Source organism: Antechinus flavipes, chromosome 5 (genome assembly GCF_016432865.1).
Source record: "Antechinus flavipes isolate AdamAnt ecotype Samford, QLD, Australia chromosome 5, AdamAnt_v2, whole genome shotgun sequence".
Taxonomy (NCBI): Eukaryota; Metazoa; Chordata; class Mammalia; order Dasyuromorphia; family Dasyuridae; genus Antechinus; species Antechinus flavipes.
Window position 1 is genome coordinate 174332746 of NC_067402.1, and position 60948 is coordinate 174393693.

A 60948-nucleotide genomic window follows, 5' to 3' on the forward strand; every position below is an offset into this window, starting at 1 on the left:
AGAAATTAAATCTCAGCTATCTTTGAGCTATCTTTGATAGCTTCCTCAGCACACTCCATCTAATAATTCACATAAGGTCCTGTCTATTCTGCCTCCACAATTCAGAACTTTCTGTAGCATCTACTACATTCTATGCACAAGAAATAAAAAAACCAGTCAGACTTTGTATTTTTTTTTTTTTTTTGAAGGGGGAAGATAGAGCAGGGATATACAGAGAAGTAAATACAAATTTTAAGAGAATTTGAGGAGAAAGACTACCCTAATAACATAGGATTTGATGTTTTAGTGGAAAGACATGACACCAGTGCTATTAAGAATTTAGGAGGCAGAGATAAAGCAAGAGTACATTCCAGGCATGAAAAGAGCCATTCCCAGTTTGGGGAACAGCTTAATATGCCAGTTTGACTGGAGTATAAAAATATATTGAGAGTAATACGAAATATTTGCAAAAGTAGCTTTAAACTCAGAATTTGAAAAGCTTTAAATGTCAAGCAGAAGAGACAAAGGCAATAATAAAACTGATGATTTTGAGTAAGGTCAGACCTGTACTTAAGAATAGAGTGATTTAGGTAGCCTTTTGCTAATAATGCCATACACCTTAGGTCAAAGAGTTAAGCAATTCTGAAAGGATTTGAGCAAATATTTCTGCAGTATTGAATGGAGATAAAAATGTACAGTTATCCCTTCCATATCAGGACTTTCCCCTTTGAGGTTTCAATATATCGCAGATCATCATAAAAATATTAAATGAGAATTTGAGGAGGATTTTTGAAGAAGCCACAAATGATACATGATGGTCAGCAGACAACAGAAACAATGACCAAATACTTAAGCCAATTACAATAAAATATTGTAAACACCTCATAAAAGAAAAAGAAAAAAATCAGTCTCCTTTTCTAGTACAAGAGGAGAGCCAAAAAATTTTATGGGGATTTTCTAGCTCACAGGAGCACTGTGACTCTAACCCCTGTAATGTGGAAGGAATAACTTTACTAGGGCATGCATAGAGCATACATATTACAACGAGTAGCCATGGGGAAACAGCCAAGCTATTTCATGAACAGATTTCAGTCCAGTTTAAGTCCTACAAGTAGTTTTCTCTACTTCACCCTTGCAACAGACATTGACTTACAAGCTATAGTTATCTTCCTGGTTGTCTGTTTGCCTATGCTAATTTGTGGGTTTGCAAGGTAAGATAGCCAAGTGTCCCATGGAATGATGTTTCTTGTTACCCTTGGGCATATGATGAAACCAATTCCCCTGTTTCTTGTATTCATTTCTCTAGGGAGAACCTATCATCTCTACTACTTAATTGTAATTCTTAAAGTCTTCAAGTTTCACTTAGTGGAAGACTATCCATGTTAATGTGGCTCAGTTCCTTTTGTAGTTTGATAACTCCTTGGTTATTGGACAAATATCCCACATTAAATGTACCATCAGTTAAATGAATGTTTGAAGGTTGTCTATGAGGGGGTGTGATTTCTTGGCATTTTCCTGCATTCCAGCATTGGACTTTCTCCTTCCAAAACAGAGATCTAGAGATAAACTTAGCTGTCCTTAATTCAGATTGTATTGGACAAAATCTCATCTTTTATCCTTCTATCATTTTTTGTTCTTTTTCAACATATCTTGGGATGGGAACCAGGTCACAGAAGCCAGGTTATTAGACAAAGTCCCATATATACTCCAAGATGTCCATATGGTGAAAGAGCTTTTGGGTAACCCTTAAAATAATGAAAGTCCTGCACAGTTGTCATATTCCCTTGAGATATTATTCTCATGATCTCGAGTTCTTAACCTCCATCCTCAATACATTTATTCTATCCCTTTCTCTCTGAAGTTACTTCTCAAACATATGATTTGGGGCTCAAATTGAACATATAATTGTCCTCACTTTCTTAGTCATTAGATCTTAGTCATAATGCAAAGCATTAGATCGTAGTCAGGTTGCAAAGAATTAGATCTTAGTCATAATGCAAAGTACACTCCCTTCAAACATACACTCCTGAAAACTACTGTCTCTTCTTTCAATCACCTGGTCAATCTATAAAAACTAATTTATAAGGAGCCTACGATGTCTCAGGCAATACACTAGGTCCTAGGGTTACAGAGACAAAATTGAAACAGTTTTTACCTCAAGGGGCTTGTATCCTATCAGGGGAGATTAGCATAAACATATATGTGTGTATGTATGTGTGTGTGTGTATATATGTATATAAAATATGTATATATAATAACATGTCAAGAAAAACATATATATGTATATAATATAATACACACATATATGTGTGTATATATATATATATATATATATATATACACTAGAAAATATAAAATAGGTGGTATATAAAGCACTAGGGCCTCTTGGAGTGGGATATTAAAAAAGGACTCATAGAAGATGGAATTTGAGCTGAGTCTTAATAGATTCAGGGCTTGAATAGACTTAATAGGCTAGGACTTCTAAGAGGCAATAGCAGTGAGGAAGGAAGTGCATTCCAGGAATGCAAGGGCAAAGGCATTAAGATGGGAAATGTTTGAGGAATACTAAAAAAAGTATGTTTGACTGGACCATAGAAAACATAACGTGAAAAGACTTGAAATATAGGTTGGTAGGCAGAGTAGTACATAGAAAGGTTCCTAGATTTGGAATTAGTGAATATAGAGTCAAATCCTAACTCTGCCCATTAGAATCTGTGTGATCTTAGATCAGTTATTTTACCTCACAGCCTCCATTCCTTTATCTATAAGAGCAGAGGGTTAGACAAAGACCACTAAGGTGCTTTTCAACTCTATATCTACAAATTTCTGATCGTTTCTTTTTATAGGGAGACTCTCAATTACCTTTCACAGAATACTTGGTACTACTTTCATTACTCTATAACAGTGCAAAATATCATCAATAAAATCCACAAAAGTGTGAAACAGATTGGTCAAATCATTCATGCTGGGAAAGCATGTTTTAGTTTTATAGCAAGTATATAAAAAAAATTATGATTCAGACTGTCATGCAACTAGACAAATGAAGCTATCCAATCTCTACAAATGTTCAATGAGCTAGGCCCAAGCTGAATAATAGGAAATTTTAACAGTATTACATTAATTATGCAGTGTTTTCAACAATCTCAGATTGCTTAAGGTCACAAAAATCCATTCCTTTACATTGACATTCTCCCAGTACAGCTATCTGATGTGAATCATGGAATACTCTAATTCCAAGGGAAAATGAGCATTACTATTAACCTAAAGGGCAATAGTAAGATGCAAAGTTTGTTTAAGTAGCCTAATATATCCTGCCAGTGACTGACTATGTATGTGTACCATGAGCTATGGACAAAAGGCAAAAAGGGCACTAAGGATTGAGAAATAAGAAGTGGCATAAAAGATCAAAGACTAGTATGTCTAGATAGTAGGGAAGTAGTTCAGTCAGATTTTGGGAATGAATAACAAATAGAAAACCCAAATACTACACTGGTATCCTCAAAATACTGAAAAAATTAGAAGAAAATAGACACTGGAAGAAAATGTTCATGTGATAAAATGAATAACAATATACTTTTCTCTATCTTTTGTTTGTTTTATACTTCTTTTTCCTCAGATAATAGTTAGGTACCTGATTCTTAATCCTTATTTTCTCTCTTCACCCACCTCATCTGTTCTACTGTTGCAATGACATTAATTTCTGATGTTCCTTTCAAGAAACATTGTTTTCATTCCACCCTTTTCCTTATTCCCTTCCCCTTATAGAAAACTTTAAAATCTATTCCTAGGAATGTTAATTCTCAGAAGCAGTAGGATACATTGGGAAGTATACTGTAATCTTCCTCAGGGGTCATTCCTGTTCTTTTCTTTTTTGTTATCCTTTATTCCTTTTGATATCATGCTCTCCCTTTTAACTTAGGACCCCCTACAGCCCTCTTTAAACTGTGTCTCCCTGGGGTCCCAATCATTTCCTTCCCTCCTAATGGGAGACAGTACAAAGTTACATGACCCTTAGAGAAAGTGATCCCCTGATATATTCAAACCAACTCCTTCCTCCACCTTAAGCCATCAGTTTATTGAAAGAATCCTGATGTACCCACTCCTGCTTTTGTGGATTTGGCACTATTGAATTGCTCCATTTTTTGCTGTCTGTCCCCAACCCTTTGCTTTTCTACTTACAATAATGTATACTTACTCTCCTTTCATCCCAAAGGCAGAGGAAGAAACTAAAAAAGACTGTCATCTACCTGTCCTGTCAAGTCCTGACCAGTCTACTTCTGTCTGTCAGTTCCTTCCGTCTCTTTTCTTTTGCTTCATTTATAATACTCTGCATTATACCATCACTTCTAATATTGAGTTATTAATGAAGGAATGAGATTTTTCTTCTGAAATATTAATTCACAATACTCTTCTGATTTTTCCAATTATGCTTTTTGTTCCTTAGATTGTTTAACCCATTGATTGTCTCTTTACCTTAGGCTCATAGGTTCATAGATTTAGAACCAGAAGTGACCTTTAAAGTTCATTAACTCTAGTCTTCTCATTTTACATATGAAGAATCTGATGCTCAGAGAGAGAGGGTAATTTACTCAATGCTATTCAGACAGAGCTGGTAAATTAAACTCAGGTCCTTTGATTTCAAATTCCATGCCATTTAAACATAAATTTCTTCTTTGAGTTCTAATTTCTTTCCTTATTTCTTGGGTATTTTTGATTACTTTTTTCTTTAATTATTATTCTGAATCACTCAAAGTTTACATTTTGGGGGAGAGGGAGAGTTTGCAGAATTTGTCATATCATCTTCTTTTGTCTTTTTCCATCTATAGATTTTATCATGTCATTCTTGTTTTAATCTTTTTCCTTCTAAAAACCTAGTGTCATTCCTGTTCCTTTTCCTCTTCCTCCAGCCCTTGATGACTATCATTTCTTCTCTCAAAGTGTCAGGATTGGACAAGGTCTGTGTCCTTTCAGAAGTAAAGATTAGTAGCTAAGACAATATTTCAGGATAAGTATGAGAAGCCTCTGTAGTTGGATAGAGAAGGGTGCTAGATCCACTTCCTACTTGCTTTTAAGAGTTGTGTTAAATTTCCAGTGTGTGACTTTATAACTCAGAAAAGTTTGATTTATTATTTTGTTCATTATCTAACTTTTAGAAAGTGATGGAGAAATTGTTAACAATGTAAGTTTAACTTAAAAGTATATAGTTTGGACTTTCTCTTCTTGTTGGAAAGCTTATTGTTAAACATTTACCAGCATATCAATAGTTGGATCTATTTTTAGATCAATACCATACTTCTTTTTAGTCATGACTTCCTTTGATTCTTAAGCTCATCTGTTAGAGAAGGTTATAAAAGCATTAGGGGAGAGTGCTCCAGGATACTTCTGTAGGGGGCTCTCTAAAAAAGACCTTGCAATTAGCTCTGTTCACCTATTTCTCATTCCTTCTGCTGGTTGCCCGAATCCACCTGTGCCTTATTAATTAGTTATAACACCTGGCCTCCATATTCCTCCTCTTACTTACCCTTCTTGTTCTCTGGAAATTAAACTCCTCCACTTGTTTTACCACAATAAACAGTAGCAACAGTAGTCCTCTAGAATTTTGTCCTTTAGGAATCATATTCTTCCACAACTACCCTCATTCTTCCTTCTCAAGATCTGAGGTAACAGTAATCCATTCTGGAAGCAGGATTCACTATAAAGATACCACTGAGAAGTTAACACCATAATTCAGTGCCTAAAACAACTGCAGCCAGTAGGAGTATAGAAGCTATATTAGGACATATATATAAGCTATAATAGTATATAAGCTTGGACTGAAGGAAAAGGAAGCTAGAGGTGACAGAACTGTTAAACTGTGAGTTGGTCTTCAGTTATTTTTCCTGTTGTTTGTCCTTGATTTTTGAGCAGATAAGTGATATCATGGGGTGATATCTTGACATACTTGTGAATTAAATTTAAGTGAGGCAGAGTTGCCTAACTCTCTCTTCCAGAATCATCAAAGTCCAGTGGCAGGACAAAAGTCAAGATGGTCTGGGATTCGATAGATGAACTTGGCATCTTTAATGTTTGATCACGCTCTAAACCCTTCACAGCACCTGCTTCAGCTGTCTTCATGGCTGACAGAACAAATCGTTCTCTTCTGCTCATTCCACTAGGAAAAATCTTCATATGCTTGGGATAGACATCATCCTGGTTTGAAGGTTTGAAGCCTGTCACTTACCCACAATCTGGTTTGGTTCCTGTGCCGGATGGTTTTCTTGGGCAGTGACAGCTGCACATGCTACAGCCTTTTGGATTCATAAGTGAGAATTCATTGACAAGTGGCTATTATTTCCTGTGGAATATACTTGTGGAGTATTCTTTCAAGTTCACTCTTCCTATCCTTTGCTGTATCTTGGAGCATTTTATCTCTTCTTTTAAAGTTGGGGAAGTGTTGCCCCATAAAGTTATTTCTACAACTTTAACTCTCTCTTAGCTATTATCTGGAATTCTCTTTCTGAATTTTTTTTTCTGCTTAGAAATGGGCAAATTACTTATATATACTTTGTTTATAGGAACTCTGAGAGACAATGCAGTTTTACAAAAGAATTTATAGAGGCAGCTAGATGACACGGTGGATAGAGCACTCACCCTGGAGTCAGAAGGGCCTGAGTTCAAATGTGGCTTCAGATACTTGAGATTACTAAATTATGTGATCCTATACAAATTACTTAATCCCAGATGCCTCACATTGAAAACAAACAAAATGAATGTTAAGAATTTGTAATATATTCTCTGGAGGGAAAAAAAAAAACACATCAAGCAAACCTTTTATTTATTAGTATTTCATACTCCTAAGTAGAACTATAGACAAATAAAAATGATTAGTTTTATAATGCTGCTTTTGGACTAAAAGGACTATCACCCATCTGACCTAACACTAATTTATTCCTGTTATATCCCCACAAAATTAAGCATTTTGCGGTATCATCATTAAATCTTAATTGCATTCCACTATAATATTCTCCATTCTGATGATATTAGACTAGTTACTTGAGACCAATCCAGCTAACACTTACTTGCAGTTACCCTGTAAATTCATCCCACCTTTCCCCAGGTGTTTTTGTCCCTCTCATTACAATAGGTGTAGCTCTCTACAGCCTGCTGGATGAGTAATACTTTACCTTCTCTCTGCTTCCTCTCTTCCTGTGGAACTACTATTTTCCTGCTAATGTTATTTCTCCTAACATTTCATAGAATTAATTTGTTTTGAAAGGCATGATTTGAGCATTAACATATTAAATCACATACAGTCATGCCATGGGGATCATGTCAAAAAATTAATATATAGATTTATAGATTAAAGTGTCAACATTTTTTATTTTATCATTTATGACTTGTTAGCATTTTACATTTATGCTATTTTTTTTTAGCAATTACTTATTTTAATAACATAATAGATCAGTAAAACTAAAAGCTTTGGGTTATGTGCATGTTTTAGACTAGATCTGTGAATAATATCCTTGTACTTGAGAACTCCCCATGGAGAAATTCCTTCTACTACTAGTGCATATTGGACTCTGTTCTGCAATTTACTATCTTTGAGAATTGTCTTGGAGCACTGTGACCTACTCACAGTGACCTGGGAGCCACTATATGTCAAAGATAGACTTGAATCCAGGTCTTCCTGGTTCTGAGATCAGCACTCTATTCAATGGCTTATCTGCCTCCCACAATACTAGATATTGCTCCTTTATAGTAATATGGTTGTATGCAAGAAGAAAGATTCTATGCTAGCTTATTTGTGTTAACCCCACAGAAAGAGTGAAATGCTAACTTTATATGTCGCTTGTGGTTTGCAAATATACATTCATACCATTGAAATACTAACAAACCAAGTCTTAAATACATTTTTCTCATCCACTTAGAATTGATGGAAAAAATGCAAACACATATTTTGCTTTCTGATAAGTGTTCTACACATTACATATTAAATCACATATTTAATATGTAACTCCTGCCTTTGGATTGTCATAGAACTTTATATTCCATATTCAGAATTTCACAGTCCTTTTCCTAACTATATATAAAGAAGTTAAAAACTTAAAAAGACTTTAGGTTTTGGTTGACCACATACATATAACAAGTGACTGGGAGCATGGTATGCCATGAACACCTGCATTTGAACATAATGGTCTTTATAGAAAAGCAAAAGCAAAAGAATCCAATGATTTTGGGAAGTTACTAGAAAGTAATGATACCAAAGGAATTATAAAGAGTAATCTAGACTTCTGGGGTGGAGCCAAAAGACTTTGGGGGTGGAGCCACGATGGTGGAATGTAGCCAGGAAGCTGCTCAAGCTCTCCCAATTTCCCTCAAAAACCACATGAAACCAACCCTCTGAACAGAGTCTGACTGGAATGAAACCACACTCAAGCTCAAGATAGTTTGGAGAAACTTCAAGAAAGATCAATCTTACCAAGGTGAAAGGGGTATTCAGCCCAGCTCAAACAGAGTTTGGGAAAGCCAGTGAGGTCTCAATCACAGCAGATCAGCAACTGAGACCCTTGGTTATAGGTTAAATAGCTGAGCAAACGAATTGGACAGTCCCCAGTGCCAATTCAGAAGCTAAATTCTGGGAAACCGGGCTGTTTTCTGAAAAGATAAACCTAACCCCTGAAAACATAAGGGGCCCCTGTGCTCAAAACCAAGGCTCAGAGCTGCACAGGAAGCTTGGGACAGCGCCCTCTTTACCCTGGGTACAGAACTCCATAAATACCAGAACAAAAGAAAAGAAAATGAGAAAGAAACATAAAAGAATCTTGACCACAGAAAGCTACTATAGTGACATGAAGACCAAAACACCAACTCAGAGGAGGACAAAATGTTCACAGAGGAAATCTCAAAGAGTGATATGAACTAGTCTCAAGTCCAAAGAGGCTTCTTAGAAGTAATCATGAAAGACTTTAAAGGCAATTAAGAGAGGTAGAAGAAAAAAATGAGAAAAGAAATGAGGTTTGCAAGAGAGAGTCAACAGTTTGGAAAAAGAAGGTAATTCTTTTAAAAAAATGCACTTGGCCAAATGCAAAATGAAAAAATCCACTGAAGAAAACAGCAAAGCAAATGGAAAAAGATACAAAAGCTAACTGAAGAAAATCACACATTAAAAAATGAGAATGGGGCAAGTGGAATCTAATGACTCCACGAGACATCAAGAATCGGTCCAACAAACTAAAAAGAATGAAAAAATGTAAAATATCTCATTGGAATAATAGTCAACCTGGAAAAATAGATCCAGAAGAGAAAATTTAAAAATTATTGGTCTCCCTGAAGGCCATGACCAAAAAAAGAGCCTGGATAGCATTCTTCAAGAGGTAATCAAGGAAAACTGACTCAATATTCTAGAAATAGAGAGGGAAAGAATCCATTGATCACTTTCAGAATGAAATCCCACAAGAAAAACCTGAAGGAATATTGTTACAAAACTCTAGAACTACAATATCAAGTTAAAAATACTGCAAACTGCCAGAAAAAATAATTCAGATATCAAGGAGCAACAGTCAGGATTATTTGAGATCTGGTAGCTTCAACAATAAAGAATTGGAGGGCCTGGAGGCCTGGAATACCACATTATGGAAGGTAAAGGACCTGAGTTACAACCAAGAATTAATTACCCTGCAAGATTGAACATCATCTTTCAGAGGAGGCAGTGGATCTTTAATGAAGTAAGAGTGATTTAATGGCCCAAAAATCTATTTCCAACTGGTCCCCGATCATCTTCTAATGTGCGGTCCAAAAAACAAGGCAAGAAACTACTTCTGGCAAATTCTATTTGAAAGCAGGAATCTATAAAAGGCTGCAAAGAGAGGGAATAATAGAAAGGACATTTGTACTTCAACTTCAACACTCTATTTCAAAGGGCTTAGGAGAACAAAAGTCATAATATCCTGATATAAAACCACTATTAAAAGAAAGCAATGGAAGAAACAAGTTATTTTCTGTTATAGATATAGACTAGTTGCTACTTATATGCTGGATACTCTTGGGGGGTGCCTGCAGATTTGGGTTAGTGGAAGCTGATACTTAAAGACAAACATCAGAAAATGAAGGTGGGGCCAGGGACAGAGGTCACCCTGTTCCTCAAATACATTGAGCCTGACCTCTTCATCAGATATCCATAGATTCATAGATATTAATATGGAAGTAACCACAAAGAATGAGAACATCCCTAGTGATCATTGGGTTCTTGTCTTTCATGGACAGATATTTGAGAGAAAATAATTTTAAACTTCAGGGACTAAGAAAGAGCTTACGTTTAGGCCATATCAGAGTTAATTAGTAGTTAATTAGGCAATAAGAATGATAATAATTATCATTCATTTAAAATTTACAAATATCCTCTCATTTTATCCTTACAACAATCTGGAAGGATAGAGTGCTATTATTATATTCATTTTACAATTGAGTAAACTGATTCAAGCAAGTTAAGTAACTTGCCCATAGTTATACACTAAGTTTTTATGCCACCTTTGAATTTGAGTCTTTCTAACTGCAGATCTAGAACTCTATCTATGGTGATACTTAGATAACTTTTTTCCTTTTTTTTTTTTTTTTTTAAGAAAGTCATTGGTATCTAAATTTTGATTGATTATTCACACTTAGAAAACATCTCTGATATTACAATATTGAGCAAAGCAAATATAGCCTATTTAACAAGGCAATAGAAATGTACTGGAGGTAGTGAGCTGGGTCTCTATTCCTGCATATTTCTAACACCTCTGCTCTTATGTGAAAGTTTATAGGAATATAAAAATTAGTAGTTAGTTGAAGAACATTATGAGAGTAATGCTAAGTGAAATGGTTCTTCCTTCATGCTATATCTCAGATAGCATCAGGAAACATTTCCAGCTACAAGTTATTGTTCCTTTATGTTTTTATTTTGCAATCACTTTCCAATACCCATTCCCTTAAAGAACAATTCCTTGAAATATATCCTTATAACAAAACCAGTTGACATATTTGGAAGATTAGTGCCCTTGAGTTAGAGGGAGTAAAAATGTTTTTTAGATTTTTGTTCTTGCTAAATCTTCAAAGCAAATATTTATTTATAAAAGCTAATTGATGTTCTTTAGTTAAATTGAAATGGAATGCTAGTCACTGTAGGCTAACAATAGATGAAATGCTTCTGGAATGAGGTTCTCAAGCTATAATATTAGAGAAGGCATCCCATTTAAAGTATCCCTAGAACTCCAAGAGGGAGATGGAACCTGTCTCATCCTGGAGTAGTGGGGCTAAAGAGTATTTGCTGTACTTTTGTGTTATGGTAGTCATAGTATGTAGTGTTCTCTTAGTTATTCTTTGTTCTTCATTTGTTCAAAGATGTTTTTACAAATATATCTGAATTTATACTATTTGTCCTTTCTAATAGCACAATGATATTTCCTTATACTCATGGCACAATTTGTTTAGTCGTTTTAATTTAACTACTTTATTTCTAGACACAAAGTGCTGATAAGACTTATGTATATATATATATATATATGGCATCTTTCCCTCTTTCTTTGACTTCTTTGGGATACATGCTAGTAGTGGCATGAAAGAATATGGACAATTTATCTACTTTTAGTTCCAAAAAAGTATTCTATAATTTAATTTTCTACAAGACTCTATAAATCAATCAACAAATATTTATTAACCACATACACTATGTGCTAAACACAGATGGGGGTGGTGACATGAATATAAATAGGCTCAAACAAGATACATACAAAGTAGAGGAGGGGTCACTTTTGAGGGGAAAGAAACTAGCAACTGGGAGACGAAGAAAGACCTTCTACAGAAGGTGATTAGGATTAGTCGGGAACTCTGAAAAGTATAAGGAAGGAGAACACAAGAAGCTGTCACTTTAGCTGCTCTCTTTTAAAAGTGGTTTTATATCAAACTGCTATAACTTTGTTCTCCTGACTTTTTGATTATTGAAGTAGACACACACACACACACACACACACTCACACACACACACACACACACACACACACACACACACGGGAGCTATTGGAGCTTATTGAGTAGACATGGACTTAGACTTAAAAGTTTAAAAAAATCACTTTTGCTGCTACCGTGTTTCCCCTATAATAAGACCTATCCTGAAAATAAGCCCTCCCCTTACTGTGTAAGATTCCCCTAAAATAAGCCCTCCCCCGAAAATAAGCCCTATTGAGATTGCTACTGTAGTGAAGGTGATCCCCTGCGCTACTTGCTACATTACGGTACCCTCTGTATGCACCGTCCCCCGTCCCTCCCCCCCTCCCCAGTGAAACACACGCCACGCTCCGAGCTACATCCAATCAGAGCTGTAGCAGTGAGCGCATCATCCTGTTCTTCCTTTTTTTTTTTAATAACTTTTTATTGATAGAACCCATACCAGGGTAATTTTTTACAGCATTATCCCTTGCATTCACTTCTGTTCCGATTTTTCCCCTCCCTCCCTCCACCCCCTTCCCCAGATGGCAAGCAGTCCTTTACATATTGAATAGGTTACAGTATATCCTAGATACAATATATGTGTGCAGAACCGAACAATTTTCTTGTTGCACAGGGAGAATTGAATTCAGAAGGTATAAATAACCCGGGAAGAAAAACCAAAATGCAAGCAGTTTATATTCATTTCCCAGTGTTCTTTCTTTGGGTGTAACTGCTTCTGTCCATCTTTGATCTATTGAAACTGAATTAGCTCTCTTTATTGAAGAGATCCACTTCCATCAGAATATATCCTCAAACAGTATCATTGTTGAGGTATATAATGATTTCCTGGTTCTGCTCATTTCACTTAGCATCAGTTCATGTAAGTCTCGCTAGTCCTCTCTGTATTCATCCCACTGGTCATTCTTTATAGAACAATGATATTCCATAACGTTCATATACCACAATTTACTCAACCATTCTCCAATTGATGGGCATCCATTCATTTTCCAGCTTCTAGCCACTACAAACAGGGCTGCCACAAACATTTTGGCACATACAGGTCCCTTTCCCTTCTTTAGTATTTCTTTGGGGTATAAGCCCAGTAGAAACACTACTGGATCAAAGCATCCTGTTCTTTCCCAGTGATTTGCTTGCTGGCGCCATTGAGAGCAGTGCTGGGGAGGAGAGCTAAGGCAAGACAACATAAAAACCCGGTATGTAAGAGGGAGAGGGGGAATGATGGAGGATAAAAGGGGCATGATGGAGGATAAAAGAAGAACTCAGCCAGCACTCACTGCGCTAAAGAAATGAAGAACTTCCTTGCAGAGAGAAGAATAGATCAAGTAATGATTCCTGCAGAAATGACTGACTATCTCCAGACCCTTGATATTGCAATAAACAAGCCATTCAAGAACCATTTGCGCATGGAAGTCAATGACTGCATTGAAAATAAAATGGAAAGAAATCAGCGTGGAAACTTTGTGAAGCCCTGTCTGCAAGAAGTCGTGACTTGGGTGAAGAAGTCATGGGATAAAATTACTGACAGCTGTATCGCCAAGGCACTACGAGCAGGTTATCTGGACAAGACATGTTCATTTAAAGAGAGTTATATTGCTAGACATGACAGATTGGGTCCACTTCTTCTGAAGGAAATAGAGGCGCAAGACATCCAGGATAGACTTCAGGGTATGCGCACTTATGACGATGTTGTTGAAGAAGATGACATGATCATTATTGAATAAAGGTACTTTTTTTTTTGTTCACATTTACCTGTTTATTAAAATTGCTGTCAATGTTCATTAAAATAAGCCCTCCCCTGAAAATAAGCCCTCTGGTGTTTTTCTGTCCAAAAAAATAATAAGATAATGTCTTATTATCAGGGAAACACGGGTATGTGGAGGATAGATTAGAGTCAGGAGGGTCAATTACAAAACTATTGCAATAGTCTAACTGAGAAATGATGGGGGCCCAAACTAAGGTGGTACCTAAGGGAAACAAGGGAATGTATTGAGAGATACTGAAGAGATAGAAATTACAAGATTAGCCAATTGTTTGGATGTGTGGCAAGAGTGAAAGTCAAGAATGACTCTGTGAACTTGAGTATATGAAAGAATGATGGTGCCCTCCAAATTAATAGCCCATTTTTAAAAAGTTACATTGTGTATGTAGGAAGTTGAGTAGAAGAAGATAATGAGTTCTGTTTTGGACACATTGGACATTCAGTTGACAATTGGTATTGTAAGACCAAGCTTGGCAGAGAGGGACTTGTTCATTCATTCAGTTGTATTTGACTCTATAGAATCAGATGTAGGATGATGTGGGGGGAGGAGTTTCTTGGTAAAGATACTGCAATAGTTTGCTACTTCCTTCTTCACTGTGTCCTCATTTCACAGATAAGGAAGAGATGTAAATACAGGTTAAGTGACTTATCCAGGGTCATACAGTTAAGTCTCAGAACTCAGAATTGAATTCAGATCTTTCTGACTCCAGACCCAATGCTCTATCCATTCGACCATCTAACTGCTCTGAAGAGCAGATTCTAACTGGGAATCAACTACAAAGAGATGATAATTGAACTGATGAGAGCTATAAAATCACAAAGTGGGAAAGAGAAAAGAAAAGAGAGCCTAAGGCAGCGTTTTGAAGACATCCATAGTTGCTGGATTGAAGTTGCATGGATGAAGAGCTAATAAAAGAGATTCAGAAGGAAGGGTCAACTAAGAGTAGTGTCATGAGTAACCAGAGGGGAGAGACTATCCTTCGGAAGAAGATGGTCAGCAATATTAAATGCCGCAAACAGATCAAAAAGGACAAGAGTTGAGAAAAGATCGTTAAATTAATAGATCATTGGTAATTTTGGAGAGAGAAATTTCAGGTGAATGATGAGATCCAAAGCCAGTTTGTAAAAAGATAGGAGAGAATTATAGAGGAATTGAAGGTGGCTTTTAAAATGAGCTTAGCTAAGAAAGGAAGAAGACAATGTTGGATGATAGCTAGAATGCATGATAAGGTTCTACTGAGAAATTTTTTAAGTATGGGGAGTATTGATTTATATTTGTAAGCATGAGAAAAGGAAACTGTAGTTAGGGAGACATTAAAAATGAGAGAAAGGAAGGATGATAATGAGAGCAATTTACTACAGCAGATCACCATACAGTAAGAGGATGGCTTTGGCAAGGAAGACAACTCTTTTTCTGAGAGACTGGAGTGAAGGAGGAGATGATAGGGGATGAAGTCAGAAGAATGTTAAATGAAGAAGAGGGAGAAGAGGGAGTTTTTGGCAGGGCAGTATGAGTCAAGGTACTTGATAAAGAGAAGGAGAAGTAGGGGTGGCCTGGGAGATTTACAAAGAAGGGAGATTTGGAACCTATCGTGTGGTGATTCAGAGGGTGAATTACAGAACATTAGAAGGATTGACTTGCAGCACTTAAGTACTCAAATGAGATTAGGGAGCATAAATTTGTAGTGGCCCCAGTTCACATGGTTTAGTGATTTCCTTCATTTTCATCCAATAGTCAGTGAAAAGGAGTAAAGGTAAATGGTAGGAATAACTCAGGTTTGGAATCTGGCAAAGTATTAACAACAGTAACAAGAAAACAAGAGTATTTAAGTATATGGTACAATAGTAAAGGTAGACTAGTTCACCAGGGAATTGAAATTAGAAAGGAAAAAAAGAGTATAGCCTTCCTTTATTGTGGTTCTCTTCTTTGTACTTATCCCATTTTGCTTTGTGTTACTATTATTGTAAATTAAAATCATTTATAATAAACATTCATTAAGCTAATTGAATTAAATTTTGAACTAGTGGATGCTTTGATGGATCAGTTAGGTCATCAATGTGATTATGAAATCATAGAATTTTCAAGCTGGAAAGGATCTCAGAATTCATCTAGTCCAACCTTTACGTAAAAGAAAGGAATCCCCATTGTAACATGCTTCAAAAATGATCAACAAACTTCTTGAAGACCTTCACTGACAGAAACCCACCACCTGTCCAGAGAGTACATTCCACGTTTGATCAGCTCTAATTGTTTGGAAGATTTTTCTAACAACAAAACAAAATTTATCTTTTTGTAGGCTCTAACCATTACTTTTGTTTCTGCCCTGGACAAACAGATCAAGTAAAATCCTTTCTTTCAAAATTTTTTTTGTACTCAAGAATCAGACAATATTTATTCTTTTTAAATTTTATCTAATTAGATTTTATCTAACTTTTTCATTATAAAGATGTATATCCTGATGAAGTAGCAGTCCTTAAGAATAAAGATAAATATAAAGTCTTACTCTTGGGTACAAAAACTCAGCTTCACCAGTACAAGATGGGAGAGGCAAATTTAGACAACATTTGTTCTGGGAAAAATTTAGGGATTTTAGTGAACAGGAATCTTAATATGAGTTGGAAGTATAATATGACAACCAAAATATTAATGTGATCTAGAGCTTCATTTAGAGAAGTATAACTTTTAAAGTTGGGAGAGTTTTGAGGGGCAAGGATCTTTTTCCTGATCAGAAGATATATTTAATATCATATTCAGTTCTGAATTTCATAGTTTAAGAAGGACAGTGATGTGTTGGGAGGAAGGCATTCAGGATGGTAAAGGAACTTGAGTCTATGCTACATGAGAATTTGTTTTAAAAAATGGAGATAATTAGACTGGAAAAAAGAAAACTTGAGAGGCATAATAGCTTATTTTGTGTTTTAGTATTTCGGAGAAAAAAATCATGTACTCCCTTCTCTTTCCTTCCTTCTTTCCCCCACCATATAACATGGTTTTTAAGATTTTTAATATAAAAATTTTTGGAAGAGATCTATAATCACGAAATTATCTCAACATCTCTTCTGTGCTACTTTTAGAGGTAGTGGATCCCCTTGCCCAGGGCTCTTGCCCAGAGATTTGATGACTTTTGGGTTATTAGTAGCAATACCTTAGGTAACTAAATCAGCTATTGGGAGCTAAGGAACTTCCTGATGTATAAGTGGATCAATTAGTGGTCAAATATAAATCATTTCTATCAGCCAAAGCCCCTGCAATAGGCTGATCTTCACAATTTAAGGCCAGTTGTTTTGGCTTCATAGAATTATTTCATTCTTCAAGGTTTGTCTTCTATTATGACAAATTTCCTCCTACTTGTATATATTTTTTCTATCAATTTTGAATCTCTTTTCCTCAGGGACTCTACTATTTCAGATAGATTCTATGACAGGAAGCATGATTAGAAAGAGCACTGAATTTGAAATCAAGGGGCTTGGATTAAAATTCTGACTCTATCATTTATTACCCATGTGACTTTGGCAAGTTACTTTATTTTTTGAATTCTGGTTTCCCCATCTGTAAAGTGAGGGACTAGGATTAGATGATCTCTAAGACTTTGTCTAATTCATGGTTTTTAAATATAAATTGTCTACTCTAATATTTGGTTTATTTAAAAAATTTCTTCTTTGAGAACTCTTGATTTCCAAAATAAGTATAATCCCACTTTCATTTCTAAAAATTATTTTACCTCTTCTCTGTATCATTCTGCAATTTGTATATACACGTGTGCAACTTTATTGCCATTGTTTATTGCTAGAGGTTCTGCAAAATTAATTACATAACTTTGCATCATTGAATTTTCAAGTTGCTATTTTCTCCATAATATTTATGCATGATATTATATAATTTTCTTTTATCATTTATTTTTCTTTCTTTATGAATCTTACTGTTGGTTTATATGAGTGGATTCTTGACTTGCATACATTTTTTTTTCATTCAGCTTTCTTGTCTACATCCTCCTTTGCCCACTGTTGCCTATTCTATCTTGTCCAGGTGACTGAAGCTAGGTAATTTTACCCATGTTATGAGGTAGGAATTGCTATCTGGCTGGATCCATAATGCATGGAAATTTGAAGGGTAGCTGCATTTATATTTTCCTCCTTTTTTTTTTTTTTTTTTTTTTTTTTTTAAATAGGGAAAGTCCCTTCCCCTTTGTATTAGTCAGGTATCAATGCTAATTCTTATTGTATCCACAGCGGATCACTTTATCCATCATTTGGGCAAGTGCAATTAGGGTGGGGAATTTTAGACTGGATTACTGCCAAGAGGACACGTATCAACAAAACCAAATTTTGAAATGTGGGCAAACTTCTGTTGTCAATTTCAAGTTTTACCTCAGTGAGAAGTGTTTCCTTTCTTTTTATAAGGTATATATTTATTGCATTTCTTTTTGTTTTGAAGTTGTTGACATGGTAAGCTGAGATGCAATCACTCATTCTCATATCTTGATAGAAATCTTTCACTAGACACATTTTCTTATCTGTATTTTTCTCACATGAATATAAACTTTATATTTGAAGACTATGATATTACAGTTTAGATATTGCTAGCCTTTGTTAAAAAGTGGTTCTGCTCTATAAATAAAGATTTTTAACAAAAGGGCTTTTTATTAAATTCTAGCATTAGATTGCCTAACATGAATTTCCTTAAAAGCTTTAACTAAACTTTATTATTAATAACTTTTTCATTTCTTGAGTTACATAGAAATACTGCTCTTTTCTTTACATTCATATTAAAATACAATCGGCTTTTCTACTCCAACTTGTTTCAACAGGTCTTTTGACCAATAAGAATTGCTATTATTGAAAAACATAAAATCAAAGGATTACTTTATGGTGTCAGCTTGATAAAACATCTCTTTCTTTCTACTATATTTGTTCATGCCCTTTGACTTCACTTAGGATTTTGACATGGAATTATGTTTAACAACTACTAGAACATATTAGGGGAGTTAATTGCTTTGTTTGGAATATTAGATAGACTAGTTCAAAAGGGTTACTATCCTAGAAGGCCATACTGAAGTTGCCAAGCAGAGCTCTGTGACAACACATATTACTGTGAAAGGACATAGAAAATATGTGTATCACATGTATATTAAATACACCACAAATGCACAATCCAACATCTTTGATACCATATATGTCTGTTGCTTGTAATTAGGGGGAAGACATTTTGCTCAAATAACAGAAACTGAGGAAAATCAAATTTGTAATTACAAATCTGATACCTCCTTGACAAATAAGCAGGAAAGTTTTTTGAATTTGATTCCTATCTATATTAAAAACATATGATATATTTCTATATACTTCACTGATAGCTATGAAGAAAGTGTTTTAAAGTTTGCAAATCTCTACATAAATGTGAATAATTAAAATTATTAGTAGTAATAGTAGGCTTTATAAATTTGGACAGAAACAAAAAAAAATTATATAATACTGACCATAAAAACTTCTTTAGAGTGAATTGGTTCTATTTCATGTAAGCAGAAGGAAGAAGCATGAAGGAAGGACACGTATCAACAAAACCAAAATTTGAAATGTGGACCTGATCATGTTAGGAGTGGGGCATATTGGATGAATCTAAATGGACCCATAATACAAACTTCTGTTGTGTATGTTGGGTAAATTCGAGGGTGGAGAACTTAAAAATTGTTGTAGCAATCTAAGGATGCTAATGAGGACTTGTATTAAGATAAAACAGTGAGAATACAGAGGAATAAACTGACAGTAAAGATATTTTGAAGATTTGATGACTTGGATGTATGGAATGAGATAAAAATAATTTTTTCTACTCCTGGGATGTTTCCCTCCCCTTTCAAATTTTGTTTATTTAGTACATATTTTGTTTTTCTATCAGTTATATTTACCAATATTTCACTCTTTTCCATCTCCATTAAAAGTATATCAAATACTTTTTTTTAACCTGAAAATATCAAGAAGTAAATATTTCACTAATCTGAAGTCCCTTTTCAGAACTTTCTCTTTAGAAAAATATGGAGTAGGTGAATAACAAAAGCTAAGGTTCCAGAAATATTAATTCAATGTGTATCAAACTTAGAATGAAGAAAAAAATGTTTTTCCATCCCTGGAAGTGATATGCCATATCCATTTTAGAGCATTGTTCTGTTCATTCAAGAAATATTTATTAAAATCTTACAAATAAATTTGTGGAAAACAAATACAAGCAGAAAAACAGTTCCTGCCTCCAGGAGCTTACATTCTAGTGGTTGGAAGACAATACATAAAAGGATGTTGAAAAGCCTAGTTGGATTGAGGTGGAAAGGAGAGAAGTAGGTAAATTGCTGGGCATTGAGGGTTGGGGTGGAAGGGTGGAAGTGTACAGCGGCAGGTCCTGGTAGAGAAAGTCTGAGACAGGGTGGAGTGAAGTCAGAAGAGGAATGAAGATTTGGCTGGCCCCATTGCCCTCCTTAAATTGCAAGGTTCTGAAGGAACTAGACAATTAGTGGGAGAGGCAGTGGAAGAGAAGAATAGTTCCAATGTGTGAAGTTCAGGGTGTAGTAAGTTTTCAGAGTGAAGAGCATGATAAAATCTAAGAGCTGGATGAGTACAGATGGGGAGGGCTGAGGATTTTAGGAAAAAAGATGAAAATATTGAAAAAGTTTTTTTCTATCCTGTTGGGTGGGTGGGGAGTTCTCAAAAGGGGAATTGGATGCCCTTAGGAGAAGTTTTTAGTGACTTAATTCTATTAAATTAATAGAATGTTTATTCAAAATTAAATAAATTCTTGTGAATATTACTTCAAATTGTCTTAAGGTAAAGGGGAGTGAGTGTGTTTGGGTGCAAAAGCCCATGACATACCCTTTGACTCAGCAGTGTTACTACTGGGCTTATATCCCAAAGAGATCTTAAAGAAGGGAAAGAGACCTGTATGTGCAAGAATGTTTGTGGCAGCCCTCTTTGTAGTGGCCAGAAACTGGAAACTGAGAAGATGCCCATCAATTGGAGAATGGCTGAATAAATTGTGGTATGTGAATAATATGGAATATTATTGTTCAGTAAGAAACCACCAACAGGATGATTTCAGAAAGGCCTGGAGAGACTTACACAAACTGATGCTGAGTGAAATGAGCAGGACCAGGAGATCATTATATACTTCAACAACAATACTATATGATGATCAATTCTGATGGATCTGGCCATCTTCAGCAATGAGATGAACCAAATCAGTTCCAATGGAGCAATAATGAGCCAGCTACACCCAGCAAAAGAACTCTGGGAGATGACTAAGAACCCATTACATTGAATTCCCAATCCCTATATTTTTGCCTGCCTGCATTTTGGATTTCCTTCACAGGCTAATTGTACAACATTTCAGAGTCCAATTCTTTTTGCACAGCAAAATAATGGTTTGGACATGTATACTTATTTTATATTTAATTTATACGCTAATATATTTAACATGTATTGGTCATCCTGCCATCTAGGGGAGGGGGTGGGGGGAAGGAGGGGAAAAATTGGAACAAAAGGTTTGGCAATTGTCAATGCTGTAAAATTATCCATGTATATAATTTGAAAATAAAAAGCTATTAAAATCAAATCAAATCAAAAAAAAAAAAAAAAGCCCATGACATTTTGAATATTTCTCCAACCTAGAGATGTTTGAATTAGAATAAGATTAAATTAATAATTTCTTTCTGGACAACTTGTCTTTTCTTCAACAATTGAAAATTTAGCAATACTAAGCAGCAGCAAAAAAGTTTTAAAATGCTATATTCAGTGCACCACATCAATAATCCCCATGTCTATGCAAAAAAGGAGCAGAGGGATTTTTTCATTTGGAATCAAATTTGGTCATTATAATTTCCTAATATTCAGTTTGAAAGTGTTTTGTACCTGTTTCCCACCACCACCCTCATTATATTGTAATAATTATTATTATAATCAATAATACTTCACTCCAATTGGTTCATGTAAATGTTCCCATGCTTCTCTGTATTCATCATATTCATATTTTCTAATACCATTGTAACATTTTGTTACATTAATGTATCACATCTTATTTAGCTATTATCCAATTGATGTGTCTACTTTGTTTCAAGTTTTTTTTTTTTTTTTGGCTGCTTCAAAAAGTGCTTCCATCAGTATTATGGTATATGGGAGGCCTTTTTTTCTCTCTCTCATTGATTTTACTATACTGTGACTATTTTAAAAGGCAACTCAAAACCTATTACCTTCAGGAAACCTTTCCAGATCTTTGGACCTCAAATTAACTTTATTTTCACCTCTTATTCATGTAATATTTATTTAAATACATATAACCCTGGAAGATAAGTGCTATTGTTAACCCCTATTTTACAGATGAGGAAACCAGGGTAGGAAAGAGAGGTTAAGTGAACTGACAAAGGTCACATAGCCATTAACAATACGAATTAGGATTTGAACTCCCGGGTCTTCTAGAACCCTTATCCACTGTTCGACTTATGGGAAAAAACAGTCTCTATCCTGAAGAGACGATATATTCATAAAATAAATACTAGACACTTTTAGGACGAATGGAGAGTACTTCTGATAGGCAATGTGCTGGGTAAGAGTGGGGAGAAGTGTTAAAATAAAGGCAGGAGTTAGCAAGTTAGTTAAGCTTTGAAGGAAACTAGACATTTTAAGAGGCAGACATGAGGCTGGGATACATTCCAAATCTGGGGAACAGATAACCTTCAAAGAGGCAGTGTGGTAGAAACCCAGAAAACGTGGGCTCAAGTATCCTCCTGACACCTACTGGCTGTTTGACCTTTGACAAGTAATAACCTCCTAAGAAGTTCTCCCTAGGGTTGAACTTTTTTGGGGGGAGGTGAGGAGGGAAAGCAAGGCGGGTCACAAATCCGGCTTTGTTGAAACTAATAGACTTAGGCGTGTTTCCAAAACAATTCTGAAGGATTTATGGTAAAAAATGCTCTCCACCTACAGAGAAAGAAATGATGGACTCAGAATGAAGCGTACTTTTTTTACTTTATTATTTTTGCTTATTCGCCTGCGTTTTCTTTTGTTTTTGGCTAATATGGAACTGTTTTGAATACGCATGTATAATCTATAGAAAATTGCCAGCCTTTTCAAGGATGGTAGGGGAGGGAAGGAATTCGTAACTCAATTAAAAAAATGTTAAAATGTTTAGTTTATGTGTAATTAAGAAAAAATAAATAGAAAAATTGTTTAAAAATACTGTTTAACAAAGGGAACTCATTGTATTGGTTTTCTTTTTTTTAAATAAGTCTCGGACCCCAGATCAATACTGCAAATTGTACAGCGAGGAGTACTTTAACTATAGTTGTATCAACTATATATACAATGAAACAACGGATAGAGGAGGGAAAAAAAAAGGTAAAGGTGGGAGATGGAATGAGGGAAATCCGCCAGTTTAATGGACAAGGGAGCAGAGCCAGACTTAGAAAGGCTTTTAGGGAGGTGAGAAAAGGTGCATAAACATAGCTTTGCCCTGACGCGATTGATGAATAGAATCAGTGGATATAAGGACACGGACAGCAGAAGGTCTGCTTTTAGGCACCTGGGCAGGCAGTCAGCTGCACTAGAAATTTAGAGCAGAATGAGGGAGCGTCTCTCGCTCGTAGTGTGAGAGTGAGGAGACTCGAAGGTGTGGTGGCTCGCTCAGGGTGGAGTGGGAGGTAGTTGAGAGTGTCTACGACCAGAGACAAGGTGAGTGGCTGGGGAGCCGCGTAGGCGGGAGTGCGGTCTGGAGGACGGAAGAGGATTGGCCAGTTGGCAGCCTCTGTGTGTATGTGGATGGATGGGTGTGTGTGTGTAGGGGGAAGGGGGCCGCTAGTCTGTCAGGCTGGGCGTGGAGCTAGCTAGCGCCCCAGCCTCTCCTCCTCTGGCCTAGCCCCGCCCGCACGTGAGGTGCGCCGCCTGCACCGGCTCTCTTCCTCCTTCTCCACTTAGTTCCTCCAGCTCTGATCTCGCTAGGCTCCCTCCCTCTTTCTCTCTCTTCACACGGCCGCTCCCTCCTCTCTCTCTCGCCCGCCTGAAAAGAAGTCGAACGCGGAACGCATCGATAGCTCGGCCTTCGCGGCTCCCATCCATTTGCTCGGGGCTCGATTTCCCCAGGCAGCGGTGGTGGCGGTGGCGGCGGCGGCAGAGGCAGCTGAGGCGGCAGTAGCAGCGGTGGCTGCGCCTCGGGCTCCGGCTCCTTCTGCGCTCCCCGGCCCCCGCCATTTCAGAGTGGGCTCGAGAGCGGCGCTAACGCAGGCGGCCGTGCGGGCCCGAGACCCAGCGTCTCTCCGGCGCGGAAGAGAGGTACGGGCCCCGCCGCCCTCCCTCCTGAGTAGCTGCCTGGGGTCCGACCTTTCCTCGCCGGCGCCAGGCTGGGCGGGGCGGACGGAGAGTGAATGAATTAGGGGTCCTAGCGGGGGTGGTGGGGTGGGGAGCCACGGCGGGGTGGGAGGGACGGAGCCGCCGCGGGGACGAGCTTTGGGGAGTGCGGGGGGAGGCTGCTGCCGCTTCCTGAACGGTAATCCCCTTCCTTCTTTCCTTTCTTTCTTCCTTCCTCCCTCCCTCCCCGGAGAGCCGGCTGGGCTCGAGGCGAGCTGAAACTCGGCCGCCCCGAGGGCGGGTCCGGGCGTGGTGGAGGTTGCGCCCGGGTCTATCTGTCGGTGGGTCGGTGCACTCCCTCCTGGCCGGCTCTCCGCCTCTCCTGCCCAGCTCCGGGTGCTTGGCCGTGTCCTCTCGGCTGCCCTTAGCATCTCCCTGAGCGAGCAAGAAACTTCTTTTGCTGCCGCCGCCGCCAAGTGATCGTTTTCCTTATGAACAAAGAGTGTGTGTGTGTGTGTGTGTGTGTGTGTGTTCGGGAGGTGTCTTTTCCCAAGAGAACTGAGAAGTAGTCAAAGACCCCTGTTAGAGGTAACGTTCAGGAGAAGTCCGGTTGCAGCCACTGAGTTCCCAACTACCTGCCTTGTACGTGACATTTTGTAGCCTCGGCAAGTGGCTGCTCTAGGTGTATGGAATTGAACCTTGTGTTGAGTTGTAAACGGAAAATGGTTTATCCCAGGGAATTTTGCTGAGTCAAGTTTATTTTTAAGCAAGAAAAAAAATCACCCACAAACTAAGTGATTAGCTTTACTGAAGAATACAGGACATGTTCTTCATCCTAGAAGTTACTACAGTAATACGGGTTATAACAAAACTCCCAACATTTAGCAATAATGACCAGTGATGAGGACTTAGTTGTGGCCGCCAAAACAACCTTACTGCACCCCTTTATCAAGTGTGTGCATATGTTTTAGCTGAAACTCCAGACTTGCTGATGTTTATATATGCAAAAAATAAGCAGAGTGAATTAGGGAGGAGAAAATGGCTATTAATATTTAGCAGTCTTAACAGCCATTGATTGATGTCAATATTGATGGTCTTATTTTCAAAATGGTAGACTTTATCCACTGAATGTAGTTGATGGCAACTAGACAGTGTTTAGAACCTAAGCCATGTTTAGATATAGTCTGTTTTGAACAGATGACAAAAATTTCAAGTTTCAGAGAGGAAAATTAAAAGGCTATTCTTGACCTTTAATTGCTGAGTTTTTTTCCCCTGGAAATACTACTGTCATTTAATCTCTTTCTGACTTAATTATCTTATTGATATGGTGATAAGTTTGGGACCATGCAATACCTAGAGTGCTGGACTTGTAGTTTGGCAGGCCTGAATTCAAACCCTCAGAAACTCACAACCTGTGTGACCCTGGGAAACCACTTCACTTCTGTCTCACTAAAAGGGGAATGACAATAGCACCTCCTTCCAGGGTTGTTGTGAGGATCAAATGAAATAATTGTAAAGTGCTTGGCATAGTGCCTGACACAAAGAATGGACTACATAAATGAAAGTTATTTTATTATTGTGTACTGCCTTTTATTGCTCCAAAAATTGTGATCTATTTTTAAGATGTTGAGTGATCTAGTCCTTTAAATTAAAATAGATTTTACTTACATTCATCTTTTCAGGAACTACTTATGTGTAAAAAAAATTGAAATATATTCATACACATGTACCATTGATTAAGTGCATCACATAGACAACAGTGGATACAAAAGTGAGTAAAACATGAATGGCATCTGCTTCTAGGAGCATACTGTATAGGAAATAAGATGTGAACCACATGGATAGAGTACCATTAGAAGACCTTGTTCAGAGTTGACTTTAGCTTTTTGTATGACTTAGAACAAATCATTTAACTCTTCCCAAGTCTGTTTCCTCAGCTATAAACTGAACCTGTTGGACTTTTGAGGTCACTTCTAACTCTGAATCTACGATTTTATGAACTGTGATACAAAGTAGAATATGTTAAGTGCCATTAGAAAGGTTCTATGGGAGTTCAGAAAAAATGATTCCTTTTTGTCTGGAGGATCTGAAAAAGCTTTTTGGGAAGGAAATGGTATTTGAGGAGCTTTGAAGAAGAGAGGGAGTCTGACGAAGAAAATGAACCATATTTGAAGCTGAACAGACTTGGGGTTCAGGCTATCCCTGACATATTTAGGCTGTGTGACCCAGAGCAAGTCATTTAAACTCAGTGCACCAGGCAACTCCCTAAGACAATAAAGTGCAGAGTGCATTGATAGAATTTCCTCACCTGGAAATTCCCTAGACCAATGAAATCACAGGGTCATTCCCTATCCTTTGAATGAAATTAATGCTAGGAGCACTAGATTTAGTAAAAGCAACTACTTGATTTTAATTCTTAACCTTTATTACTGTAAAATTATGGGCAAATCAATTCATTTTTCTACACTTTACTTTTTTCATTAAAAAACTTGCTGGGTATTAAAGTCTGAATGAAAGTTGGATTAGATGATTTCTAAGGTCCCTTTCTGTTCTAAATCCTAAGAACCTATAATGTATAGGATTTAAATAAGTAGATAAGTAGGGAAGACCCTTCAGGCATAAATAAAGGCATAGATAGAAAAGCATGTGACTGTTCAGCCAAAGTGGACTCTTTTAAGTGCTTCTTTTTGGCAGTGTTGTAGAGTATATCTAGGAAAGTAGTAGAAGATAAGGCTGGAGACTAGAGCCAAGTTGTGGAAGTCATAAATGCCAGATTGAGGATTTTGGACTTTAAGGTAACCAATTTTTGGGGGGGTGGGAGGCAGGAGCTAGGAGTTGAAGTTATGGTTCAGAGTCCCTAAACATGTAACACCTATTATGTGCTAAATGCTGAGGTCACAATGAACTAAAAGAGCCTATTTGGATATTTCTTATTCTTGGATGATCCAAAGAGAAAAAATTGTTTCGTCTGTTTCCTTGTTTATTTATATACAAACATTGAATGTGTGTATTCATGCATATATTTAAGTGATTTGTTCAGGAACTGAAATATAGTTTTGGATTATTGTCAGTTACCTTCTAAATGGCCTTAATTGGTCTTTCATATATTTCTTTGTTCTTTGGTTCCATAAAGGAAATCAATGGCTTCTCCATGTATATATACATATATACCTACACATATATAGAGGGGGGCATGGTGTGTATGGTAGTACATGTAATGTAGATCACATTCTAGATGCTGAACAAGTTGCCATTGAACAGTTTCAAATAGGAGGGAGAATCTATGTCCTTTAAAAATTGATGTTTTGATTAATAAAGCAATATATTCTTAAACACTTTTAACCTTATTTAACTTTACTTCCATATCAATTTCATCTGAAGCTGGCCAAGGTGTGTGTCTTGCCACCTATTGATAATCTCTGCTGTAGATTTTACAACCATAGCCATCTCTTTAGAAGCTAGAGTTTCACTGAAAAATGACAGTAGCAGCATTGGAGATATTCAGACACTCTACTTGAGAGAGAGTGCTATACTCTTATGACTCCTCATTCATTAAAGTCATGACATATTCTAATGAGAACAAGCTCAAAACCCACATAATGGCCATTTTAAAAAGAACTGTCTAGTCTGAGTATGAGATTAAAAAAAAGTATGTTCTCACAGTGAATTTATTTTTCTCAAAGGATAGAAAAATTGGCATAAACATTATGAGTCAATTTTCTGAGTTATAGTTTTTTTAGTATTTTAGCAGAAGCCTGACTTTCTATCCATTGCATCTCATTAAAACAAGTTTTACTAAAATTATTTTCAACAATTTTTAAGGTATATCTTTAAAATATATATCCTATATGAATATAAATATCCATTTCATTTCTAACCTTTAGGAAAGTTTGGGATATTTTAAACTATGTGAAGACTATTCTGATCGTATTTTTATTATTATTTTTTGTTATAAGGCCTGCTGAAAATGACTGAATATAAGCTTGTGGTAGTTGGAGCTGGTGGCGTAGGCAAGAGTGCCTTGACAATACAGCTAATTCAGAATCACTTTGTAGATGAGTATGATCCTACGATAGAGGTAAGTATTTTAAATATTATGTGTGTATGATATTAAATAATATACATAGTGAACTGAAGTTTTTAATCAGCAATACTTAGTTGAAATGTATTTTGGGTCCTTTGAAAATTAATTTTGAATTGCTTAACTTTTGGGGGAGTATTTTATTTTTTTCCTTATTCATTTTTAAAATTTTGAGTTCCAAATTCTTTCCCTTCCTATCTCCCCAGGCAAAGAGAAGCAATTCAATATAGGTTATACATAAATAGTCATGTACAACATTTCCTTATTAGTCTTGTGAAAGAAAACATTTTTTCAAAAAGTATGTTTAAATCTGTATTCAGACATTATCACTTCTTTCTCTGGGAATATATAGCATTTTTTGTCATAAGTCTTTAAAAGTTGTCTTAGATCATTGTATTGCTAAGAATAAGTAAGTCATTCACACCTAATAATCTTAGAGTTTGCTGTTGTTTTGTACACAGAACATGTCTCTTTGCATCAGCTTCTGTAAATCTTTTCAGGTTTTTCTGAGAGCATCCTGCTTATAATTTCTCATAGCACAATAATATGCCATCACAATCACATGGCATAATTCGTTCAGCCATTCCCCAGCTGATGAGCATCACCTCAATTTCCAGTTCTTTGCTCAAGAAAATAGCTGCTGTAAATATTTTTGCATATATAGATCCTTTTTCTGTCTCTGATTTCTTTTTGGATATAGACATAGTAGTATTGCTAGATGAAAAGGTATGCTTGGTTTTATAGCTTTTTGGACATAGTTCAAATTGTGTCTACAGAATAGTTGAATCAAATCACAACTCTGCCAACTGCATTGATGTCTCATTTTCCCCCCACATCTCCTCCACTGTCATGTTACTTTTCTGTCCTAATAGTCAAATCTGATAGGCATAAGATAGTATCTCAGAATTGTTTTAACTTGCATTTCTGCAATCAATAGTGAATTAAACAATTTTTTCATGTAACTATAGACAGCTATGATTACTTCTTCTGAAAATTGTTCATACTTTTGAATTTTTATCAGTTGGAGATTGGCTTTTTAAAAATTTGGCTGTTCTCTTTATGTTTGAGAAATGAGGCCTTGATCAGAAAAAAATTGCATCAAAATATTTTTCACAGTTACAATTGCTGTATGTCCCTCCATCCTATTTTCCTCTCTGTGTCTTCCCTTCGATCACAGCCTCTTTCACATTATCCCCTTCCCATCTTGCTTTCCTGTAAAGTAAAATAGAGTTTTGTATCCAATGGAGAATGTATGTTATTCCCTCTTTGAGCCAATTTTGATGACAATAAGGTTCACTCATTCTTTCACCTCCTAAGTCTTCCCTTTTTTTGCTCCATTTCTACCTTTCCTTTTCTCCCAGTGCATTCCTCTCACCTCTTAATTTTATTTGCTTTAGATATTATCCCTTCATATTCAACTAACTCACACCTGTGCCCTCTATCTACATATATTCTTAGTAACTACTCTAATAATGAGGAAGTTCTTATGAGTTGTAAATATTATCTTCCCATATAACAATGTAAACAATTTAACCTGAAGTCCTTTATGATTTCTCTTTCTTGTTTATTTTTTTATGCTTTGCTTGAATCTTGTATTTGAAAGTCAAATATTCTAGTCTATGCAAGTCTTTTCATCAAGAATGCTTGAAAAGTCCTCTATTTCAGTGAATGTTCATTTTTTCCTATAGGATTATAGTCCGTTTTGTTGGGTAAGTGATATTGGTTGTAATCCTAGCACTTTTCCCCTTTGAAATATCATTTCTAGCCCTAAATCCTTTAATGTAAAAGCTGCTAAAGCTTGTCCTGACTATAGTTCCATGATAGTTGATTTTTTTTTTTTTAACAGCTTACATTATCTTCTCCTTTACCCAAGACCTGTGGAATTTGGCTGTAATGTTCCTGGGAGTTTTCATATCTCTTTCAGAAAATCATCTGGATTTTTTTCAGTTCCTATTTTGCTTTCTAATTCTAGAAATCATGATAGTTTTCCTTGATAATTTCTTGAAAGATGATACATAGGCTCTTTTTTTGATCATGATTTCCAGGTAGCATTAATTTTTAGGTTATCTTTCCTGGATTTATTTTTCTCATTTAATATTTCATATTGTCTTTCAAGGTTTTCCATTGTTTTGTTTTTGTTTTATTGTTTCTTGAGTTCTCGTAAAGTCATTTGATACATAGGCTCTTTTTTTGATCATGATTTCCAGGTAGCATTAATTTTTAGGTTATCTTTCCTGGATTTATTTTTCTCATTTAATATTTCATATTGTCTTTCAAGGTTTTCCATTGTTTTGTTTTTGTTTTATTGTTTCTTGAGTTCTCGTAAAGTCATTAGCTTCCACATTTGCTCAAAACTAATTTTTAAAGAATTATTTTCTTCAGTTTGCTTTTGAACCTCCTTTTATATTTGGCCAATCTACTTTTCAAGGAGTTATTATTTTCTTTAGTGAATTTTTGTACCTCTTTTATCTTTGGTCTTGTGTGTTTTTTAAGGTCTTATTTTTTTCAGTATTTTTATGGTGCCTCCTTTACTTAGCTTTTGATTTGTTTTTCATGATTATCTTGCATCATTTTCATTTCTCTTTCCAGTTTTTTCCTCTATCTCTCGTATTTGATTTTCAAAATCCTTTTTGAACCAATTCAAAATTGAATTTTGAGACCAATTCATATTTTTTGTGGAGGCTTCGAATGCAGGAGCTTTGATTTTCTTGTCTTCTTCTGAGAGTATGTTTTGATTTTTCTTTCACTATAGTAACTTTCTGTGATTAGAATTTTTTTCTGTTGTTTGCCCATTTGCCCATTTTCCCAGTCTATAATACTTGACTTTTTTTTTTTTTAACTCTTTGTTAAAGTAGAACAGGTACACTGAAATGTACTGGATGCACTGTCCCAAGCTTTGGGGTTTTTGTGCAGCTGTTTTCAGAGACCCTTGTAGGAATCTGTAAATTTCATTTCTTCCAAGGAGGTGTGCTCTAAGGAGAGGAATTTACTACTCTCCTGTCCTCTTTTCTGGTCTGTGTGGAATCCTAAGCACTCTTTTCTGCCCTGGAAGTATGTTGAGGTTCCCTGATTCACTGTGTCTTTGGTTGGAAAATTATATCGTCATGTCCTTTTGTAGGTTCTGCTGCTCCAGGAGTAGTTTTATGGAGTTTTTTAAAGACATTCAGATGAGTTTTGGGGAGAATTTAGGCAAGTCACTACTTTTTCTCTGCCATCTTGGATCTGCTTCTGAACTGTTTAACTTTTATATGGTTTTGTACACAAAACAATTTTGAATGATAGTATCTAAGAGTTAGGGCGTGATAGAGAAGTTGGCCTCAGGATCAAGAAAACCTGACTTTTGATTCTCCCACTGAGTGACAGTGTGACCCCCCAAGTCACCCTCTTCCTATTAATTGACAACTCTCGAAGACTTGAAGTGGAACAATTGCTCATTTTCGTTGGTTGAAGAAGGAATTTTTTATTCCAGAAATCTGTTTATCAAAGAAATTCCAGGTTTGCTCCCCTCAGATGTCCAATAGTGTAACACAAGTATCACTTTTCATTTTGACTGATATGTATTTTAGAATTTCTTGAAAAGGGAAAACTTATAAGAGTATGAGTAAGGGTTTTGCAGATCCTTTTAAAATATCCTTATGTGTATTTTAAAGCACTTGTACATATATTTAAATGGGAGATGTTTTCTTAGGATTTTTAGAAAGTTAGAATAAAGTTTTATGAGTAAATAAAACTTCTGTAATTATATCTAATGATAGGTAAAGTACTTTCTAGTTATTAGGATTTAAAGTTCAATCTTTGGTAATCTTATTATAAAAATTATTATACCAATAAGTTTCAAACTATACTGTTTGAGAAAATTGATTAGGTGATATATACATTTAAATATAGTATTTTCTTTTAATTTATCCAAGAAAATGTATGTATACAGTTCTGCAAAGTGAAATAGTATGAAACTATACCATAGGGTGTTATTTCATAACATAAATGTCATGACATATATGTTATTGTGTACATCTGCCTCAGATCACAGTCTTTTATGACTGAGATAATGCTTAATAAGTCTGCAGGATTCCAAACAAATGAAATATAATATAGGGAACTTTTTGAAATTTCTCTTATTGGGGAAAATTTCTCTAAATGAAACATAGCTAATAATAATTATATTTTTTCCATTTCTCACAACTTTTGATGAGTAGCTAAATGTAAAAGGTAAGAATTAGGTTCAGTGTTTATTGCCAAATGGTGTATAAGGAAGGACCCTTTTACAGTAACAGAACTTGGAAAAATGATTGAAAAATGTTTAACTAAATGCACAAAATATGTTATTTGTCAATGACATATTAATAATACAAGTAGAATTAGATAGATCTATATCGTATACTCTGCTGTTATAAGTTACATTTATATTGTGCTTTTCTGTTTATGAAGCATTTTTATGACAATAATCTTTTGAGGTAGGTAGTGCAAATATTATTTCCCCACGTACAGATGAGGCAACTCAACCCCAAAGAGTTAAATGGTTGGTTCAGGGTCACACAGATAGTAAATGACAAAATCAGGATTTAAACTTAGGTCTTTTTGATTCCACATTTAAGTGTTCCTTCCATTATACTATATTGTCTATTGATGTGATTAACACTGATTCACTTGATTTTGATTTGATGCCCTTTGCTTATCAAATAATGACTTAAGATATAATAATTTGTCTTTCCCAGCTCTTATTTCTTTGGTGTCCCTGTTCATCCTCCCCACCCCCTTTTTTTTTTTTGAGGTCTATCATACAGTGTTTTTCAGATTTAACATTGTTACTCATTGTCACTTCTACTCCCTTTTTTTTTTTTTTATAAAGGGGTGGAGAGGACTGAGTTCTTGAAAATATGCCAGGAGAATCAAGGTCTGTAGGGACCCACTTTGAGTGTGGGTTTGTAGGAGTATCAAGCAGACTGTGGGCAAATTATTTAACTTTTCTGAACCTTAGTTTCCTTATCTATAAAATTAGGTTGTTTTCTGAGAGGACTTTGTGTTTGTTGTATGGACATCAAATTAGTCATATTGGGAAAGACTTATTTCCTACATTGTTGTTCATGACAACAAGTACGTGACCAAAAAAAAAAAAAAAACAACAAAAACCTCTTGTAATGTTGGAGAGGTTGCAGTGTGTGTAAGTAGAAAGAATGCCCATATTGATGAAATTTTGAAATATTGAATTATAGGAGATAATTCTTTTGCAAAATAAGAAGCTTGAGGTTGAATTGAAAAAATTATCGAAAAAATTATCAATGTTAATAAGTTATAAAAATATATTTTATATAAATGCTTATTATATGTTTATAAAAGTTATGCTTATTGCTATTGACAGCAAGTACTTTAAAATTTTAAAAATTATATTACTTGAAATAATTGAGTTAATGATAAGCCCTTTATATAAAAAATAGTTTAGATTACCCACATAGCTGAAATTTTTTAAAAATTTGATTTATAATTTGCAAACTTATAATGGTTTTTATTATATCACAATGTATTAAATAAAACCTTTTTTAAACATTGTGGTACATGTTACATTATCTTTTTTCCTTCAGATTCTCAGAAGTGCCCTCTACTGGTCAACATTTTGTTTTTGTTACTAAATTTTAATTTATAATGGAATTCTTTAGTTCTAATATATTGAAGTATATTGTAGTTTTAGAAAAATATGACAGTTTCAGAATCTTTATCTTATATATTCATTAAATAGTTTAATTTTAATGATTTGTGCTTAATTTTTAATTTTCTTTTATATATATTTATAAACTACAGCATATACAATTGAAGCAATATATTTGTTTTTGTTGAACTTAAAAGATCATTCTGAAAATTATTGCAGTGTTAAATCAGTCAATCAACAAAAATTTATTAAGCATTTAACACTTAAGGGAGGCCTCATGTTAGGAAGGACACAAAAAGAATCAACTAATCTCTGCTCAAAAGGATCTTATATGTCATTTTGGAGACATCTATTTACAAGCATGTTAATAATACAACGAGAATGGATAAAAACAAATGCTTAGTGGGTAGAATACTATGTTCCTTCAACTTTTACTGATAGTGTTAATAGACATTTATTCTATTGTTGAACTTTTTTAGAGAAGCCTTTGAACTTGTCTGTTTCTTTTTATAGATCAAAAATCATAGAACACTTTTGTTAATGTCATATATTAGACCTTTTATAATACATAATTTTAAAAGATACAAAACTTCAAAAGTGATTGGTCAGTAACCGTTTTTGTCAGGGACTGACACTATGCACAGTGATGCTCATTACATTAGTACTTAGTTGGACCTATGACCTCATCACTATGAGCATTTCTCCAGAGGTGTAGAATGATCATCCCTCATCCAAAATGATCCTGATCCCTGTTTTTTCATAACTCTTTATAACAAGCATACCTGATGTGCCAGAGGCACTAGGTCTTTAAAGTGAGTATTAGTGCTGCATTCCTGCTGTCCATCTGTTTATTCCTTTCTTGCTACTTTTAATAGCAACTCATTTTCTTGGTTATGTAGTTCTTTGATAATTTTCTATTACTTATGCATAATTTTTATTGCTAGTAATAGACTGCAAGATATCTATACTTGTTATATATATATCTCTTCTCCTCTGGATGTTTGATAATACAATTTTCAGTTTTTGAAAATCATAATAGATTTTAGAAATTTTGAGAATTTGATTTCATTAGCATAGGGAATTCTTCCTTAGGAAACTTTAACACAGATTGCCACTTGCTTCACAGTTTATGGTCTTGCAAAACTACCTAGGGTCATGAGAGGTTAAATGACTTGCTCAGGGTTCATATGTCAGGATGTGGCAGAATTTGAACTTGGTCTTCCTAACTCAGAGGCCAGCTTTTTTTTTTTTTTTTTTTTTTAAATAACAGTATACAGCCTCTTTATCAAAGGAAATGTTGGTTTTAAAAGATGGGATTTTGTATCAGAGACAATCTTGGGTTATTGAAAATGCTATGCCATTTTCCATATTCAATCAGACATGCTCATTTCCTCATTGGGGGCTCAGATCACTGTCTATGTACAATGGACATTCATTCTGATGGACCGATTTAAGAGCCTATTTTACCAATTGCATTGCATAATTTGGATAATAGGCTGTTCTTTATTCACTTGATTTTTCTCTATAAATTGTTAAGACAAAATCTTGAGAAGTTGTGAATCTATATTGTTCTACATTGTTCGAGTAGGATTATTTAAAGACTTCAGTCTTTATGGGAATGTTTTTATCTGGACTGGTTGGGTAGCTCTCTAACAGTGGTAAATTCCAGTATATGTTAATTTTTTTTTCTTCCTTTTTATATATTTAATCCAACAGGTAGGAACTCATAGTTTTCAGAAAATCCCCCATATAATTGGAGGCATCTTTTTGGAAGAGAACTTTTTTAAGTCTGGATTTTGTTTTATTTACCTAATCAGATTTTTTTTTTAAGTATATAAAAATTGTATTAAGAATAAATACAGTGAACTCTTTATTACTTCCTATGCCTTTCAATCAGCTTTGTGACTATAAAGATGAGATCTGATGTAGAGTGTTATTTGTGAAAGTCTGCTTATTCCCTTATTTTCATCTAGCATATCTTTGATAATGTGCATAGCTAAGTTTTGCACTGCTAAGAAAATAAGTTTATGATTTGTAGTTGTTTGTCTCTCTAGTCATCATAGACCCTTTCCCCAACAACCCCCTCTTCCCTGAAGCAGTAATACCTTCTGGAATTTTTTTTTTGTTGTTGTTCCAATTTATTTTCTCAAAATTGTGTTGGCTCCAACATGGACTTCTGGGAATATTTTGTCTACTCTAGTTCCAGAATCAAGAAGAACCAAGTTCCAGTCCACTCTGTAAATGTCATTCCCACCAATTATTTAGTTTTGTTAGTTTATATTATTCTTAGATGATACTTTTTTTTTAAATCTCATATCAACTTTTTAGTCTAAAAAAACCAGGGACTTAGTCTACCTTTATCCAAGAGGCTGCAAATTCTTTAACCATATTTTGATACCCTCTTATTCTTATCTTGTTCCTTTTCTGCAAACTTCCCTGCCCCATTCCCAAATATGGGTCTTGTGTGTCTAGAAACTTTTAGGCTAGAAACTTCTAGTTTCTTAACCAGGGTTGGAAACAGTGAAATCTGTTTAAGTGAAACTCCATTCCCTTAGAACACCTGAGCTACTCTGAACCAGAAACTCCTGTGAATCATGCTCTACAGTGATTTTTCTTCCCTTTCTTTTGTTAACTCTGTTTTGGAGGTTTTATTTCCAGCCTTAGTCTGAAGGAGTTCATAGGCTGCTTTAATGTTTCCTTTGTAGCCTTTGCTTCTTACTCCCTTGGGTGTCTTCAGCTAAATAGCATGGCCTTTTGGATTCCTTCTTGAATATACTAAAAAAATGATCCTGTTGTTTTCAGCATTGATTCACTTGCCTATTTCTTTTGCTAAGCAGTAGTCTTAGCAATAGATCCTGTCAGTTAATCTTCATTAAGTTATTATAGACTGTTGCAGTTTCTGTTTCTTTATCCATTATTTAAATAGGTTAGGCCAGTTTTCTCATCTTTTTCCTAATGTAATGTTGATTTTAATTTTTACTCAACAAATTAGTCTGTACACACATAATTGATTTAGAAATAGTAACCATATCAATAATCATTTGTTTCCTATTCAGATAACAAGTTTCATTTTAATGATATTCAGTTTGCTATACTAGCACCTTCTGAACCTCTTTTTTTGAAGAAAGTATTCATGATATGTATATAAGTCTTGGATATTTTCCATTTCTTAATCCTCAGCTCTTTTCCAGTATATTTTTCAACATCTTTCCATTGAAGTTACTAAGTATTAATGAGGTATTGTTTTAATTTGAAAGGTCTAATTTGGTATGTTTTTCATAGAACTTTTCTACCTCATCATCTGCCACTGCTGTCATATAAGTTACCATGCACTACAATGAGAGATATCCCTATGAAATATTTATTCTCTGAAAAGCCACAAAACCCATTCCTACAACTCTTTTTTGTATTTGCTTTCCCATAGAAAGCCTTCTTCCATTTAGGTGCAACCTCCATGTATCTTGATTGTTTCATTGTTATCACAGGTATATTGTTTGATGTTGCTTTCTTTTTATAATTGAAGTTGTATATCATATCCTTTTGGTTTCACTTTTTTAATTCTGTATCACTGCATGTCTTTCATATTCTTTTGTATTCTATATATATCATTTTCTATAGTTGTGCCCTTTCTCTACCTTTCAGTGAATTGTTTTATTTTGGACAAGTTATTTAACATCTTTGGGCCTCTGTTTCTTTATTTATAAAATAAAGTTAAGGAACTAGAAAACTTAAATTTCTCTATCTTTCTCCTTCAAAGTTTTCTATTCAATTACTATTTCAGTTAATGTGTAAGGAAGGGTAATTTAATTTTTTTTAATTTTAAAAGAAAAAGAGAAATCTCTCCATATTTAAAAGGTCACCAAAAGTTTAAAAACCTTTTCAGAGCAGATCTTTTAAAAATCCTTTCTGTTTCATGGGTCTACATGATTCATTTGCCTATCCTTTTTAAAACCTTCAATTAATCAAGTAATTTGATGAAGATATAAAGACAAGGGATATCTTTTTCCCTATATAGCCTCCATTTACATTCAAAAAATATTTTTCTGTATGTGTGTTTTTTTTTTTTTTTGCTGAGGCAGTTGGGGTTAAGTGACTTGCCCAGGGTCACACAACTATGAAGTGTTGTGTCAGAGATCAGATTTGAACTCAGGTCTTCCTGATTTCAGGGCTGGTGCTCCATCCATTGCACTACTTAGCTGCCCTTCAACAAATATTTTTAAGGGACCTTCCTTTTCAAGATATTTTTCCAGAAGGATCTGAAATACTAGAATGACTGCATTTCCACATCTAATTTATTTTACCCCACATATAGTATCTCTTTCTCTGAAGTTTAAGTATAATATATGGTGCATTGAAAATACCATTCTTAGATGTAAATTCTGGCAATTAATATTTTTGTTTAAAAATATAAAATAATTAAGTTAATGGCTAATTGAGGCATTTGCTTAGAATTGACGATATATCTATATCCGTCTACCTATCTATATATAAATAGATAGATGATATTAAATTACAAAGTATACTAGCTTTAACCTCATAGCAGGATAGATCAGTTACAGAATGTATCTTAATGTTTGTCTCCCAATGGTACTCTGCTTTTTTTTTTTTTTTTTTTTTTTGACTTTACTTTGTTTCTTCTTTTTTCTGGCAACACTGACACAGGGCTTTGGAAATTTCTGGGAAGGATATTATTGCCAGGAAACTGGGGGGGGAAATATTGCATTGGAATGGGTTATTACCAATCTCCCATTTTGTGTCATTGTCCTTAAGGAATACTTCATTCTTTCGTCCATAGTCTGATTATATAATTTTCTTTTCATTTTATAGTTAGAAACTCCTTAAAACTTCAGGTAAAAACCATTATGTACCTTACTGACTCCCATAAGATTTTTTTTGGCTATCAGCAGGCTGGCCTAAGAAAAATCACATGCAGTTAAAGTACTTGAGAAGGTCATCTTAATGTAAAATAATTATGTATGAGTTTGTATGTTTTGTTAGGCACATAAAAGATGTTCAGGAAATACTTGTGAGATCTGTGATTTTGTTGGTATGGGTACTGCTGCCATTGATGTAAATGGCAATTCCACCCCTCCCATCCTGTGGGTATGATCTTCTTTAGTTGCTATGACTTAAAATTCATTGTGGATACATGTTTAAAGCTTTTCTAGCATGTGTTTCCCTGGCATGCCCATTGAGGACCTAGAATCGGTTACACTTCAGGGAAGGATGGGAATAGTATTTTAGGCAAATATAGTAAAGTAACTAGACCAGATCTTTATATTAATGATTGATATTTTTTCATATTAAGTTCAACCCTGTTTAAATAATTTTTGTACTATATATTTGGTAGCATCACCGCATCTCTGTACAGCACCCAGATTAAAAAATAAAAAGGTACATTGTAATAACCTAGACTATGTTTCTCCTTTCTCAGGATTCCTACAGGAAACAAGTAGTAATTGATGGAGAAACCTGTCTCTTGGATATTCTCGACACAGCAGGTCAAGAGGAATACAGTGCAATGAGGGACCAGTACATGAGGACTGGGGAGGGATTTCTATGTGTATTTGCCATAAATAATACTAAATCGTTTGAAGATATTCACCATTATAGGTGGGTTTAAAACAAACCAATTTTAGAAAACCAAACTGGAGAACTGTTTAATTGCTTTATTCTAGGAAAATTTATTAATTTTATAACTAAAGAAATCGTAGATATTGCTCCAACGATGGCATTCGCATTTATTGTTCAAAATTGTCAGTTTACAGCAGATATTTTTACAAATAGACAAAATTTTATTTATAAAGGGCCATGTTATACAAACATGTATTAATTTAAGAGACTGAATTCTTCTCTTCTTTTTTCCGGACCTGCTTCCACTTTTATCATATTGCCCCTGATTCCTGAACTGTTAAGAGTTAGTATACCGAGGTTATAGTACTTAGTGCTTTATAGGAAAAAATTGGGACTTAAAACTGGTCCAAAGTATAATTTAGGAGGGAACACTGGTTGAGGAATCTGTATATGTTTCAATTATTTGTTAAGAGTGGCTATGTAAGTAGAGTAGAAAAGCTACAAGATATTCATAAGCTTACTTCCTCTCCCAAATCATTTTAAAAATAGTAATCAAGATTAGTACTTCTTAAGAGGTATAGAATCATAGTAAGAAAAAAAAATTGAAGTATTTCCCATGGAACTGAGCATGTATTCATTTTTTCTGATGGCCTTTGTTATATGTCCTTATAACCTTTATACCTGCTAAAGTTTTTAAGACAAGGAAGGGAAATCCTTTCTGCTACTTTCTGTAAGCCCTAAAAGAGTCTTGTAGTGTTTTTTTCCCCCTCATTCTTTTCCAATATCCTGTTCAGAATCAGCTCTTAGTCACTAGTCATCTTTGAAATATACTAATTGTTATGGGGATGAATAAGGGATAACCACATCGTTCCCAAGTCCAACATCTGCAAAAGTATTTTAATGCAGAATTAGATCATGAGTCCTGCATGGGACTGAGAGTTCCATGGAAATAGGCATAGCCCAACTCCTGTTAGACTAGTATTGGAAAGGACATTAATCCCTCAAAGGGTTAAGTGTGGACATAATTATAGCCAATATTTATCTTGAACGTGACTGTTTCAAAGTGCTCTCCTTAAAATAATCCTGAAAAGTCAGTAGTACAATTAAACCCATTTTATAATTGAGGAAACAAACTCGGAGGAGTCATCTTTTGCTCAATTGTCCAGGCATATGCAACTTTCTGTTACCCTATTTAGGGTTTTCTTGGCAAAAGTACTGCCATTTTTGTCTCTAGCTCATTTTAAAGATGAGAAAACTGAGTTGCAAATAAGATTAAGTGACTTGTCCACGGTCACACAGCTAGTAAGTCTTTGAAGCTGGATTTGAATCGAGGAAGATGAGTCTTCCTGACTTAAGGTCTGGAACCTGAAACCACCTGATTGTCCAGAAAGTTACCTTATTTGCCTATGATCACATAACCTGTAAATGTCAGGAGTCAGACTGTCTGATTTTCTGATTCAAAAATTATTATACTGTGCTGCCCCCTCTCCCTGTATAATAGGAAAACATTTATTTGGAATGTTTGAACACCTCCTATGAAAGAAATTCACCACTTTATGAGGTAGCTCATTCTATTTTTAAATAACTAATGGTTGGGAAGTTCATATATTGGGGGGCAGTATATCTGTATCCCTAAAACTTCTGTCCTCAGTCTTTCTGTTGATAGAGCAAAGAACACATTTATCTCTTTATTTGAAAAAAAAACAAACAAAAATTAAAACATATTGTCTTAGCCCTTCTTTTCTTTAGGTTTTACTTTACTGTTTCCTTTAATTCTCACTTGATAAAATTTTTAAGGTCCCTCATGACTTTGGTGGCCTTCTTAGAAAATTGTTATTCCTTCTGAATCATTTTGCCTAGAAATGAATATACAGTATTTCAAGTCATGGTAGAGTGCAGTATAAAAGATTATTGCTTTCTTGATTTGGACTTGATACTTATTGTTATATGCTAAGACTGTATTACAGATTTTTAGTAGCTCTGTGACACTGTCATGTCATTGTCAAGCAATTAAAATTAATCTTTTATAACTTTATAATAATACAATCTTTTATATAAACTTCTCTTTATATTTTATAATTCCTTAGTTGATTTTTCTATAGACTTGTTAAAAAAAATCTTATGTTTTTACCCACTTTTTGGTGACAATATTGAACTTTAAAGAACTGAGAACAAAGTCCTATGGTCTTATTAGAGAAATTCCTCCAGGTGGACATTGATCACCTAATCAACACACTTTGAATAGTGTAATAGTATAATCAATTGTTAGTCATAAATCATATGTGTAAAGCTGGAATGTACTTTAAAGGCTGCCTAGTTTTTAATTTTACAGATGAAGAATTGAGACCAAGAGAGGTTGTTAGTCAATTAGCACTTTTTAATTATTTATTAAGCACTATCCTTTCAGATACTGCTAAACACTGGAGATACCAAAAAACAAAATAAAACAAAAAAACAAGTAACAGTTCCTGCTCTCAAGGAACTCTCAGTCTATTGGCAGAGACAACACTGTATAAATGATATACACAAGATTAATTAGGGGTAGTCTCAGAGTAGAGGTTAAGAAGAACCAAGAAAGCCTACAGAAGTAAGATTTTGGTTGACTTGAGGAGAGGAAAAAGTCCAGCTATGGGGGGGGACAAGCCATGAAAATGCATAGTCAGGAGTATGAGACAAGTATCAGAATATGTGTGGGGGGAGTAAGGTATGAGACTGCAAAGGTAGGAGTGGCCAGGATATAAAGATTTTAAAAGATGGGCAGGATTTTAAATTTTATGCTAGAAGAAAAATTTGACAGTTGATGGATGGTAGGTAGAGACTTGAAGCAGAGAGACCACAATCAGCAAGCTGTTGCAAAAGGCAAGGTATGAGGTGATGATAGCCTACGTTAAGTTAGTTGCAATGTCAAAGGAGAGAAGACACATATGAAACATACAAAGTGACAGGACCTGACAATTGATTGGTTATGATTAAATGACTTGCCAAGGTCACATCACACAATATCTAAAGTAGGATTTGAACCCAGATTTTGCTGATTTCCAAGTCCAACATTCTGTTCACTAAACTCTATAGCATCTCATTTATTACCTGGTCCATATTTCTCTGTCATAGCCATAAAGATACTATAAGAGGTTCATTCTGCAAGATAACTTGGTAAAAATCAAGAAATATTTGTCTGTGATAATCCACTATCAATGAGCCATTTTATCAGACTTTATTTCCTTTGTTATCCATTCTTTTTACATACCTAAACAAAATAGATGACCAAGTTGGTTTTCCATTAAAAAAAACCCTCCAGTATTCATATTTTTTTGAATTTTGAATTGAAGATATTATGATCATTTAAACTCCTCAGAGTTTGGCATATTGTGATTTGCTTTCATTAATTTGCCAAAGGACCTGACTTTGGCAATAATAATTGCTTTTATCTTTTAATTGCTTTAATCTTTTCCCTTGGTTTGAAACTGCATATTAATTTTTTCTATCAAAACCATATTCGATAGGAATTTATTAACTGCTTACTAAATGCAGGGCTCAGGACAAGATGCTGAGGATCCATACCTAAGGTGAAGAAATCAGAACCAATCCTGGATTTCCATGGACATAGGTCAAAATAAAACATTAGTTTATTTAAAATATAAACTTTCTTTCTTACCAGTCTGACCAATCTGGTCAGTCAAAATTTTAGACTCTAAAAAGATTAGTTGAAATATATCTCTTTTATAGTGTCTCTTTTGTAGATTTCAAGTAGTATCTAATAGTCAACTGACATAAAACTAAAAGATGTAAATTTTACATTAGTTTATGGAAATTACTATAACCACAGAAGAGGTTAAAGTAACAACCACAGAAAATGTAACTCAGCAAATTCGCACACACTCACACAAAATGGACTTAATTTGGAGCCACCATCAAAAAAGATGGACTCAATTGAGAGTTAACATAATATCATAGTTTGGTCATTTCAAAGTTCTAAGTGTAAAATTTCTTGAAATGATTTTTAATCTTCCTCCTAAATATAGATGCAAAGTTGGAGGTTAACAATTGCAGTAGAGCTTTTGAATTAAAATATCTTTAAAGAATTTGGCCAAAGAATAAAAAAACTAACAACTTCCTATATTCTATTTAATTGTCCAGTGTGATTTTGATGTTAAGTATATTTTAATTTTATACATTCTTTAAAACTGACAATCTACAGATAGCATAGAGACTTTCCACATAAAAGCCATCATTTCACAATAGTATATTAATACATGGTGTATGTTATATTCAACTTCACTATCAACAGAACTCAGATATAATGTAATTTGTCAAATATCCAAGATTGGACTGACTGTGAGACCTGCTATACCTTTTTAATATTATTTTATTTTATGTTTTTATGGACCTAATTAACAATGTTAGATATGGTATATGAAAAGTCTTTCTACCACGATTCCAAGAGGCCCAATGGTATAATAGAAAGGATGCTCGAGTTGAAATTCCCTGACTATGAATGTGAATTTTATAAAATGGGTTTGTTTAAAGTCTGTTAGAAATTGGCATTTTCAAATTCTATGGCTTCACCATAGAAATGGTTGTTCAGGAGGAAAAAAGAAAAAGAAAGGTAACAATTACTCCTCTGACTCAATCACACTAGAAATTAAAACATCATTTCCTTATTGAAATTACAGCCAGCTTTGAAACATCAAACCAAAAAAGTCCAGTTAAAAATACTTGCCTCTTTTCCCCTGCCCCCTCAAAGAACTTTGAATAAATCCTGGATTTCCATGGAAGCGCAAAAGGTTATTTAAGAATTTGATCATCATTTTATTTTGGGATAGGAACATGGGAAAAAAAGAATAAAGTTTTTACTGGTAATTGTTTATTAGGCCCAAAATATTTATATTTTGAAGAAATGTATTTTAAAATTAGAGCATATATTCTAGATAATTTTTAGATACGTTTTGAGTTCTCAATTTTCCATTTTTTTCTATTATATTTCTTTCGGTGTGTTTGTTGCTTTGCAATTATAAATATATAAAATTATAGCTTGGGCATTCTTTGAAGTAGTTATATTTTAAAATGAAGATTCCCTCCTTACCCCCATCTCTTTCTTCTCCCTTTCTCCTTTTGAAAATGTGTAGTAAAAAATATCTTGAACTAATTTTGATGTTTGTTTAACCTCATCAAAAAAAAAAAGTGAATTTGTTCTATGGGGAAACTGGAAGTTATAGTCATTTTTTAGCCTGATTGCACATGTTACTAAAGTTAATTTTTTTTTATCAAGTATTAGAAAATAATCTGCTTAAATGTCTCTGTTGTAATATGCCTTTTTTCTTTTCCTACCTCAGAGAACAAATAAAAAGAGTTAAAGATTCTGAAGATGTACCCATGGTCCTTGTAGGAAATAAGTGTGATTTACCTTCCAGAACAGTAGATACAAAACAAGCTCAGGACTTAGCAAGAAGTTATGGAATTCCTTTCATTGAAACATCAGCAAAAACAAGACAGGTAAGTAAAACTACAATAAATAGAAAAAACTTTTTGTTGAGATTGGAAAGTGTGCTTCAATTCACATTAACCTTTTGCCTGGTATAAGTTGTGATTGAATTTAGCTTTGGTGGATTAATAAATGAATATGCTGCTTAAAATAACTGAGTGCTTAAATTAATCCTTTCATGGAAAAATCCAACAGTTTTCTTTCCTTTAACCTAGAAAATAGGTAATCTGTTCAAATAGAAAAGAATAATATACTTGTTCAAGGGTCTTTATCCATGCATGTGAGGGTAAAACTTTGAATTCAAGTACTTAAATTCTCACATATAGCTTTATTGAGCAGAGTGTGCTTCATGTTAAAAATTCAACTGTATTACTCTTTTAAGAGCTCTGGAAGTTTTAACTTAGGAGATTTTCTATTCTCTACTAGCATTTCTAGAAACAATGTAATGCTGCTAGATAGAGTTTGCAATTTCATTATATTTAAAAATTTTTACTTTTCCCTCGATAGAAGTTAACTTAAGGGAAGCAGGGATTTTTTAAAGCGAGGAATATTAAAAAATTCACAGAATTAGCCATTATTTTGTTCTATAAATTGAACATGAAGATAAACATTTAAAAAGATAAACATAAATTGTTGAATCAAATTTGAGCAGTATTAACAGCTATAAAAGTTACATTTAGTATAATTTAAAACATTATTCACAGGGTTTTATAAAGTGGAAATTTGCAAAAATAATAAAAGTGGACTTATTCATAGGATATAAAACATGGAAAAAGCTCTTAAAATGAGCAATAAAATTAAAAGTGAACATATTACACTGTAGCATTTACATATGTGACTAAAAATTGATGTACCAAAAATTCAAAATCAGACTCATTAAGCAAAAATTTATTTTTTAGATCATTATACATTAAAATACTTAAAGGTCTTTTAGAAAATTTTTATTTACCTATTCAGACTTAATAACAAAATTTCAGACCATTTTGGGTAATATGTAAAGTACCTGATATGAGTTCAAAAAGTGTTTGCAAAACTATGTGCTTCAAAGTCTTTAAGAAATCATTTCTTATATGAAGAAGCAACTGTTACTGGAGAGACTATTATGAACAACAGTAAGACAGCATATGATTGTGCTAAAAAGACTGGTACAGAGAGAAAGTGTTTTAGGATTTCAAAGAATTTACCTTAGCATGGAAAGACACTTAACCTCTCATTGCCCCGAAGAAACGCTTCTATGTCTCTTGTCTGCATTGGGTAAAGTTTTTTTTTTTTTTTTTTTTTTTTTAACCCTATAGTCCCTTCAATGATTAAATGGTAGGTTCAGAAAAAGAAACAAAAAAGATTGACTGTGAGAAAGGCTCTCTTGAGTAATGTGAAATTTGAATTATGTCTTGCAAATATAATATACGAGTATTCTTTTTGTGGCATTCACCATAGTTCTTCATTTGTACTTTTTCCAAATACATTTATATTATGTTACTTGGGAGAAATTACTATTTCAGGATTAATATAGTACTAAAAACCAAGTACAATATTAGGAATTTCCCTTCATAGAATAAATTTATTTTTAACCAAAAATGAGATGATATTTTTGTTTTTGTTTTTTGTATTTTTATATTTTAATGAAATTTTGCTTTTAGTTCATCCTGGGGCCGAAGTCATTTTGGGTTGTGTGGGGATGCAGCTGGGAAGCCTCCTTCTTATATTTTCTCACTTTCTTCCAGAGTAGAATATAAGCTCCTTTAGGGCAGCAATTATTTCTTGTTATTTTTGTGTCTCTAGAATCTAGCTTAGTGCTTTGTACACAGTATAGATACATAATACATTTCTTTTTAATTGAATTTAGTTATGAGGTTGCTCATAGGAACTGCAGCAATAGTCTAAAAGATTGACTGGTCTTGTGTTGCTTTGAGTTTAAAACATAAGGATACTTGAACAGAGACATCAAGTTACTAGTGCTGAATTTACTATTTAATAACTATGTGACTGTGGCCATAAGTTTCATTTAAAATAATAGAATGGCTTAGATTATTTCTAAGATTAATTCAGGTCACATATATTGTGTTCTTCAACATTTGCACTAGTGTTTCTATGTCCCCTGTGATGACCTGGTTGTCTTGATCTTCAATAGTAGGCCAACCAGTCATGATATAACAATTAAGTAAAACTGTTGCTTGCAGTAATGTGAGTTGACACTTCAGTCAAACCAATGACATTGGGAGAGAGGGCAGAGTCTCTTGTCAGAGAAAAAATTTTGTACATAGACTTGTTATGATTATATTTCTAGAAAGAGAACAAAGGCAAAAAGGAAACTTGGTTCCTCAGACCAGCTCTTTTATAATGACACTCGTTCCTAAAGAGAGGGAGATTTGTTTTATCACATAACTTCAAAAGTTTTTTTGGAGCAATAAGAATGGATTCTCCCACTTTCTAGATAAAAAAAATCAAATGTCATAGACTTGCCTAATATTTTAGAGGATTACAAATCAAAGGCAGGTAAAAAGGGAAACAGTTTTAATTCCTAGAAGCGAGCCTCTGAATTAACTTTTGATAATAGCAAGCTGATGACTGATAGGACAAAGCAGAGCATCTTAAAGCCCCATTTTCTTCTTCCCAGATGATTACATATTTGATTTTTGTGATAATCAGTTGATGTTTTTAGTTAAAGTATTATGGTTTTCATATTTTGTTTTAAAATATCCATTCTTCTTTAATATATGATTATTTTTCTGCCTTTCTAAAAAGTTTGAGAGCCAAAATTTCTCGAGCATGAGCCTCTCTCCAATTGGTAATAGAAATTGGTGGGGTTAGGATTGATTTAACAGAAATTTCAGAAATTTTAATGATCTCATATTGAGTAACCACTTTATTACATAAATCTGTTTTGAGGGTGGGTTTTATTGAACATTTCTTAAGAAAACTTGATTCTTAAACTTTTAAATAGATTTAAGCTGCTCAACTGATAGATTATATTTGAACTTGATTTCCTTAAGTGATTACCTTGTGAAAAATATGCTTAGTCACAAATATCAGTTGAATCTAATTTGAAGTCTTTTGAAAGTATATCTTATAAGGTTTTAAAAGAGCTATTCTAAATACATGTAGAGAGTTTGAAATATGATATCTGAATCTTATAACAAATTCAATGACATAGCTTTCATATAATTGTATTATATTTCCTATGTGCAGTCTTAGACTATGTTCTTTTCCCCTTTCTATAGGTTGCATTTTGTGATTCAAACATTTTAATAACTTTTATTTTATATTCTAGTGGTTACTCACAAAAGGATGCTGTCTTTCTTCATGACTTAGTTTTTTTTAATGAGTATTTTTGGATTTTAAGTTTTAGTATGTAAGTCTATTATTAAGTAGATAGGGATAGGGATCAGACCTATGACTTACTTCATTGTTATAAAGCAATGGTGTTAAATTCACATAAAAACAGGTGGTCACTAAAACATACATAAAGATCTTTTTGAGCTGCATATTGTCTCATAAAATCACATATTAATATTTAAATATTTTCCAGTTACTTTTAATGGGACTGGCTGCTGGTTGCATGTGTTTATATATATTATTTACATATATAATTATTAGAGGTAGCTAGATGACCAAGCTCTGGATCTGAATTCAGAAAGGACCTGAATTCACATTTAATCTTAAACCTAATTAGATATATAACTTTGGATTAATCTGTCTGCCTTGGATTCTTTAATTGTAAAATGGGATAACGGTATGTGCCTACCTGAATTGCTATGGGATAAAGTGAGATATTTCTAAAGCAGTTTGCAAATCTTAAAGCCTTGTATAAATACTAAATATAAATAAATAAAATAGCTAGTATTACTATATAATTACTATCATAATTCCATTTTTAAATGATTTAAAGTTAAAATTACATTTTAATGATACTTACACACAGTGGTCTCAGGTGTTAGCTACACTAATAATACTTAAAACGTGGTTAATAAGTAAGGTCAACTAGAAATTAAGACAATTCACATCAGTGAGAAATAGATGAGAAAGTGAAAAAGTATGGTACAGTATTTTCGGAGAAAGAAAATGGAGACATAAACAAATGTGACTTCTTGAAGTGTCAGTAAATAAGTTGATTAACTTATTTAGGGGTTAACAAAATAAAAAAAGCTTATGTTCAAGAAAGGTGGCAGAAAGGCTTGATATAATATTGATGGTGGAATTTTGATATTCTGGATACTTGCTGCATGTTCGACTCAAGACAGTTGCTTATAATTTCTTAATTTGCTTAATGAAAATTTTATCCTCTCCAAATCTGGAAAAACAAGTGAAGGTTGTTCCTATTCTGAATCTGGTTTTGTTTCATGGGGTGAACATGATGGAAAACTTTGACAGAATTGATGTTTTGGTGGAAAGAAAAGACAGCCTTGTTGCACATGTACCCCAGATTTTTAGGAGAACAGTTTTTTTTTTTTTTTTTTTTTTTTTTAGTAATTATAACTTATTTATTGACAGAACCCATGCCTGGGTAATTTTTTACAACATTATCCCTTGCACTCACTTCTGTTACGACTTTTCCCCTCCCTCCCCTTCACCCCCTCCCCCAGATGGCAAGTAGTCCTATACATGTTAAATATATCATCCTAGATGACATCCTAGATACAATATATGTGTGCAGAACTGAACAGTTCTCTTGTTGTACAGGAAGAATTGGATACAGAAGGTAAAAATAACCCGAGAAGAAAAACGAAAATGCAAACAGTTTGCATTCATTTCCCAGTGTTCTTTTTTGGGTGTAGCTGCTTCTGTTCATCACTGATCAATTGAAACTGAGTTAGATCTTCTCTTTATCAAAGAAATCCGCTTCCGTCAGAATACATTCTCAGACAGTATCGTTGTTGAAGTATATAATGAGGGAGAAAAGATTTCTGAAGGTCAAAAGGGGAGAAAGGACGGGTAGGATTTGATGAGCTGAAATTTTTTTAGAGGAATTCTTATCATGAGTAACGTGTTACTCATGACATGAAAACAATTCTAAGATAAATTGTCCAAAATTCAATCAGTGTGGATATGTAGAGAATTTATTGTCCAGTTTAATTTTTTTAAGCAAATATAGGAGAGGCAGCTGTAGTATCCATAGTAGTAGATAGCTGTCTCTTGGTATTGTTGAAATATGGTTGCCAAGTTTATAGTATTGGAGATAGCCAAATGATAGGACTAAATAAGAAAAATGACCTGTTCAAGGTCACATAAGGTGACATTGTTTGGATTCAAAACAAATTGTCCTGATTTCTAATACAGCTCACTTTCCAAAGTTACCTTTTCATTTAAAAAAAGTTATAATGGAGAATAAATTTCAATAAAGTGCTTAAAAATCTTTAGCATCAGCAGTCTTCCCTTTAATAAAGTGTACTTGTCTATTCCTTCTGGCATAAGCAGACTGAAAAGTTAAAAAAAAGAAGGAAGGCATAGGTAGGTACATAGAGAATGTGATAGAGGAAAAAATAGAGAAAGAAATATAGAGACAATTTGTCTTGTTAAATTGAATTAAATTAAACTTTTTTTTTTTTTTTTTTTTTTTTGCTGAGACAATTGGGGTTGTGACTTGCCGAGGGTCACATAGGAAATATTAAGTGTCTGAGACTAGATTTGAACTCAGATCCTCTTGACTTCAGGGCTGGTGTTCTATCCATTGTGCCACTGGCTGCCCTAAATTTAAACATTTAATAAGTATAAGACATTATGGCTAGATGGTATTAAAAAAAAAAAAAGACATAGTCTCTCTTAAAATGATTACTATCCAATAGAACCTTGAATTGGGGAAAAGATCCAATTTAACTGTGCCCAGGTATTTTAGATGGTGGCACATTCTGTTAAAAGACAAAATGCTTCAGGGAATCTGTGATCTTATCAGTATTCTCATGTAAGTGAATAATGCCCTCCTAGTAACCATTCACAGGAGGTCTACCCATGTACTTGAGGATTCTTGCTTGAATTCTGTTGACATTGCATGGGCGAATACTAATGGAATACATAGTTTTTTTGGTTTCTCTTTAATGTGATGAGACATTTTTTTCCCCTTATGGTCATACCTCTCTGCTTTTCCTATGCAATTCAAGAAAATTTTAAAATCTTTACATTTTGCTTTTTTCATCTGTTGTCTTCTCTCTAGTTTCATTCTTGAAATGCCCTGAGAATCATATATATATTGCTTAGTCTTGCCAAGCTTTTTATAAACTTAATTTTTCAGTTACTATTTCTTGGTATTTTAACTATAATCTTCATTTCTTACATCTTAAAATTTACAAACAAATTTAAGATACAAGAATCAGTATTTTTCTTGGCTACTACTCTTATGAAGAACAACAAAGCATTTGATAGTTGAAAGTTCTACAAAGGTCAGCTGGTTACATTATCAGGGGTATTATAGTGGTGATTCTTATTGAAGTGTGGGTTGGTCTTTAGAGCCTCTGAAATAATTTACAACTGAATATTCTTTGATTCTTTACCACATAAGGGTGTGTGTGTGTGTGTGTGTGTGTGTAAAATATATTTCTAGAGAAAGGCAATTAATTGCTGGTATTCTAAATTTTATTGCATTTAGTTAGGAGAATAGAGTAAGTTCAATCGGGCCCTTGAAGTAAGGATGGAAAGGGGAATAAGAACACAAACATATACATCTCCCTCCTTCAGTTTCCTCTTCCTAAAGAATATAAGTGGAACCTGTGTACACTGACACACTAATACATTGCTAATGTAGATAAGATTAGGCCTGACTTTTTTTAAAGCATCTAATTAGGTAGCTAATGCTAGATTATCCTGGCCCATCTGGGTCAATACGTGATAATGTTTGGAGCAGCAGCTGTTGAAACTAATACTGTAACTCTGGGAGTCAGTACTGTCATACATTTTGCTTAAAACAAGTGGGTATTCTTAGTAAAATGCTATCAGTAAAGAAGACTATAAGCCTTAATCAGTTTTCATTGGATTTCAATTTTGACAGTTCTAGAAATAAAGTTACAGTTTCAAGTAGTTTACTCTTCATAGGTTTATAGTCCATTTTCAAGTTATGAAAGTTAAAAATACTCATTATAAAATTGTTTGAATTATTTTCAAAAGAAATTATTACCAGTGACAAATAAGAAAATTCCTGCAGCTTAGTAGAAGCATTTGTAAATTTTGTTCATTAGATTAAAATTTAGGATTATAGCTCAAAGGACTGAAAAAAGTCTCAAAAGTCTGAAGCTTCAAATATTTCTTAGAAGCATTGAAAATCCTTTACTTCAGTCACTCACCAGATATTTGTTTTTTAAGTATTTACTGTGTGCCAGTATATGCTGGGCTCTGGAGATAGAAATTCTCCTTAATTGTAAAGAATTTTACAAGTTTTGTATTCTGGCATCAAAATACCTTGGAAGATATTTGTATGTATTGGATTTTTGTGAGGGTGGAGCATAGTATTGGTTATGAGTCTATGTATATACATAACTAATCTCTTTGCTCAACTTCTCGTTAAGAAACTAGTTTAGTGCAGGGCTTTTTAAACTTTTTCTACTTGAGACATCTTTTTTTTTTTTTTTTTTTTTGCCTGAGAAACTTTCACACAACTGTTTTAAATTTGGGCCAAGTTGTTTTTGGTAGTGTTTGTGCATGCTAAGGGCAAAATGTGCATGTTGTAATATTTAGAACCAAGGCTGTAATGAAGTTGTACAATGCAGCATGGGCAGGCTCTGCCAGAAACACTTCAGATTCAGTACACATTTGATTTTGAATTGCTTTGTGATCATTGCATTTAAACACCTTTTATTGTTGCAAATTTTTCATGACCCACAGTTGAAGCAGCTTTGATTTAGTGTATGTGCAGTGTTTAAGTTTGTAATCTAGCACATACTGCATTATTTAGATTAAATAATTTATTAAATGCTTACAGTATTTGCTAAATGTACTTTGCCAAAGTCTAAGAATGCAAATACAATGCAACTCTCAGTGACAAGAGAAGGGAACTATATGAGGTGGTGGCAGGATTGAGAGGGTTATCTTGTGCAGAGGAAAGGTGAAAAAGTTATCTGGAGAGTCAGGAGTACACATGGATAATTTGACTTTCTTCAGATGGGGGTTCCATGGAAGAATTCTAATCAGAGAAAGAAACAGAAGGCAAAGGTAGAAAAACAGAAAAAAAAAATGGAGCTCATTTGTGACTTTTTATTTTGAAATATGGAAGTATATATATTTTTGAAATCTTCTAAGTTTCAGTGCCAAAGGGATACTATCTTAAGACCATTTTTAAAAACCAAATAATTATTTCTCCTTAAGTATTTGCATACCCATAAATACAAGTAAAAATGTTCTTTACTCTTCCTCTTTCTCCAACCCCAGCAGCTTGTCTGCTCCCAATCTATCATCCACATATCATCATATTGATATAACTAAAGTATATGCCATTCAAAATGGAAAACATCTTCCCACTTAGATTGAGGACACTATCAGGTTAGTAAACTAGGAATAATCTTTTGTTACGTCTCCCTACCCATGTCTAAATCAGCTCTAGGTCTTAAAATGATTCTGCCTCTATAGCACTGCCTGTGTTAGTTCCCTATCATTACTTACAAGGTCACTGTTTTAAATTAGATTTTCATTGTCTTTCTCATGTCTTGTTACAGTGTTGTGTAAGTGGTCTCTCCCTTCAATACATTGTCTTCATACCTAACAAATTATTGCTGAAATATAGGTCTCCTATTTTATTATTGCCACAAGTTTAAAATACAAATTTTTTATCCTGGAATATATGGTTCTCTCTAATCTGGCTCTCAATTTATGTTCCAGCCAAAATAGCATAGCAGCAGTTTTTCTAAACTCACTATATGCCATCTTCCATTTCTTTCTATCCTCCTTTTCATTAATGTTGGGTGTATCATTTGATGCTCTTAATTATCACTTACATAAACCTTTGTGGATCTTCCCCACCTTTTTCCTTAAATGATCTACTAGGTACTCAGTCATATACATGTTCTATCCTCCAGGAGATTGGAAGTTACTTGAGGTCGGGAGATTTGATTTTTTTTCTTGTATTCTCGAGGCCTGGTATAGCTTATACGTTAAATGGATACACTGAAGGAGACACATTATATTTTTTTCAATAGCAGTATTTTGTTCTTTGATCTTAGACTTTAGCCTATGGAAACAAAGTTAAATTAATTATTCAATCTCTTAAAATGTTTACTTCACAAGGTATCCGTTCCTTCTAACTTTCTTTACTATCACTTGTATTGAAAGGTCTGTATCATGTAATATGAAAAGTTCTAATCATCTTTTTTTGTAAATTGGCTTTTAAGAAATGTGGTACATACAACTGGTTTTAAATTTTCAATTATGGAAATTTTAAAATATGTTGGAAGCTTTATTATATACAAGTCCTTGGAATATGACAACTTGCCACTTTTGTAAGTATATGTAATACTCCAGAATTGAGTTGAATATAAACCAGTAGATGATAGATGGTATCATAGGGAAATAGAATAGATAATTTACATCTCTGTGAGATCATATTGATCATAAAATCTATATAAAAGAAATATTAAATAATATTTGAAGAAGGAAATTGTAGCTAATTGACTCTTTAAGTTCTAATTTATTTTCATGTTGATAAACTAAATATTCTCTTGATAATAAAATTCATTCTGAAATAATGACCTCAGTGATTATAATCTTAATTATGATTCTAATAATTCCTTGGTGGTGGTGCTGCTGGTAATTTCTTTTGAATTAATTTCTTCCTATTCTCTGCATTGTTAGAACCAAAATCACACCTTTATTACCAAAATCACACCTTTATTTAATGGTGATGGGTATGTTTGCTTAAAAAAAAAAAAGTCAAGCACTCAGTCTAAATTGAGCAGTAATCATTTTATGTTCCTGCTTCAGAATACTACGAGCACAAAAGTTCTTTGATTTTTTTTTTTCCTTCATAGCGAAATAGGCCCTGAAAATGACTTATTTTCCTTTTGGTAGAAGTACATTTTTTAACATCTTAAGAAAATGAGCTTTTGCTTGTTTTTCTTTTCTTTTTTTTTTTTTTGAAGTATTTGTTTGAATGTTTTTAAAGTTTATCTTCTTGAGTTTTAATTGAAAAGGTTTATCCAAAACCTAATCTTTTATAAAAAGAATTTAAGTACCTTAAAACTCAAGTCATTTTTAATCTTATTTTCATGATAATCTTAAAAAAAAAAAAAAAAAACCAAAATCTCCTGCCTCCTGAAGGAAGTAATTATAGATATAAACCAGTACAATTAAAAATGGGAAAAACTACATTTATAGAATTTAGTTAAGGTTTTATTTTACTTTGGTCTGAATTGTATTTTAAAAAATACTAAATACCTTTTCAGACAAAATATAATTTTGTTTGAAAAGAAAATTAATTAATTTCAATATGCAACAAATCAAATTTATTTACACGAGTGTTACTGAAATATTTGGAATCTTACAGAAACTTCAGTAATGTTCTATTGAAGGTATTGCATAAGGTTTTATAAGTTTTCACTTTGAAAAATAAAAGGTAAAACTTGTATTTGGTAAATTACAAAGTTAATTACAGTTTTACCAGTATGATTTACATTTTTTTTTGTGTGTGTGTGTGTGTGATAGTATAGGCCAACTTCTTAGGATGGACCCATGTAAACTTATCACTTTTTTCCATTTGGCACTTGCTTAATTTTTTATTGGTGGAAAAGACTTGAAAGCACTTCTGTGAATCCCTCTTGCCATAAACTGTTTTCTTTCAATACCCTTTGAACTTTAGGACACCACAGAATGAAGAGCTTTTGTAAAGTGATAAGAGATTTGCAAAGAGCTGTTTGTGTATATATAAATATTTCATATATATATGTATATTGTATATACATATCTTGTTGAATGGGTTACATCCTCCAAATTTGACTTTACTAAATATAAAAACTTTATTTAAAACTGATTAAATTCTCAAATATTTCTAATTATGACCAGACCATAGATGTATATGAGTACTATATCTAGTTTTAGACTCTTAACTTCATTTGGAGAACTTTCTGAAATATGAAAGCTATAGAAAATAATCTCTAAATTGGACCAAAAATCAGTGGCAGAATTATCATTTATTTTTCCTAAGTCTGAATGGGCATACCACCATGACTGGCTATTATACTACAAATTCATATAAAATATAATACTTCATACAGAGTAGAGAATATTTTTTAATTTTTGTATTTAAAAATGACTGCTTTCCTAAAATTTTGTATTAATGCTTGGTAAAAGGGAAATAAATACACACACACACACACTGTACAAGTTTTGATAAATTCTCTTCTACCCTCTTTACACATTTTGTTCATCAATGTTAAGCAACTCTTAAAATAACACAGTATTTTTGCTTAAATGGAGAAACTGCCCCTCTCCCCTTTTAAAAACTTGGTAAATGATGCATTGTCCTTTTTTTTTTTTTTTTTTAAACAAGTGAAGCTCACTAATTTAATTTATTCTACATGTCTACATGGCTATCCCAATAAATTATTTTTAGCAATGAAACAAAACTTTAAAGGAGTTGTGTTTTACAATGCAGAGAGTGGAGGATGCTTTTTATACATTGGTGAGAGAGATTCGGCAATACAGATTGAAAAAAATCACCAAAGAAGAAAAGACTCCTGGCTGTGTGAAAATTAAAAAATGCATTGTAATGTAATCTGGTAAGTTGAGCAAATTAAATTTTGGCAGAAAGCTGATGGGTCTTTTAAAGGTAACACAGTATGTAAAATTTTAGAACTGCTTATAGCAGTTCTCAAAAAGCATGTAGATTTATAACATTTTAATTTAAAGCATAATTTTAAAATGCTTACTTTCACTTTTTAAAGTGGTTCTAAATTCAAACTAAGCAGAAAATTTAGGACAGAAAACGTATTTTTTCTTAAAAGCTACATTGCAATTTGGGTCACAGTATTTGTAATCTGCACAGTGTGGTATAAATCATAGATATAGAGCTGGTAAGACTTGAAAGGCCAAAACAAATCTAACAGATGAGGAAACTGGAGTATAATGACATTGTGACTTGCCCAAGGTCACATCTTGTCAGGGTCTTTGTTGAGCAAATTAAGTTAGATGACATGAAATTCACCCCAAAATTCACCCCCACCCCAAAATAAATTATGATTGTCTATATTGTATTCTGTATTCTAGGGATTTGGAAAGAGTTAAACCTCCAAAAGGTAACAACAGATGTTCTCTTAACTGTGTAGTTAGTTCAGTGTACAGACTAGTCCAAATGTAAAGATAAAAGAAGTCATATAATGTCAAATAATATAATGTCATGTATAGTACTAGCTAAATGTTGCTGAGGTTGAGCTCAAACTTGTTTATCTTCCTTTTCATGGGAAAAATAGTAAAATTTATTTATTAAAACTGTTGTTACGAGTAGATATTAGGAATAGAAGTCATTTGATAAAATTATTTTTTTCCTTTTTCCTTTTAAGTGTTGATTTAGTTAAGTTCCCTAGTGGTATGGTATTTTTCTTTACAGTTATTTTTCATAAAGATATATGTAAGAATGTATTTAGGAATATCAAAACCCTTTTGAGAGCATGCTTCATGGTGTTCTTGAAGGGTATGCCAGCAGAACATATGGTATAAGGCTTGAAGGTGGAAAGGCCTGGCAGCCAACTGTATAAGTGTTGTCAGACAACACTTATATCTGACTTGTCTAGCTAAATTCCAAAAGACTGATAAAAGGTTTTGGTTATAGCAACTAAAAAAAAAAAAAAAAAAAACCACTTACTAAGTTGCTCAAATTACAACCTGCATTAGTGGAGAGAGTATTCAAACCAAAAACAAGTTGTTGAAATCTTGTAATTATATATACATACATACATATATATATATATATGTATGTATATATATATATATATGTATATATATATATATATACATATAACAACACATCAAATCATATATATATATATGACGATTTGATGTGTTGTTATATATAATATACGTTAAATAGTTAATGTGACACATAATTGCTTGAATGTTATATATGTTTTTGGATGCTGCTAACAGTGGTCTTAGTTTACTAAATGAAAAATATTTGTTACATGCTTACTATGAGTTAAAGAACTCTGTTTAAATATTAGGGATACAAATAGAAAGGAAGGATGGTTCAGCTTCAGTCAAATGGAAAGAAGCTTCATGTTATTTTGTGTAGCAGCAAAAAACATCAGAATTAAATAGAAAGCCTTAGTCAAAGCTATGTTTTAGTGCTATTATATTTTAAATGCTAGTGTTGAATTTTTTTCTCTTTTTACATTTGCATTTTTATATTGCTTCTTTATTTGATTTGGTTTAACTTAATTTGTTGAAATTATGAATGCCAAATTTGCTACAGAGTAATTGCAGACTTTTTCTTTACTATTTGTTAATAATGTTATAACCCAAAGTGAAAATTTTAAGGCTACTGGAAACCCTCAGCAGAACAGGTTCTTAATGTTTCCAAACACATCAATTAGACTACTTTGTCTGTCACTAACTGAATACATCTATTACTAATTACTGTTTCCTGCCATGTAATAAAGACACCTACTTGCACCTCTACCCAAATACATTGTTAAGGTTAATGTAACCTGAAAGAACAGAAGCTAAATGAAACGATGATTACAAGTAACATAGGTAATAGAATCTTAGTAGTACAATATATTAAATGTCAAATTCAACATATTGGAACTTTTAATATGTATTATTACCTTTCATATAACAGAAGGTAGGAAAACCTAGTAGAAATAAACTTGCATTAAGTCAAGTAATTTATAAATTTGCCCAAACATTAGTAAACATGAAGATGTTTTAATTCTCAAAATAGTGGCCTAATTTAGATTTAATAATGTGTTAGATTTTTGTTCCCAAGGCTCCCTCTAGTGTCTGGCTTTGAAGTATTTATATGTGTTTGTTTTTAGAACATTTTCAGGTTTATCCAATGCATAATTTACATTTCATCTTATACTATTTATTTCATTTTTAATGGTCCCAAAGTGAATCAGGTGTAAATGTTAATTGATTACAAGAAGTTCTTGATAATTTTTGAGGGGTGGGGAGAAGGGGATGTGTCAGTGAATTCAGTTCCATGTCTTAAGACTGCTGTTTTAGCTGATTTCTTTTTCTTTTAAAACTCTAAATCAAACAAAACACTCAATAGGATTTATTTTATCCTACCTGCATCTGAGGAACCTAAAGATGGTGTTCTTAGTGATTAATCATTTAAAAAACACAGTTGCTTTCTAATATATTTGAGTATTGTGATTCTTTTCCTAAGGTTATTTTAGCAGTACACAAAAGCTTATATATTTTACTGAAATTTATAATTTTTTTTTTAGTTGACAAATGCCTTACATTTGTTTTAACTATTAAATTGATTTTGGAAGTATATTAAAGAATATTTATGCATAGCTTAGAGTGAGTCCAAATTCAGGGATGATTGAGATTTAACACACAAAGATGCATTTAGGCTTTTAATATTTACAAGTACAATTATAGTGATGATTTTTGTTTTCATCAAGATTCTTGTTTTTGTTGTTAGCTTAAAAACTTAAGATATTGATTACAATTATCCTTGCATAAAAATTCAAGCATGTTCTTTTTCAAAGTATACTTATGTATACTTATGTGCAAACATCACTTCAGCATATCAACATTATTATTTTGCTTATTTTTTCTCAAACCTTTGATGTTTTAACCAACCCTATATATACCCAAGAATGTGTTCTTATTTGAAATTATGAGAAAGGAAATAGCTCTAAAAGTATGATAAAAGGATACTTAAGAATCTTAAAGTGCTTATATAAATTTTTCCATACATAAATATAAAATTTTTTAACACAGGCCTAACCTAAATGTCTCCATCAGGAAAACAATACCTTTCATAGTTATTCATCATTTAGATTAATGGTAACAAATTATAGCCCTTCCTTGCTAAATTGATTTTATATCTCCTTTGTATTTCAGGGTGTTGATGATGCCTTTTATACATTAGTTCGTGAAATTCGAAAACATAAAGAAAAAATGAGCAAAGATGGTAAAAAGAAGAAAAAGAAGTCAAAGACAAAGTGTATAATTATGTAAATAAAATTTGTACTTTTCTCTTAAAGCATACTTAAGATAATTTTTTTGTACATTATACTAAATTATTAGCATTTGCTTTTAGCATTACCTAGTTTCTTTCTGCTTCATGCATTCTTAGCTTTTATCTGAATGCTTATTTTAAAATGACAGTGGAAACTTTATTCCTCTAAGTGCCAGTATTCCCTTAGTGTTGGTTCTTGAACTAGCAATGCCTGTGAAAAAAAAAAAAATGAATATCTGAGATTTTCCCTCTTGGGATTTTTGGTGCATGCACACTTGCTAAAACTTTTTTTTTCCTTGCCAGTTATGAATTTAGGTATTTTAACAAATCAATGAAGTATAACATTACACAGTTTTTAAATGATCCCTATACTGTGTTTTATTCTGATAATGGATTAGTTCTTAGATATTTTAACCTCAATTGAGACTTAAATGATTGGCTTTATTTTGAGGATGTAAGAACCTTTTAAGAGTCTTCCTATAGATTTAACTTATAGACATCAAGTCCTGTAGTTTCACATCACCTTTAATGAATGTAAAGTATGTCATTTAGAATTTTTAAAAAAATTTCCACTGCTACTATTTGTCATAGTCACTTCTTTAAAAATATATTTTTTCTATAAAAAAGGAAATAAAATAAAAATGTTTAAGGCAGTGGAAAATAGTAAAGTCCTTTTTATTTTCCTATTTTAAATTGATTCATTCAGGCTGTCTCTCTTAGTGGCCTTTACTTTTAAGGCAGACCTAGTATATGTTAGAGCAGAAATGTCACTCTTGCAGCCCCCAAGCTGCTTGCTTTCAAGTGGAGCTGGAATTTTTAGATTAAAATGTCTAATTTGGAAATATAAAATGCAACATAGTTAATATTATTTAAGGTTTTTTTTTTTTTTAAATTCAACAGCACTCACAGGGATCTATTTCTGTTTGAGTCTGACACTACTTTGTTTTGAGGGTACCACACTAGAACAACATTTGAGATTATATTCAGACACTACTCTTTAATGATGGAAAAATAAAAATATGAAGTGCATACATAGATCACAATT

General features: G+C 33.6%; 1 protein-coding gene across 3 annotated transcripts; it reads left to right on the plus strand.

Moving 5' to 3' along the window:
- The first annotated feature begins 23867 nt into the window (after nucleotides 1-23867).
- On the plus strand, nucleotides 23868-59942 carry KRAS (KRAS proto-oncogene, GTPase). 3 transcript variants are annotated; one of them, XM_052001578.1, is made up of 7 exons: nucleotides 23868-24001; nucleotides 27973-28094; nucleotides 39176-39354; nucleotides 44649-44808; nucleotides 56364-56479; nucleotide 56871; nucleotides 59786-59942. In XM_052001578.1, exons 2-7 carry the CDS (start codon nucleotides 27984-27986, stop codon nucleotides 59900-59902), a joined length of 684 nt encoding a protein of 227 aa, XP_051857538.1. In that variant the 5' UTR covers nucleotides 23868-24001; nucleotides 27973-27983; the 3' UTR covers nucleotides 59903-59942. The 3 variants fall into 3 exon arrangements, with proteins under 3 accessions (XP_051857538.1, XP_051857537.1, XP_051857536.1); XM_052001576.1 differs by lacking the exon at nucleotide 56871 and having other exon boundaries at nucleotides 23891-24001; nucleotides 56364-56487; XM_052001577.1 differs by lacking the exons at nucleotides 56364-56479; nucleotide 56871 and having other exon boundaries at nucleotides 23890-24001.
- The last annotated feature ends 1006 nt before the right edge of the window (nucleotides 59943-60948 follow it).

Coding starts and splice junctions, on each gene's coding strand:
- KRAS (XM_052001578.1), top strand. CDS start 27,984: ATGACTGAATATAAGCTTGTGGTAGTTGGAGCTGGTGGCGTAGGCAAG. Junction 28,095..39,175: donor AGTATGATCCTACGATAGAG/GTAAGTATTTTA, acceptor CTCCTTTCTCAG/GATTCCTACAGGAAACAAGT. Junction 39,355..44,648: donor GAAGATATTCACCATTATAG/GTGGGTTTAAAA, acceptor TTCCTACCTCAG/AGAACAAATAAAAAGAGTTA.